The following is a 72089-nucleotide window of genomic DNA, read 5'->3' on the forward strand; positions in this document are numbered from 1 at the left end:
ACATATTGCAAAAGTTGAGCTCAGGATTGGTTAGTTACATATCAGCAACTACACCTACTTCTACATTCTTGTGCTTATTCTTTGGTTACATTCTGCAGATATTCAGGACTAATCTCACCTCCCTTTCCTCATGTTGCAGCAAGGCCATCTGGCATTCTTGCCTGTCAGCAGTCACTGAATCAGAGACTGCTGACCTCCCTCTTTCAGCTTAACCAGCGGCATTATGTCAGTATGGCCTTTCTCAGCTAACCAACTCTTAATAAAATCCTCCACATTTCCCCCGTTTTCGTCTTGAGCAAGAAGACTAGTCTGCATTTTTGCTATCATACGACTGACCGTGTTTTGAATGCAATTAAAGACACAAGGCAAAATAAGCAAAAACAGTAAAACTACACCCAGTAGTCCTATAGCATAGATCACAAGGTTCCTAAGCCTTGGCCCAAGTCCTAAGTTTTTAAGCCATTCGTCAATTCCTAAACCTTCTTCTTCCTTGAGATTGTGAAGTCCTTGTTGCAATTCTTTTATCTTAGTGTGAATGGACACCGAATGATCAGACAAATTCATACAACACATTCCCTCAAATTCTTCACATCCATGTCCTTGTGCTAAGAGCAAAAAATCTACAGCAGCTCTATTTTGCAAAACAGCATGGTTAACACTCTGCACATCTGCGGTTAACATGTCTAGAATTTGGGATGTTTTGTTCAGCTCATTTTTTGCCCAGCACCCTAATTGCTTTCCTAAATTTATAGCCTTATTGGCAGATCCTCCTGGTAAAATAGTTGAAACTACTACTTGCCTGAATGTACCCCAAAACTTTGGATCTCCTATCTGGCTGCAGTCCAAGTCATGTATACTACGCCTTTTCCTGTTTGATGTTTGACTGAGCTGCATTAGCAAGGATACATTAGGGTGAAACAAGGACAATTTTCCCAAATAACAGGGTCCACCCTGTGGCTTAGCTGGTACATCATTCCACGCCCTGTCTCCACAAATTAGAAATATTCCTCTAGGTAACTTCATTGGTGCCGTGATGTTTGTGCCGTTACATTGACTGTAATGCTGTGGAGAAAATTCACTCAAATTCAGGGATGAATCTAAGGTGGCCCATGTGTCTTTAGGTTGATTTAAATTCCGGGCATCTAAGGGTTTGAAACTAAACCATCCGCCAGCTGTGGTGTTAGGCATACTGGCATTTGCACTTCCAAAAAGATCCAATTCCTCAGGAGGAGAATGCAAAGAAGTGTTAAGTGATTGGATTAGTAAGCATTGGCGATAGCCATCACTCTGACCTGCAGTATACCCTTGCTGCACTGGCAATGTGATGTTTGACATGTTCCCACCAGGCATGTTCGAAATGGGTTAGTGACTCCTCCAAGACTAAGACAAAGCGATGATTGATTAATTTGATTAGCAAGTGTTACCCATAGATTTTCTCTTGGCTGACTGAAACGTGTTATCCCTACTGCTTCACTTGCTACAGCATTGAGCAGTATAATAAAAACAAACCTCATTTTTCTTTCTGCTTTCTCTGTTTTTCCTTTCTTCGTTGTCTTTTCCCTGGTTTGTTAGAATGTCTATTGTAAGGCTGAGTCAATTTTTGAATGCACTGGTCTAATTCCAAATCAGCATCTTTGCTTACAGGTATAACATGTGGTAGATTTAAAGGCGAAGGCAAATCAGCTTTACAGCGAGCTGCTATAATGCGTGAGGCACTAGTAATTTCAAGCTCTCTAAGTGCTTGCTGCAACTTCCATCTAATATATGCTATAACCACTTGTTCTGTACTCTCATAAAGTTGTAATCCTGACCTTCCTGGTAGACCAGTACTTTGCTCAAGAGCTCTATACCAGGAAGAATATCGAATCCACTTCCCAAAACAAGGGTGACACCATAAAATTCCTACTGTCCTCTGTGAATACCAACAAACCTTATTGCAATTAGCACAATGCAAAGCTACCCAAGCATAGCACTTATTATTATCCTTTTTGCAAACATAACAAGGAAGTGTATATAGGAAAGTATCAGTATTAAAATTTGTCTGTGTGATCCAATCCAACCAGTTCAATGGTGGTGATTGCAAAGCCTCTTCAGCTTTCTTACTATATACAGCTACCAATTCAAGCTCCTTCTTTAATACAAAATGTATCTTATCTCGTAATCGCTGTTCTTGTTCTTCAACACCTATAGCATGCCACGAAGCAGGGTCCCATGGAGCTACAGCATCCCACAAGGCAGAGTCCCATAGATGTGAAATTTCCCGAATCATAGAAAGCTAATTAGCAATCACTAATAGCCTTATTTAGATGAGGTTGTTCCCTATCTTACCTTCTTTTTCTTATCTGTTTTCAGTTTTGCTGCTCCTAATTTCACTGGTCCTGTTACTTGCAAACTTAATTTTTTGCAACTTTTCAATGCAGCAGTCTAGTGCTCTTTCAGGATTCCCTCTGAAGGATCCTACAATAGAAAGTTGCGTTAAAGGTACTAATTTTCTACACCTTACAGAGACTATATGTGATTTACCTTGAACCTTAATTCTATTCACAACACATTGTACTTCCCATCGATAATAAGCAAGAATTTTCTGTTCAGGAGACTCATAAAGATTCAAAGCTATATATGCATTTTGCCCTGTTTGTCTCCTTAATTCATCTTGCCAGCTTTTACCCCACGTGTGCTCGTGCTCACAAGTGTGACACCATAAATCCCATAATAATGATTGTTCTATCCAAAAAGTTCTATCACAACCCCCACAACGTAGGGCTATCCAGGCAGCACAATGTGGATCGTGACAGTCAAGGCAATGTTCCTTTGCTGGATTTGTTAAATGAAAAGTTGATAATGAGTCAATAAAACCAATCGGCTCCTGGGCCGTCCAATAGTGACGTGTCAGTGCTTTGTCCAACACTTTCGAGTGTCCCTTCAACTGTAACAGTAGTGGTCGTAGGACTAGAAACAGTTTCTTCCCCAGTCACTCCCTGTCCTCTTCCGTGAGGTGGTCCACCAGAGGCTGCATCAAAAACAGGTTTAGTCCACTTAGCAGGCACCCACAAAGGTCCTGTAGGTGAGGAAACACAAAGATATCCCCGACCCCAGTATAATACTTTTGCAGGTTTTTCCCATAATCCTGTAGTCGGGTTTTAATTTCCTGACCTGACCTCGGATGATGTTTAATTGCAGGAGGGATATCGTCTTCCCCAAAAATACATAAATGATTGATCACATACAGAACCTTAGCTAAACATGATTGTGGGTCCTTTATATCTTGATGCTTTTCAATATACTGCTTAAGGGTACCATTTGCTCTTTCCACTATTGCCTATCCAGTAGGAGAGTGTGGAATACCTGTCACATGCTTAACAGACCACTGATTCAAAAATTTCTGAACCCTAGCACTTACATAAGCTCGACCATTATCCATTTTGATACTCTTTGGGACTCCCATGACAGCAAAGCAACTTAACAGGTGCCTAATAACATGTGTAGCTTTCTGTTCTGCCTGAGCCGTAGCCCATATGTAGTGACTATATGTATCTACAGTGACATGCACGTACTTAACTTTACCAAATCTAGGTACCTGTGTAACATCCATTTGCCATTTTTCATTTATTTCCAAACCTCGAGGATTAACTCCCATGCCTAAACCTATTCCCTCATTATGATAACTACATATTGGACATGCTCTAACAATGGCTTTAGCTTCTGATAAACTCAGCTCAAAATGTTTTGCAAGCCCTCTTGCATTTTGACGATATCTGCTATGTGCTTCTCTGGCCAATGTATGCTTGTCAATAGGACAAGAGTTATCAATGGGTAAAGTAACCAATTTGTCTGCACGTTCATTCCCTTCTCCTAAACCTTCAGACCATTTATGGCTCCTAATATGAATCACAGAATACGCTGCACTTCTTTCTCGTAAAGCTTTCCTTAATTGTATCAATAACTCATACAATCGTTTATTATTCACTTCCTTAATTGCTGCTTCCTCTATTCGTCTGGCTACTCCGGCAACATACATAGAGTCTGTGACCACATTTAAAGGCTCCTGTAAATTAGACACTGCCCATACTACTGCCAACAATTCCAAAGTTTGTAAACTATCTGCAGGATCTGCTGTAAGAAGCTGATGCTTCCATAGTCCTTTTTCTTGCCAGGTGACAGCAGCACGCCTTGATTTCTTTCCCGCATCTGTAAAAGCTGTAATAGCTCCTGTATCCAATAATCTATAAAGGGTTATGCTTTGATGCCCATGGGTAATTTCCACTTTTTGTTTTGGTCTATTTTGTAAATCCACAGTTAAAAGTGTAACACCAGTAGAGCCAAAACCCTTTTTATCCCGCGTTTGTCCAGTAAATGATAGTATACCAGATGTCATTTGTGATAGTGATATTAATTGTGCAATGCGTTGTCCTTTTGTTATTTTAATAGGAGGATAAAGGGTGTAAACCATGATTTGTATTTCCCCTGTATAATCCTTATCGATAACACCAGGCAATACAAATAATCCCAGCATAGTTGTTGAAGAACGTCCTAATAACAATGCTCCACATTTTTATGCATTTAATATAAGAGGACCCTTTACTCCAGTTTGTATCCTCTCAGGCCGGTTCGTCATTAGTGTGACGTCTACTGCTGCTGATAAATCCAAATCGAGGCTCTCTGCTGTTGCTGGTTGCAGACAGGAGGTGACAGCGATGTTGCGTCGGCAGCTGGTGTCTCCGATGTCACGGCGGTTCTTGTGTCTGGGCACGTATGTCCCTCATTGCCGCATCGGTAACGATGAATGGTCTCGAGCTCTGCGTGTCCGCCAGTGAGCCGCTTCTCACCTTGGAGAGGAGCAAGAGCAGCTAACACCTGATTCTGAGCAGCTAACACCTGATTTTGAGTAGACTCTGCTTGCTTTTGTGACCCTAATCCTAATTCCTTTAAAGTTTCTGCTATAAATGCCTGTGAAGCTGTTGGCATTAATACCATTCACTCTAAAGCTTCCTCAATAGTCCAATTTGCCCCTAAAGTAGCTAACACTCTTGCATTTGCCTAACAGGTTCACTTTTTACTCCAAACTAACCATAGAATGTAATTGAGCTAACATCTTCCAATCTAAGGGATTATATTCCGCTATATTATGCGTAAGGTTCCCCTGTGCATCATACTGTGGTGTGTATGTGACGGGACATGCAAGATTAGAAGCTACTTCCACCGCCTCGCCATCCCCCATTTGCATTACTTCTTTTGCCACAGCAGCCCAAGTTTCCCTCCTCTGTTTAGCCATCTCCCCCCATAGATCACGGTGTGCCCCTGGGATGGGATCTGGCTCTTTAAGGGTGCTATGCTGCTGGCACTTTGGTACCGAGACCGAGCTCTCGCACGGGGAAGGCGGTGGAGCAGGAGCTGACTCGCGCGGGGAAAGCGGCCCCCCCGCTGAGGCCGGCTCCCGCGGGGGAAGCGGTCCCCCCGCTGCTGGAGCTGACAGTGAAACCAGGGACGACTCGCGCGGGGGAAGTGGCCCCCCGGGAGCCGGCCCGCTCGGGGGAAGCGGCGGAGGCAAAGGTGGTGGCGGAGGATCAGCTGGCTTGCTCCCACCCCCACCATCCGACCCGCCTGAAGCTGGCAGAGGAGGCAAAGCTGGCTTGCTCTTATCTCCACCATCCAACTCGCCCTCCCCCTCTGACAGGAAGGGTGCAGATGGTTCCACTGTATCTAAGGGAAAATTTTCCACACCATTTTGCTGGGGACCCTTAGGCATAAGTATCTGAGTTACAGAAGGTGCTAAGGGATCATCCTCACGACCATACCCTATATTCCTCTTATGAGCTTCTGTTGCCCTTTCTGCTGCCTTTCTCTCAGAGACCTGCTGAAGTAACGTATTATACACCACCCGCCATAACTTGCCAAATTTCTTTGCTGACTTATCATCATCTAACACTGTATCCCACAGGATATCCCCAAACTTTTTCCACTCTACTATCTCATGAACTGTATGTGAATTAGCAAAAATCCCTTTAGAATAACCATAAGCTAATAACCCTGGTAATTCCTTTTTAAAATCTATCCCTTTTACTCCTCGTCTTTCTAAATATGAGGAGAAGGGATCGTATGTCACTTGCCTATCCATACCTATATATCAGCGTGCGCTGTTGCAGCCCTCCAGGCTCCGGCGACACGTAGAGACTTGAGATACCTTTTGTGATCCTCAAGGGTGCTTTTAAAATCCGGCACCGTCCCGGCTGCAAGGACTCTCACCCAACTTCCCCGACCGTGGCGAATTTATAATCCAAGAGAGCGAACGTTCAGAGCGTTGCCCGCATTCTCCACCATTTGTCGGAGGAAGGAGACCCAGACACCAATTGGTTCATCCAAGTCCAATTTATTGATCGAATATGGCGGGTTAAATATAGTTCTTAATAAGCTTCATACATATTGCAAAAGTTGAGCTCAGGATTGGTTAGTTACATATCAGCAACTACACCTACTTCTACATTCTTGTGCTTATTCTTCTGTTACATTCTGCAGATATTCAGGACTAATCTCACCTCCCTTTCCTCATGTTGCAGCAAGGCCATCTGGCATTCTTGCCTGTCAGCAGTCACTGAATCAGAGACTGCTGACCTCCCTCTTTCAGCTTAACCAGCGGCATTATGTCAGTATGGCCTTTCTCGGCTAACCAACTCTTAATAAAATCCTCCACACATATATATGTTTAGTCCAGGACAATCAATGAATATGTGTGCAAAATACAGAAAATAGACAGAAACTTTCCTGTGGTCAGCATGCAGGGCTTTGGGAGGAGCTATCCCCCCTCTGCATCTGGCTGATTAAAGAATGCTGCTTCTTAATGCTACATTGGGGTTAAGGAGTTTTCTGTTTCACCAAATTTTTGGTAACACTCCCACTGCCAAGGAAAGCTCTGTCTGTTGCTGTTCAAAAACAGAGAAGGGCTGGTGCCAGATGTGGGGCTCGGAGGTTGCCTGGGGCACAGTGATCATGAAATAATCAAGTTTTCAATGTTCTGGGAAAGAAGGAGGGGCAGCAACAAAACTTCTACACTGGAATTAGGAAGGGCAGACTTTGGCCTATTTAGGATGCAGATTTGGGGAGTACTGAATCAGGCACTGATTTTTTTTAAGGAAAACATCGCTTAAAAACAAAGGGTTCCAGGAAGGATGGACACATTTCAAGGAAGTAATCTTAAGGGGGAAGGAGCAGCCTGTCCCAGTGTGGCAAAAGATGAGCTAGTGAGGAAAATGACTGGCCTGGCTGGCCGTGGGGATTCTGTGGGAACTCAAGGGTAACAAGAGGTGCATCAACTTTGGACAGAAGGTCAAGCAGCTTAGGAAATGTTTAAGGATGTTGTGAAGTCGTGCAGAAAAAAAGTCAAGAGGTGAAAGCTCAATTAGAGTTTAACCTGACCACTTCCGTGAAAAAAAAATAGACAATGTTTCCACAATTTAATTAATAGCAAAACACGGGATAAGGAGAACCTCTACTCTTTATTGGATGCAGTGGGGAACATAGTAACTAAAGATAAGGAGAAGGCAGAGCTACTTAAGATCTTGTTTCTCTCAATTTTCAATATTAGGACAGGCTGTCCTCAGGACAAGTGCTCTGCTGAGCTGGTAGATGGGCACAGGGACCAGAACAGCCCCTGTAATCCAGGAGGAAGCAGTTGGTGACCTTCTGAGCCACTCAGATGCACACAGGTGTGTGGGATCAGATGGGATCCATCCCAGGGGGATGAGGGAGCTGCTCCCCAAGCTGCTCTCCATCATTTCCCATCAGTCCTGGCTCAGCAGGGAGGGCCCAGAGGACTGGAGGTGCCAGTGTGAGCCCATCCCCAAGAAGGGCTGGAAGGAGGAGCTGGGGAACTCCAGGCCTGTCAGCCTGACCTGGGTGCCCGGCAAGGTTCTGGAACAGATCACCTTGAGTGCCATCCCAGGGCACCCACAGGATGGCCGAGGGGTCAGAGCCAGCCAGCGCGGACTTCAATGTCTGCATGGAATGGTCTGGATGAGGGGATTGTGTCCAACATCAGCAAATCTGCAGATGACACCAAACTGGGTGTGAGTTTGGATCTGATGGAGGATGGAGGTAGGAGGGCTGTGCACAGGGCCCTGGACAGGCTGGATCCAGGTGTGGTTTGTGGTAGACAGGGAAAGGCGCTGCGGAAGATCTCGCGATGTCACGGAAAGCCAGGACCCTCTGTTCCCCTTAGAAAAGACCATCTGCTTCCCGTAGATAAGAAACTAACATAGGAAAGTAGCCCCCCTAACCGAATTCTAGTAACTTTCCATCCCCTACCCAGTAACTGTCCACCCCTTACTAACCATAGATGGTAAAGACAGACCCACGCTGACGTAGAGACCCCTTAGACTATAAAAACCCAAGAGACAAGATAATAAACGCCTTTTGACCATCCATCACATTGATGTCTGCGTGTGTCATTGGCCCGAGTGGCCCTGGTGAGAGGGCCGCCGTGCTGTTCCTCCGAACCAGGTCGCCTGCCTTGCTCCAGAAGGCAACATACTGGTGCCAAACCCGGGACTGCCGCAGCGCCCGGGGAACGGGAATTCTCCTGGTCAGAGGGCGGCGGCTGTAGCGGCGGGTCCGACTACAGCGGGAGGGACGCCTCCGGACCAGCGTGGACCATGGAATCCACAGCGAAGGTCGTAAGTCAGGCTCATGAGCAATGGGGAATTAAAGGTGAGCTCAGGAACTCTAATCTTGCTATTGCAAGGCTCCTAGAGCTGGGGACGATCGGACGTCCGTTAAATATATTATATTCGGAAGCGCGGGAGAAATGCACTGCCACCTCAGCAGAGGACTCTAAGTCCGAAGGCAGAGGTAAAAACCTCAGAGCGTGGGGGAAAGTAGAAGAGGCCCTACGCGAGACTTTAGAAGAACAGGAGACGCGGAAAGCCGCGCGTACAGGTTTATTAGCTACACCAAAGCTGGGGGTGGGGGCCGCGACACAAACCGCCTCAGAGAGCGATCGGATTGACGGCGGGAACATGCGGGGGCCGGGCGCGTTCCACCCCTTCCCGAGCCCAAGCCCAGACCCCCCGGAGCCCCCAGGAGACCCCCCGGAACCCCCAGGGGACCCCCCGACCTTCCCATGGAGCCCGCCGGGTCCTAGCCCCCCCGCGGAACCATCCGAGAAAACCGCGGTTTCTCTATCCGTCCCTTCCCCGCTGGTCGCCGATCCAGCAGAAGAGGCAGAGCAGCGCGCGCGATGCTTCTGGCAGGGACCCGCAGAGAAGGCGCGGAACGCGGCCGGATGGTCGGACCCCATAGGGATCGGTAAAAACTCGCCCCCGCCATGTGCGTTTAAAAATGGCACCGAGCCACATGGCGAGGGCGGAAGGGAGGAGGAGAAGAGTGGAAACGCCGTCAGCCTGCCTAACAACGCATGCGCGGCCGAGCGGGGAGAGGGGGCGGACCCCGCGGTAGAGTGCAAAACCAACCAGAGCGCTCTATTCAAATTAGGTCCTTATAGGGCAAGGACCTCCCCCGGCAGGAGGCGGGGAGACCCCAGGGGGAGGGAGCGGCACCACCCTCAAAGGGAGGAGCAGGGTCGGAGCCGCACAAAACGGCACGGAGCGCCGGAAGGGTACAGGCATTCAGCTTCCGGCTCAGAGTCAAGTAACAGCTGCTCAGACAGCTCGGAAGAGCCGACCGAGTCCGGCTGGGACTCGAAAACCGAGAGAGCAGAATTAATGCGGTTTCAAGCAAAACCGAATAAAGCTTTAAACAATATCGGGAAACAATCGCAACACAAACTCACCGATGGGGGAAAAATAAAAGCAGCCTGTGGGGACCGGGCACCGGCAGCCTCCATGCACGCTTTCCCGGGGCGGGTTGCCGGAGCGTAGGGGAACCAACAAAGGGCATATACCCCAGTTAACCCAAAAGAAGCCAAAGGGATTTCAGAAATAGGGATCGACTCAGCTGTAGTACCCACTCTTGGGGACGACCTTTCTAGCAATAACGATCTGCTCACTTTTGATATTACGCAAATAAGCCGCACGCTTTTTGACGGGGCGGGGCGGATTGTATTTAAGCAGGAATGGCAGGACGACTGTGTTAGCCCAGGCTTCTGGGGAAGGACAGCAACTCAGCGAGCTGTCCCCAGCCGGCACGGCTTTCCCTGGCAGCACCCTCACTCCAAGCATCCCGGGCCCTGGGGAAACGGGAGAGGGAGGGGCCGCGCGGGCCACACTCAGCCTCCTCCCGCTGCAAATGCGAGACAGCCCAGCTACAGCAACCCCCAGTGGGGCAGGGGACCCTCAAGCCCTATGCCCCCACAGGGAGCAGTCAACTTTGCAAAATTCTCCACCCCTGTTAGGAAGGGATGTTCTCTCCTTGCTAGGATTTCGGATCACAAATTTACCACGAGGGCCACTGCCGTACACCCCCCACTGCCGATCAAATTGACTTGGAAATCATCAGACCCTGTATGGGTTGAGCAGAGGCCCCTGACAGAGCCTCGAATGGCAGCCTTGCGGGAACTGGTCGACCGAGAACTGCAAAAGGGTCACATAGAACCCTCCACCAGCCCATGGAACACCCCTGTATTCGTGGTCCCCAAAAGGTCCGGACAAGGCTATCATCTCATCCACGACCTGAGAGAAGTGAACAAGACTATCAGACCCATGGGTCCAGTCCAGACACTGCTTCCTGCGAACTCAGCCATCCCCGAAGGGCATCCCATATAACAGTACCGGACAGGCCATAGTAGAGAGAGCAAACCAGACCCTGAAAACCAAGATAGAAGTGTTGGCAAAAGCAGAGGGCTTTGCCAATGCCATTCCCCCAGGAGATCAGGCACGTATGCTGGCAACCGCCTTGCTGGCACTGAATCAATCCCCTAGGGGAGGTGAAACAAACAGTCCCGTCCAAAAACACTGGGCCACTCGAACGCTAGAAGAGGGCCCACAGGTGGTAATCAGAAACGAGCTAGGCGAGTGGGAACGGGGCTGGAGGCTGATGCTCACGGGGCGAGGGTACGCAGCAGTCAAAAAGGACGGCAAAATCAGGTGGTGTCCACTTAAGTCGATTAAACCGGACCTTCATAGCGAGCAGAATGAGACTGATGAGAATTGTGAGCATTTGTTTACAGGACCTGCTCGCGGAACGTCCTCGTGATGCGTACTTCCCGGTTCCAGACGAAAGAGACAGACCACCAAGCCGCCAGGCAGCACCCGAGAGACCCGCACGGGTGAGACCCAAGCACCAAGGGTGTTTCTGTGGGATTTTGCTGTTGGGGCTAGTGGTGAGAGGGCAAGCCAGCCCAGACCACTACCCCCATCAGCCCTTCAGGTGGGTCATGCGACACCTTAGTAGGGGCAAAGCGCTCAGACAAATCACCACACCAAACACCCCATCCTTCGTGCTCCGCATCACCAACCTGTTTCCAGGACAGCCAAAGGTACACCCCTATTCCCCACACATCACACACTCGTACCTATCCTACTGGTGCCCAGCTTCAAACCCTGGGAAAAGCTACTGCAATCACCCAGGGTGGGGACATTGTGGGCACTGGGGCTGCGAAACCATAGTTACAGATGCCAGACCATCGGGGCCTGGGTGGGATCCACAAGAGCCAGACAAATTCTCACAGTTCACCTGGGCACCCATCGATTGCAAAATACCCCTCTTCTCTCACGGGAACTTCCATCGAAACCAACATAAAATCCCTAGATTTCGGGCATGCACAGATTACAACGGGACGGTCTTACAGCCAGATCACCCTAGCTGGGCCACAGGACAGGGGTCCTTCAAGGGTCAATAGAGAGGGGGAACGCGCAAATTATCAGGCTCCAACCATCAGCACCCCGAGCGGTCGGACCCAACAAAGCGATTAAAAGCGTACCAAAAGGGAGAAACGTAACCTACCCCAAAACCTTACCCACAGGGGTCAGCAATGTCCCGACCGGTCAAGCAGAGACCTTTCAAATGAGCCGCTTAACCGAGTCAGACCCAGACCCAATCCTTCGTATGTTAGAAGCTACCTTTGTATCCCCGAACGAATCCAACCCTAACCTAACCGAATCCTGCTGGCTTTGTTACGATGTCAAACCTCCCTTTTTGAAGGAGTCGCCTTAAACGCTCCCTTCAGTTATTCCTCAGCCGACGCCCCTCACCAGTGCAGATGGGACACCCCTCGCAAAGGAATCACCCCGAGTCAAGTCACAGGCCAAGGCAGACGCTTTGGCAATGCAACCCTAGCTAGGCGGAAAGGCAACGTCTGCACCAAAATTGTCAAGCCTAACAGGAAAAACAATAAGTGGGCAGTCCCATCCGCGTTGGGGATGTGGGTTTGCCAGCGATCCGGAGTGAGTCCTTTTGAGTTCCTTCCCAAATTCAATAACGCTAACGACTTCTGTGTCCAAGTTCTGATTGTTCCTAGGGTCCTGTACCACTCAGAGAAAGAAGTGTACCATCTTCTTGAGGGACCCAGCCGGATCCACAAAAGAGAAATATAGACAGGTTTCTAACAGTCACCTTCGGACCATGCCTGCTGAACAAGCTGGTCTCGTCCGTTCAGAGCCGCCTGGAACGGACCAATATCCGGTTCTTAGGCCGACGACAATTGCTGTGAATTCAACCGGAGAATTCAACCAGGGAACACTGCCAGTCACAAGATCCTCCGAGCTTCTCTGGCAAAAGCTTACTCAGGACTCCCAAGACCCTTTTCCCTTGTCAAGTTACAACCTTATACCTCATTTAAGTACCTATGTACATGACTACCTCATTCATTTGTGAAAAAGGGGGGGGGGAGATGTGGTAGACAGGGAAAGGCGCTGCGGAAGATCTCGCGATGTCACGGAAAGCCAGGACCCTCTGTTCCCCTTAGAAAAGACCATCTGCTTCCCGTAGATAAGAAACTAACATAGGAAAGTAGCCCCCCTAACCGAATTCTAGTAACTTTCCATCCCCTACCCAGTAACTGTCCACCCCTTACTAACCATAGATGGTAAAGACAGACCCACGCTGACGTAGAGACCCCTTAGACTATAAAAACCCAAGAGACGAGATAATAAACGCCTTTTGACCATCCATCACATTGATGTCTGCGTGTGTCATTGGCCCGAGTGGCCCTGGTGAGAGGGCCGCCGTGCTGTTCCTCCGAACCAGGTCGCCTGCCTTGCTCCAGAAGGCAACAGTGGTTTAACAAGGATGTGTGATCCAACAAGGTGAGGTTTAACAAGTCCAAGTGCCAGGTCCTGCACTTTGGCCACAACAACACCTGCAGCACTACAGGCTGGGGACAGAGTGGCTGGAGAGCAGCCAGGCAGAAAGGGACCTGCAGGGACTGATGGACAGCAGGCTGGGCATGAGGCAGCAGAGTGCCTAGGTGGCCAAGAAGGCCAATGGCTCCTGGCTGGATCAGGAATGGTGTGGCCAGCAGGAGCAGGGCAGGGATCCTTCCCCTGTGCTGGGCACTGGTTGGGCAGCACCTCGAGTGCTGTGTCCAGTTCTGGGTCCCCTGGGGTGGGGAATTAAAAGAAATTTGTATCAGGAAGAGGAAAGAAAGCAAAGATGAAGCCAAGGAAATGCTCAGGGCAGTTTGGGGGTGGCTGCCAGGCAGCTCTGGCTCTGAGAAACAGCGTCTGCAGTGGGACAGGAAACTCCCAGCTGATGAGAACAAACTTCCTGGCTGACTGCAGAGGCCAGGACAAAGCTGAGTGGTTTCCCTGGAGTCCCCAAGCCCTTGCTGGCCCTAGGGGCGTATGGCATTTGTGCGCCCTCATGTTCATGTCCCCACAGCAACAGCATGGGGGTGCTCCCCCTGCTCTGTGAAATGCAAACAGGGACTGCTGAGCCAGTGCTGCCATGTCTGTGCCTGCAAGGATGGGGCCTCTGTGTGAGCTGGGGGAGAGGCCAGAGCTGCAGAGGGGGGATGTTGTTGGCAGCTCCATCAGGACGCTCTGGGACGCTGCCCTGGGCTGTGCAGTGCACTCGGGATGGATCAGCCCCTGCTCTGCCGCTCCTTCCCATCTCCCCCAGGGCCCTTGCAGAGCCCCAGCCATGCTGTTTGCCCCCAGCCTGCCCATAGCCAGCCTGGGGCTGCTCACAGGGGTTTCTGTGCTGAGCATTGGCCTGGGTGTGTTCTTGACAGAGCCTGGGCAAGGAGCCTGGAGCCCCCAGGCCCTGGCCTGAGGCATCAGCGCTGCCCCAGCAGTGCCCATGGCCTGTCCCTGCTGCAGCCCCGCCACTGCCACCCCCAGGGCTGCGCTCGGCCCTGAGAGCACTCAGGCCCTGCAGCAACACCAGGCCCACCAGGGCAGCGGGGCAGGGCCACGGCAGCAGCACTGGCAACACCAAGTGCTGCTGCTCCTGGGCACAGCTGCTGGGCCAGCCCTGCTCTGCCCCAGCTCTGCACACAGACATTGCTGCTGCAGCTCCAGAGAAGGCAACAAAAGGGGCATCTCTGGTGAAAACTTGGCTGGGAGATCCTTTAGTTCCTTTAAAGCCACAAGGAAACCAGCCTCTCATTGACACAGTCTTTGGCCACATGGAAGGTGGAGAGAAACAAAATTAGAAATGGCATAAAGAATGACATGTCCTTGTGGACCATATGAAAAAAGTAAAAGAAAAGAAAACCTCACAACCAAACAAACAAGAAGTATCAAAGGTGACTTTCATTACAAATGATTGGCAGAAACTGGCTAGCAGTTTAATATTTCTGAAACCATCCAGTCATCAGTCTCCACACTGCAGCACTGAGCTCCTGGTTCCTCAGGCTGTAGATGAGGGGGTTCAGGGCAGGAGGCACCACCAAGTACAGAACTGACAGGGCCAGATCCAGGGATGGGGAGGACATGGAGGGAGGCTTCAGGTAGGTTAATGTACCAGTGCTGAGGAACAGGGAAAGCACGGCCATGTGAGGGAGGCAGGTGGAAAAGGCTTTGTGCCGTCCCTGCTCAGAGGGGATCCTCAGCTCAGCCCTGAAGATCTGCACATAGGAGAAAACAATGAACACAAAACAAACACCAAACAACCGCTAACAGCAAGAAGCCCAAATTCCCTGAGGTAGGTTTGTGAGCAGGAGAGCTTGAGGACTGGGGGCACATCACAGAAGAACTGGCCCAGGGCATTGCCATGACACAAGGGCAGGGAAAATGTATTGGCTGTGTGCACCAGAGCATTGAGAAAGGCACTGGCCCAGGCAGCTGCTGCCATGTGGGCACAAGCTCTGCTGCCCAGGAGGGTCTCGTAGTGCAGGGGTTTGCAGATGGACACGTAGCGGTCGTAGCACATGATGGTCAGGAGGGAAAGCTCTGCTGAGATCAAGAAGAGACAGAAAAACAGCTGTACAGCACATCCTGAGTAGGAGATGTCTCTGGTGTCCCAGAAGGGATTGTGCATGGCTTTGGGAACAGTGGTGCAGATGGAGCCCAGGTTGCTGAGGGCCAGCTTGAGCAGGAAGAAGAACATGGGCATGTGCAGGTGGTGGCTGCAGGCTACGGCGCTGATGATGAGGCCGTTGCCCAGGAGGGCAGCCAGGGAGATGCCCAGCAAGAGGCAGAAGGGCAGGAGCTGCAGCTGCCACGTGTCTGCCAATGCCAGCAGGAGAAAGAACCTGATGGAGCTGCTGTTGCATATTTGCTGTGCCTTGGCATGGGGATCTGTAAAAAAGTAATCATGGAATAGTTGGGTTTTGGAGAGGACTTTAAATATCCCAGCACAGCCTGGGGGCACTTTTCCCCCACTGCCTGCCCAGGGCTCTGCTGCCTGGAGCTGTCCCTGCCTGCAACTGCTTCCCTGTGCCCAGGGCTGGGCCCTGCCAGTGCTGCCAGAGCCCAGCCCAGCCCAGGGGTCTCAGCTCTGCCCTGCAGACCCCTCCCAGCACAGGCACTGCCCAGGGGCAGCTCTGGCTCTGCAGGCTCTGATGGCAAAATCAGAGCAACCCTGAGGAGACTGGAAAAGCAACACTATTGCTGCCTCTAAGGGGCCCTGCAAGGATTTATGTCATTGCCTGGTTTATTAAAATCTGAGAGAACTTTGGGGGGTTTTTGGTTTTTTTTCTAAACCTGAACTGAGAGATGAATATCTATGTGCACTTTCCTATCCAGGCAACCCAGAACAGTATATTCAAAAAGCAGGAAATTCCCTTTCATGCAGCCCCTGCCTTGCTATGCTCCCTGTATAATCTATTTGTTCTGGCATTAAATGCCATGCTGGGAGCAGTCTTTAACAATGCAGCATCCTCCCCACACCATGAGAACACTTCCAAGCCTTACCAGCTGTCTCCTCCCACCCAGACCTTGTCCCCCAGTGCTGGGAGGAGCTGCCAGGGCTGGCTGAGAGCTGTCCCTGGCAGGCAGCAGAGTCCCTGCCCCAGCACAGCGCCCTGGGCTGCAGGACCCTGCTCTGCAGGACAGCCCTGGGCACCCCTGCCTGCTCTGCACAAGACACAATCAGAGAATGAACTCACAGGGTCTGTAGGCATTGGGATGTTCCAGCTTTAGGAGATGGCTCCAGGAGCTGCAGCTGTTTTCTCCTGCAGCCAGAGGTTCCTGTGCCAAGGGCTGGCAGTGATTCTGCCCCAGGCACTTCTCTGCACCTTCCCAGCCCTGACTGATTGAAGCTCTCTGTGCCTCTGTGCTGTGCCCAGCGTGGCTGCAGGCAGTGCCCCAGCCAGGCTAGGCTGGCAGAAGAGCTGCTCATCAAGAGAAATGTGCTTTTGAAGGTCTTCTTGGTTACCAGGAGCTGCCTCTGTGCCAGGACCCCAGCCCAGCTCAGCAGCACAGACACAGCACAAGGACATTAATGAGCCTCTGGGGCTTTGTGCTCAGGCCCTGAACATCAGTCCCTGAGAGGGAGCTGAAGAAACCTCTCTAGAACTCCAAGTCAGAATCTAACTCCAAAGTTTCTTGGACTTTTAATGGGTCCCACTGAGGGACATGATGGAGAAAGTGTCCCCAGGCCCCAGGCAGAGCAGAGAACTGGAGGCAGTGATGACAGGTGGGGACAAAGAGAAGCCAAGTCTTGGTGCCCTGGGGCACAGCAGCAGGGTCTGTGCCACCAAGGGCTGTGAGGAGACACCTTGTCCTGAGGCCCTGGGGCCTCCTGGCACAGCCCCAGCCAGGCTGGGCACTGTTAGCCCCTTATCCTGCCCTCAGCTTCCCCCCCAGCCCACATCCCAGTGGCCTCAAGGATCTGCTGGAAGGAGTCCCTGGGGAGCCTTGCTCAGCAATGGCCCTGGGGAATCCTTAATGCTCCCTGTAGGGACTACAGGTTTTTCGAAGGACTTTGGCTTTGGGTTTTGCCTTGGAGTCTCTGAGAGGTTTGTGCAATCATGGCCTCCAATTTTTATCTGCTTTAATTAGTCCCTGGGGAGGCTTTGTCAGTAACAACACTCATTGGGGCTCATTAGTACTTCAGCTTATTTCAGTTATTTTAAGTTACTTGGTGTTTCCCTTTTGATACAGACTCTGCGAGAAGTTTGTGCAATCATAGCCCCAATTATCTGCTTTAAGGAGTCCCAGGAGAACTTTGTACTGACACTCAGTGGGGCTCATTAATGGCTTTAGATACTTAAGGTTTTTAATGTACTTTATGGATTTAAGAATACTTTTAGGTACTTTTAAGGATTTCCCTGCCCACACTGAGTCTCTGAGAGGTTTTTGTGTGCCATCCTGACCTCCAGTTCTCTCCTCCAAGGAGTCCATGAGGATCCTGTTTTGGTTATCTTCCCTCTTTCTGTTTTACAACCAAGATAGAACTGAAAGAATTTTGTAAGACCTTCTAAAAGCATCCAAACAAACATGAGACAAATAGCAATACCACAACAGCTAAGAAAATTAAATGTCCTGTTGTAGATAGACATCATCCAACCTTTTAGTCCCTTGGATTGGAAGATTTCATTGACCCACTCTTTCTTTTCCACTTGAAGCTTCTTGAACTCTTCATTCAGTACTTGAATGCTCTTGTGGATTGACTCGCTGTGGCTGGAGAGGTTCATGCAACACATGCCCTCAGAGTCTACACAGCCATGCCCATGTGCCCAGAATAAAAGTTCTATCGCTGTTCTTCAAGGTAGCATGTCTGATGGTCTCTATGTCTGAGAGCAGGCCACTCATTGTGAGGGAGGTAGCATTGGTTTGCTTACTTAACCGGCACCCAACATGGTCTGATTGTCCTAAAGCTTTAGCTGCAGCCACCAAGGTAGTCCAAATTGGGGGTGCTACCATCCGATACCTGGATTAAAGCTTGCAAAGTCATCTCTTTGATATCATCCAATACTTCTCTGGGCATACCTGCTGCTTGATCATCTGGTAGTCTCTGTTGTCCTTCTGTAGCTTGATGGTTGATTGTCAATTCTGCCCTTGCCTCATAACTAGCATAGTCTGCTATTAATTGATTTAGTAAACACTTCCATCCCCCTTCCCACAGGGTGTATTCTGTAGGTGACAACAACATGGTTATAATATTTTTTAAATCATACGCATTGAAGATGTCCTGTAAACATGGCCCTCATTAGGCCATTAAAACAAGGTGAGTCCTTCCTATGGTCTTTAGCTGCCATACACAGATCCTTGATTTCCCTGTACACCAATGGCTGAAAGCATGGATTCTGGCTCCTGCTTTCATACGGGCGCAACAAGGAGTTTCAAGGCTATTTGCCAGTCTCTTTCCTTAACTGGAGGCATGGCCCTGGGTGGAGAAGATGATTGACAGTGGGGCATGACCTGCATTTGTGGAGGTGGAGTCTGGGGGTTCATTTAGAGTGGAAGAGAAGGTTGTGATAGAAGGAATTGGAGAAGCTAAGATGGAGAGAGGATGGTCGGGCTCCTGAGCCACATTCGGGCTTCTTCCATCTTGACTCTCCCGAGCATGATGCTCCAAGACTGCATGGCCATTGCCATCATGGACCATCGTGGAAGGTCTGAGAAAGGCAGGTTTGAGGGGAGGTCCTGAGTTAGGAGTGACCAATGGATTGAGTTTTCAACACACTGCTTGCTGGTGAAGGGTGTCAAGGATGGTGTGGAAGATGGGGAGCATGCAGGGTGCAGTGGGGTCCCTTTTGATCAAAAGGTTGTACAGTTTAACTCCCACTGAATCCCAAAATTCAGTGGTATGGATTTCATCAGCAGAGGCATCTGGAAAACTTTTAATGATCCACCTCATGATTGATTTTAATTCATTCTTTGAAAATATTATGTCATGGTCAGTGAGAATGAAAGGATCCATGTATGCTCCTTTCCACTTTGGACATCTGGCTGCCCGTTTTTCTCTTTCTCTGCCTTATGTGGAAGAGCCACCAGAACACCCCCAATCAATTCTAAGACGTGGGTGCATATTGTAAATACACAGTGGCAAAATGGGCAATAAATGTCTTGCATTTCCCCAAACCCACCTGCAATCCTATGCAGGGTGAAATTGTCGTTGTCCCTGCAGATCCTGTCCAAGGTCCCTTGAAGCAACGATGAATCTGCCTGGCCTGGCACAATCCAAAATCCCGGGGAGCACTGCCCAATCCATCAGCTAACCCCAGCTGACGTCACTGACACAGAGCCCTGAATGTCATGGTCCCTGTTCGGGTGCCAAATGTCACAATGAAGGTGGCTGCGACAAAGCTCACTGGTTCCCTGACTTCAGGGCAAGGGAGGCAAAAATTAAAAGGAGTGGATTTGATGGAGTTGTTAAAAAGGAACTTTAAAACAGGGTGAAAAACAATAAACATGGAGAAGTCGAGCACAGTATGAGGGGCAGGATCCTAAGACCTGAGACAAAGGGGAAGCAACAACATAGACACTTGGGGGCAGAACACTCTAGAACAATAACCATGTAGGGGAAACAAGTAACCAATAGGGGAGTAGAACTTGGACAAGTTAGCATAGCAGCACTAAAGGCTTATGGGAGAACTCTCACACTCACCTTTACACGAATGATTCTTAGATAGAACCTCACTCCCAGTTCTTCCGGGGTAAAATCTGACTGACTCTGAGTTACAGCCAGGCTAACTCCCACATTGCTGATTTGCACTGGCCCCTTGGGACCATGCAGCCCAACAGAGCCACAATGATGTCCTTGGTTCCACGAAGCTCTACAATGTCACAATGGTCCCTTGGAACCATGGTGCTCTGCAGTGTCCCAATGGCCCCTTCATTTCACAAGGCTCCCAAATGTCCCATTGGTCTCCATAGGAATGAAACCACGGAGCTCCCATGTTTCAGGAGCTGATGAACAGCAGCCACCGGAGGTCAAGGAAAGTCTGACCTGTCTGTCCTGGCAGGTTTGCTTGGAGCAACCCTTGGATATTCAAAATTATGAAAGTGGAGTCCTAATTTCAGACATTTGTGTCTGGAGAAGGATGATTTTTTCTATTTAAAGCAAAGCACAGAGTCATTTCCAGTATTTGGTAAGTAGGTGAGTGCTGCCCCTCAAGAGTAAAAGACCAGCCAGACCTGTCTGTCCTGGCAGCTTTTGTCTTGCAGCAATCCTTGAACACACAGAAATTTGGAAGTAGAATCTAAATTTTGGCCATGGATACCTGGAAAAAATGGACAGTTCTTTTCTATAAAAAGGAAAGCCCAGAGCCTCAGTGTTTGAGGGGCAGATGGGAATGGTCTTCCACATTCCAAGGTCAGCCAGACCGTTCAGGTGACCTCTGGGAGACCAAGGCAGCCACACCTATTTCATGTTCCCTTGCTTCCACAGGGCCCTGCAGTGTCACAATGGTTCTCTGCTTCCATGATGCCCTCAGGTGTCATAATGGCCCCTTGGTTACACAAGTCCTTAAGGATCTTAATGGTCTCCATGGTTCCACAAGGCCCCACAGTGTCATAATGGTCTTTGAGTTCCATCAAGTCCCGCTGTGTCATCATGGTCCCTTGGTTCCATTGGGGCCAGTAGCGCAACAATTCCCTTGGTTCCACAAGTTCCCATAGTGTCACAATGGCCCCTTCCTTCTACAAGGCCCTGCAAGGCCACAATGTTCCTTTGGTTCCATGGGGTCTCACAGTGTCACAATGGTCTCCATGATTGTATGGGGCCTTGCAATGCCACAATGCTCTCCATGGATCCATGGTGCCCTGCAGGATCACAATGGCCCTTTGCATCCACAAGGCCCTGAAACGCAGCAATGGTCTCTTGGTTTCACAAAGTCCCGCTGCTTCACACTGGCCCCTTGGGACCGTGCGGCCCAACTGGGCCACATGTTCTTCGTTCCAAGAAAACAGAAAGATGTTCTTGGTTCCACGAGGCCCCACAGTGTTACAGTGGCCCCTGGATCCATGGTACCCTGCCAGGTCACAATGTTCCCCTTGGTTCCACAAGTTCCTACAGTATAACAGGTTCCACAAGGGCCTGCAGTGTCACCATGGCCCATTGGTTCCACAATGCTCCGCAGTGTCACAATGGTCTCCATAGGAAGGAAACAAGTGAGCCCCAGTGGTGCAGGGGAAGATGAGAGGCTGTCACCAGAGGTCAAGTCTAGCCAGACTTGACTGTATGGGCAGATTTTATCTGGGAGTAAGCCTTGGATATAGAGAATTTAAGACACAGAATCCCAATTTTGCCATGGGCATCTAGACAAGAAAGAGTTCTTTTCCATAGGAATAAAAGCACAGAGCCACAGTGCTTCACGGTCAGATGGGAAGTGTCCCTTAACATGTCAAATTCAGTGGGACCTGTCAGACAGACCCCAGGAGGCCAAACCAGGCAGACTTGCTCCATGTTCCATTGACTTCATTGGTGCCCACACTGTCACAGTTTAATCCTTGATTCCATGAGGTCTTGCAGTGTCACAATGGCTTCTTGGTTTCCTGAGCCCCAACAGAGTCACAGGGTTCCCTTGGCTCCATGCGGCCCCGCTGTGTCACAATGGCTCCTTGTTTCTATGGGCCCCACTGTTCGATCATTGACCCTTGCTTCTATAAGGGCCCCTGAGTTCCACAATGGTCTCCTTGATTCCAGGAGGTTCTGTAGTCTCACCATAGTTTCCTTGGATCTCCATTGTCACAACTGACACTTGGTTCCGTGAAGTTCTGTAGTGTCACAGTGGTTGCTGTCAGAGGCTCAAGGAGATCGATGACCCAAGACACCTTTGGATGCTCGGAATGCCCGTGTGGCACCACGGCCGGGTCAGGCCTTGGTTTGTGGTGGGACAGAGCCCCGCCCCCAGTCCTGGCCTGGCAGAGCTGTCAGTCAAACAGCAGGGGAGATGTTAACCCTGGTCTGATTGACTGAGCTGTCAATCAATCACACACCAGCAGCTGGTGCCTACCCTGGCTCTGATTGGACAAGCGACTGGCAGTCCCACCCCAGGGGCGGGCCCATGAAGGCCCAGGACGTTAAAAGCCGGAGCACGAGGCCAGCCTGTTGTCTGGATCCTGCCTTCTAATGGGGTTCCTCTGTTGGCAATGCTGGAACCCCAGCAGCTGCTACCTATGTGCATGGCTTTCTGTAGATCTTCTGCCTTTCTGTTCTCTATTTCTTCTTCTAATCCTACTTACCTGGAACATTTTTGGGTAACCTAACATCTTAAGGGTAAATGTTTTTAGGTTAAACGGGCTAAGTAAATGAAGGTAATGCTTTGATAGGAGGTTTATGTTGAAGTGGATGTTGTATTAAATGCTTTGCCCAAGTTCCTTGATTGTCTGTCTTTTGCCAGTAAAATTTTCTGTAACTTTGACCTCTTACCTCAGTTGGTTAGGGCATGGTGCTGGTATCACTGAGGCTGTGGGTTCAATTCATGAGTGGGCCATTCACTTAAGAGCTGGACATGATGATTCTTGTGGGTCCCTTCCTACCAAGAATATTCTTTACATCTGCCCATGTTGACAATATCTGGTTGGTGTTTCTCCTGTGCACCAAACTCAAGGAAAGGAAGCTTTGGTTACCCCCAGCATTTCAGTGTTCTGGAGTGTTCCAGCCCTGCAGGCTCACCATGGCCTCTTGTTTCCATGAGGCCCCACAGTGTCTAACTTGCCCCTTGGTTCCATGAGGATCTGCAGTGTCACACAGGTTTATGACATTTGTCCTTGCTGTCCCTCACATTCCACTTCCCCACAAACAGCCCCGAGCCACCCATGAGGGACAGGCCCTGCTGACCCAGGCTGGGCTCAGGGCTTGGCCTTTCTTCTTCCCCCAACCAGCCCAGGCCTTGCTCAGCACTGCAGTTCCCTTCTCAGAGCCTTTGGCTCCCTGCAATCCTGGCCTCAAGGATCTGCTCTCAGCAGTCCCTGGGGAGCCTTTGGCACTCCCTGCCCTCAGTGGGGCCCAGTGAAACTCCAAGGGACTTGGAGTTTGGCTTCTGACTCCTTGAGCAGCTTCTTCAGCCTTCTCTCAGTGTCTGAGGGTCCTGGACTCAGCCCCAAATCCACCATGGTTCTGATAAAAATACAGAAAACCATTGTCCTAGGGTGACGTTATGGTGCTTGTATCCCCATTTGTGTGTTCCGATTATGCTGGATATTATGTTCTGTGCCTTCAAGACTGGCTCTGAAAAGCAAAGTTTTGTTTTGTTATCCGCTTGCTTTCTCCCCCACAGTTGGTGGGACACAGATGGGGCAGTACATAGGGATGCTTTTGCTTTTTGCTCTTGCTTTTGCTTTTCTCTCGCTCTTCCTTTGCTCTTGTTTTTGCTTGTTCTTGTTAGTTAGTTTAGTTAGGCAGCCTGAATTTTTCCCTAGACTGTTGTTCTTTCCCTTTCTTGGAACCACTTGTGCCTGCTCCGGACTGGGACCTGGGAACACCAAGACTTTTCACCTTGTGGCCTGCAGCAGCTATTCCCAGCGCCAGAGGGACCAATAACAGAGTGACTACTCCCAAGAGAGACTTTCTGAATTTCTCAATTTTTTAAGAGCAGTGAAAGAGTGGTGTGATCTGGTATTGGTCATTTTGTGTGCTGGGGGGTGCTTTGCCTGTTAAACAAACAGGTTCTTTCCACTTCTCTCCAAGGAATTCTTCCTGAACCAGTTGGGGGGAGGGGCCGTGTAGGTTTGCTTTCTGGAGGGGCCCCCTTTTGGAGGGGGGGGTCCCAAATTTGCCCTAAATTTCTCCCAAATTTGCCCTAAATTTCTCCCAAATTTGCCCTAAACCAAGACAAAAATTGGGGCCCAATGCATGGGTCAAGAAAGTGGAAAAAAAACCTGGTCTGACTGCATTTTGGTTGCCATTACTCTTTTTTGGTATAAGCCGTTAATAACCTTGTTTTTTGAATTCATTATGTCTCTTGGAGTGAAGACTTGCATGCATTTTTGGCTCCTAGGTTTTTTTTGAGATCTTAATACCTCGATGGTCCCTAGGTTTATTTTCTTATACAGTAATAGCTCTGGTATTGTCCCTTATATATAGTTTTTACAGCAGAGGAGCAGCGACCAGGATAGCTATCCTGCTGGGCTTGGTGGTAATGATTTGTAATGTCACAGACATTTTTTCATAAAAATCCTTTCTTTTAGGATTTGTCCCTTCTGGGAAGCTGGGGCCCCAGAAGAAAAATGTAAACAATAATTATCTGCTGATGTGAAATGCAATAGGTGCACCTGTGACTGGCTCATGTTCCATGTTTACAATTAAGGGCCAATCACAGGACCAAGCTTGGGGACAGATTCTCAGAGAGCTGTCTTGTTTTTAGATTCCTATTCAATTCATAGCTTAACAGCTTCGGAAATTTTTCTCTCTATTCTTTTTAATATAGTCATAATGTATCATATATATCATAAATCAATAAATCCAGCCTTCTGATCACGAAGCAAGATTCTCGTCCATCTCTGTCGCCCTGAGGAACCCTCACAAGTCACTACAATAATTTGTAAGAAGTTTATAAACAAGCTGGGGTCTGCTCCAGGTATGAATGGTTCGTGGATATGGTTATGCACCCAGTTTGTTAGAGGAGGAGCAGGCGATGAGGCTTTTCAGCCTCTGCTTTCCTTCTTCTCCTATGAATCTGTTACCTCCCTATTGGAGAATGTTCAGTTTCTATTGAATGTTACAGAGACCATCTTTCTGGTATTTTATCTTGTAACCTTCCTCTATACAGTCTGCTGCTTCTGTGGAATGAAGGCTGAGATTTCTAGAGGGGCCGATGAGACCCCTGACCCAGGACTAGATCCTGGTGTGGAAAATCCTGAGTGGTGTGGGAAATGGGAGGATATGGGCTAAATCCTGAAGGAATTCTCTGACCCTCTAGTCTGGGATTTTCCCCGTGAACAAATTCAGAACCCAGCTGAGGTGGGGAAACATCTGAAAGAGAGATACCAGGATGAGCCTAAGGAGAGGAAGGTCATCGCAGTGAGCTGGGCCCTGGAAAATGCTTATCGCACACTGCTAGATACTGTCGGGCAGCAGACAGAGGCAGGGGTGGCAGGGAGATAAATCAGCAACTATCCCAGTCACTCAGGCTGCAGCCAACAGCCCAGGCTCGAAGCCAGCAGCCAAACCAGACAGTGAGCCTAAGCCAGCAGCTAAACCCATGGCTGTTGCTACCAGTACTAGAAGTGGGAAATGCACGGACAAGACCAATCGACCAGTGGATGATGTTGATGATGATGATGAAGGAGAAGGAACCTCAATGCGTCCTGACATAAAATCAGGTGTCAAAGCAGCAGGTGCAAGATCAGATGCAAGTATTGAGTCCTTTTCCCTGAAGGACCTTCGTGGCCTATGGAAGGATTACACTCGAAGGTCTGATGAATTAATAATTAGTTGGCTGGTCCGTCTCTGGGATGCTGCAGGCAAGGCTAAAATTCTGGATGGCACTGAAGCCAGGCATTTGGGATCCCTGTCACAGGATCCTGTCATCGACCAAGAAATAATGAGGGGGGCTAATCCACACAGCCTCTGGGCCCGGGTCTTGGAAACGGTAGCACAAAGATACCTGTGTGCAGATGATCTTTGTATGCAGCAAACACAGTGGAAGACCATAGAACAAGGGATCCAACACCTGAGAGAAATGGCAGTGGCAGAGATTATCTTCTCAGATGATGTAACAACTAGGAACCCAGACTTGGTACCATGCCCATCTGTGATGTGGCAAAAACTCGTACGACTTGGGCCACATGAATATGCTTCTGCCTTAGCCATCATAAAGAGGGATGAGAGGGATGAGACTGTGCTTGACATGGCAAGGAAGCTCCAAGCATTTGCAGATGCTGTGCATGGCCCAACACATGCCAGAATTGCAGCGGTAAAAACACGTCTGCAGAACTTAGAGGATAAGATAGAGGAGAATCATAAGAAGCTTAAAGGGGAGATTAAAGAAGACCTTCTCCAAATTTCAGCAGTATAGATCCGAGGTTCTGGTATCCAAGGCAGATGTTTCCCAGATGGTGAGAGAAGGTACACCCCATGAGCTGAGCTGTGGTTCTACCTGCGTGATTGTGGAGAAGACATGGGGAGATGGCATAGAAAACCACTGCTCTGGCACAACGGGTGCGTGAACTGAAGACTCAGAGAGAAAGTTACAAAAGGCAAGCAGCTCCAGTGGCCAGTAACCGAACTGTCACGTATGATGATAATGACAATATTTTTGATCCCCTTGAAGGAACCTCCAAGACATATGCCCAGGGAAAGAAGGATAACCAGGTTTAGAGGAGCCCTGCCTCTAGCCAGGTAGAGGCTGGGGAAAACTGTGTTTTTTGGACTGTGTGGATTCGTTGGCCTGGCACATCTGAACCACAAGAATACAAAGCTTTGGTTGACACTGGTGCACAATGCACATTAATCCCATCGAGACATGTAGGGACAGAGTCTGTTTCTATTGCTGGTGTGACAGGGGGATCACAGGATTTTACTTTGGTGGAAGCTGAGGTGAGCCTGGCTGGAAATGAGTGGAAGAAACACTCTATTGTGACTGGCCCAGAGGCCCCATGTATTTTGGGCATAGACTACCTTCGAAGTGGGTATTTCAAAGACCCAAAGAGACTCAGATGGGCATTTGGAATAGCTGCTGTAGAGACAGAGGGTGTCAAGCAGTTGAACAGCTTGCCTGGACTGTCAGAAAGCCCATCTGCAGTAGGTCTCCTGAAGGTGGAAGAGCAACGAGTGCCAATTGCCACCTCAACAGTGCACCACTGACAGTACCGAACGAATCAAGATGCTGTGATCCCCATCCACAAAATGATCCGTGAGCTGGAGAGCCAGGGGGTGGTCAGCAAGACCCACTCACCCTTCAACAGTCCTATTTGGCCTGTGCGAAAATCTGAAGGAGAATGGAGATTGACTGTGGACTACCATGCATTGAATGAAGTGACTCCACCACTGAGTGCTGCTGGGCCGGACATGCTGGAACTCCAGTACGAGCTGGAGTCCAAGGCAGCAAGGTGGTACGCCACTATAGACATTGCCTATGCATTTTTCTCCATTTCTCTGGCAGCAGATTTCAGGCCTCAGTTTGCTTTCACCTGGAGAGGCATGCAATACACCTGGAACCGACTGCCCCAGGGGTGGAAGCACAGCCCCACCACCTGCCATGGACTGATCCAGACTGCACTGGAAAAGGGTGAGGCTCCAGAACACCTGCAGTAGATCGATGACATCATTGTGTGGGGGAACACAACCATGGATGTTTAAGAAATGAGAAATGTTTGAGAAAGGAGAAAAAAATCCTCCAAATCCTCCTGGGAGCTGGTTTCGCCATCAAAAAGAGCAAAGTAAAGGGACCAGCTGGTGAGATTCAGTTCCTGGGAGTGAAGTGGCAAGATGGACGGCATCAGATTCCTACAGACGTCATCAACAAGATCACAGCAATGTCTCCACCCACCAATAAGAAGGAGACACAAGCTTTCCTAGGTGCCATAGGCTTTTGGAGAATGCACATTCTTGAGCAGTGAGATCGTGAGCCCTCTCTACCTGGTCACCCGCAAGAAGAACAATTTCCAGTGGGGCCCTGAGCAGCAACAAGCCTTTGTCCAGATCAAGCAGGAGCTTGCCCATGCAGAAGCCCTTGGCCCAGTCAGGACAGGACCAGAGGTAAAGAACATGCTCTACTCTGCAGCCGGGAACCATGGCTTGTCCTGGAGCCTTTGGCAGAAGGTGCCTGGGGAGACTCGAGGTCGACCACTGGGATTTTGGAGTCGTAGCTACAGAGGCTCTGAAGCCAACTATACTCCAACAGAGAAAGAAATCCTGGCTGCCTATGAAGGAGTCCAGGCTGCCTTGGAGGTAATAGGCACTGAAGCACAACTCCTCCTGGCACCCTGACTACCGGTGCTGGGGTGGATGTTCAAAGGCAAGGTTCCTTCCACTCACCATGCCACCAGTGCTACATGGAGCAAGTGGATTGCTCTCATCACTCAGCGCGCCCGTATAGGTAAACTGAATCGCCCTGGGATTTTGGAGGTCATTACAAATTGACCCAAAGGTGAGAATTTTGGTGTCACAGATGAAGAGGAACAAGAACCAGTGACACGTGCTGAAGAGGCTCCTCCCTATAACCAACTGCTCCCAGAGGAAACACGCTACGCTCTTTTCACTGACGTTTCCTGTCGCATTGTAGGGATGAACCGGAAGTGGAAAGCAGCCGTATGGAGCCCCACACGACAGGTTGCACAAGCTACCGAAGGAGAAGGTGGATCAAGCCAACTTGCTGAACTCAAAGCTGTTCAACTGGCCCTGGACATTTCTGAGAGAGAGAAGTGGCCAAAGCTCTACCTCTACACTGATTCATGGATGGTAGCCAATGCTCTGTGGGGATGGCTGGAGAGGTGGAAAAAGGCTAACTGGCAACGTAGAGGGAAACCAATTTGGGCTGCTGATGAGTGGAAAGACATCACTACCAGGGTAGGGAGGCTACCTGTGAAAGTCCGCCATGCAGATGCCCATGTACCCAAGAGTAGGGCCAATGAGGAGCACCAGAACAATGAGCAGGTAGACCAAGCTGCAAAGATAGGGGTGTCCAAAATAGACCTAGATTGGGAACATAAGGGAGAGTTATTCCTAGCTAGATGGGCCCATGATGCCTCAGGCCACCAGGGCAGAGATGCCACCTATAAATGGGCACGAGACCGAGGGGTGGATTTAACCATGGACAGTATTTCTCAGGTTATCCATGACTGTTAGACGTGTGCTGCCATCAAGCAGGCCAAGCGAGTGAAGCCCCTCTGGTACGGTGGGCGGTGGTCCAAGTACAAGTATGGGGAGGCCTGGCAGATTGACTCCATCACACTGCCCCAGACACGCCAGGGCAAGTGCTACGTGCTGACCATGATGGAAGCCACCACTGGATTGTTGGAAACCTACCCTGTGTCTCATGCTACAGCCCGGAACACCATCCTGGGCCTTGAAAAGCAAGTTCTGTGGAGACATGGCACCCCTGAGAGGATTGAGTCAAACAACGGGACTCATTTCAAGAACAGCCTTATCAACACCTGGGCTAGGGAACATGGCATTGAGTGGGTGTACCATAACCCCTAACATGCACCAGCTGCAGGAAAAGTGGAGAGGTACAACGGATTACTAAAAACCCAGTTGAAAGCTTTGGGTGGGGGATCTTTCAAAATTTGGGAGCAGCATCTGGCAAAAGCCACCTGGTTAGTCAACACCCGAGGTTCCACCAACCGAGCAGGTCCTGCCCAGTCTGAGTCCCTGAATGTAACAGAAGGAGACAAAGTCCCAGTGGTACATATCAGAGGTTTGTTAGGGAAGACTGTGTGGATCAATTCTGCCTCAAGTACAGACAAACCCATTTGTGGGGTTGTCTTTGCTCAGGGACCAGGTTGCACGTGGTGGATAATGCAAAGAGATGGAACAACACGATGTTGTTGTTCAGGGAGATCTGATTGTGGGGTAAGAATGATATGCAATATCACTGTTCATTGGATGTTACTGCCATTGTCTGTACATTAAACCATACAGACATGAGATAAAAGGAAATGTGTAAGTGTTGAAGGTCTGGGCAAGTGGAAGATGAAGAAGGAAATGTCTAAGTGTCGAAGGTCTGAGCAAGTGATAGATGGAGCTTTAAGTAACTAAAGTGAAAAGGGGGAATCCTGCAGCTCTGTAATATAGGGCCTGGATTCAGTGGTCCAGTGTGGGGATGTGATGAAGGCATGATGGGTATTGCTTGTAATTTTGGGGGAACAGATGGAAATTTTGTATGAATAATGCATGATGTGTTGTAGTATGCTGATGATATGGGGATAAGGGGTGGAATGTCCTGGGGTGACATTATGATGCTTGTATGCCCATTCATCTGTTCTGTGCCTTTAAGACCGGCTCTGAAGAGTGGAAGTTTTGTTTGGGTTTCTCTTATCAGGGACACAGAGACGAGCAGTACATAGGGCTGTTTTCACTTGCTTTCAGCTTGCTGCTTTGCTTGCTCTCTTTTCTGCTCTCGCTTCTGCTCTGCTTTGGCCTCTGCTTATTAGCTAGTTTAGCTAAACAGTTCAAATTCCTTCCTGGACTTTTTCTCCTCTCCTGTTTCTGGGACCATCTCGAACCTGCTCCGGACTGGGACCCGGGAACACCGAAGGTTTGGCTGCAGCAGCTGCCCAGTGCCGGAGGGACTGAGAACAGAGCAACCACCCCCGAAAGAGACTTTCTGATTTTGTCATCTTTGTCAGAGCGGTGTCATCGGGTATTGTTCACTTTGTGTGCTGGGAGGTGCTATGCCTGAAATAAACAGGTTCTTTCCACCTCTCTCCAAGGAATTTTTTCCCGAACTGGTTGGGGCGGAGGGGCCGTGTGGGTTTTGCTTTCTGGAGGGGCCCTCCTTTGCAGATTCTTTAACAAATTTGCCCTAAACCAGGACAGTCCCCAAGGTTCCCAACATCCGCAGTGCCCCCAATGTCCCCAAGGTCCCCAACATCCGCAGTGCCCCCAATGTCCCCAAGGTCCCCAAGGTCCCCAGTGCCCCAACATCTCCAGTGTCCCCAAGGTTTTCCAATGTCCCCAAGGTCCCCATCACCCCAACATCTCCAATGTCCCCAGTGTCCCATCACCCCAACATCTCCAGGGTCCCCAATGTCCCCAATGTCCAAACATCTCCAATGTCCCCCAGGTTTTCCAATGTCCCCATGGTCCCCATCACACCAACATCTCCAATGTCCCCCAGGTTTTCCAATGTCCCCATGGTCCCCATCACACCAACATCTCCAATGTCCCCAGTGTCCCATCACCCCAACATCTCCAAGTTCCCCAATGTCCCCAACGGCCCCAACACCCTCCATATTCCCAAGGTCCCCAAGGTCTCCAAGATCCCAAACATCTCCAGTGTCCCCAAGGTCCCCATCATCCCAATGTCCCCAGGGTCTTCAAGGTCCCCATTGCTCCAACATCCCCAATGTCCCCAGTGTCCTCCATACTCCCAAGGTCGTCAAGGTCCCCAATATCTCCAATGTCCCCAAGGTCCCATCACCCCAACATCTCCAATGTCCCCAAGGTCCCATCACCCCACCATCTCCAAGGGCCCCAACACCCTCCATATTCCCAAGGTCCCAAAGGTCCCCAACATCTCCAATGTCCCAAAGCCTCCAATGTCCCCAAGGTCCCCATCACCCCAATGTTCCCAAGGTCCCCAATGTCCCCATTGCCCCCAAAGGTCCCCAACATCTCCGAGGTCTCCGAGGCCCCATCACCCCAACATCTCCAATGTCCCCAATGCCCTCCATATTCCCAAGGTCCCAAAGGTCCCCAGCGTTCTCCAATATCCCAAGGTCTCCAATGTCCCCAGTATCCCCAAGGTTCCATCACCCCAACATCTCCAATGTCCCAAGGTCCCCATCACCCAAACATCTCCAAGGTTCCCAATGTCCCCAAGATCCCAAAGGTCCCCAACGTCTCCAATGTCCCCAAGCTCCCCAAGGTCCCCAAGATCCCCATCACCCCAACATCTCCAATGTCCCCAAGCTCCCCAACATCTCCAATGTCCCAAAGGTCCCCAACATCTCCATGATTCCCAAGGTCCCCATCACCCCAACATGCCCAATGTCCCCAAGGTCTCTCAGGCCCCCAACATCTCCAATGTCCCCATCACCCCAACATCTCCAGTGTGCCAAAGGTCCCCATCATCCCAATGTCCCCAAGGTCTCCAGTGTCCCCATCACCACAACATCTCCAGTGTCCCCAGTGTCCCATCACACAAAAAACTCCAGGGTCCCCAGTGTCCCATCACCCCAACATCTCCAATGTCCCCAATGTCCCCAATGACCAAACATCTCCAATGTCCCCAACGCCCTCCATCATCACAATGTCCCCAGGGTCCTCAAGGACCCCATAACCCAAACATCTCCAATGTCCCCAGTGTCCCAAAACACCAACATCTCCAGGATCCCCAATGTCCCCAATGTCCAAACATCTCAAATGTCCCCAAGGTTTTCCAAAGTCCCCAAGGTTTTCTAAAGTCCCCAAGGTCCCAATCACCCCAAAATCTCCAACATCTCCAAGGTCGCTGAGGTCGACAAGGTGTCCTCACTCGTGTCCACGCTCCCCCAGGCTTGTCCCCGGTGTCCTGCCACTCCGTCCTGGCGGGTGACGCGCTGTTCCTGGTGGTGGCCCAGCTGTCCTGGGTGTTCCTGTGGGCCGCCGGTGGCTTTGCGGCCGCACGCGGAAATCCCACACGTGGACATCCTGCACGTGGACATCCCGCACATGGACATCCCGCAAAGGGAAAACCCGCACAGGGACTCCCCGCACAGGGACATCCCGCACGCAGACATCCCGCACAGGGACAATCTGCACGCGGACATCCTGCACGTGGACATCCCGAACAGGGACATCCCGCACAGGGACATCCTGCACGCAGACATCCCGCACAGGGACATCCAGCAGAGGGACATCCCGCACAGGGACGTCCCACACAGGGACATCCCGCACTTGGACATCCCGCTCAGGGACATCCGGCACGTGGACGTCCCGCACGCTGACATCCCGCAACTGGACATCCCTCACCGGGACGTCCCACACAGGGACGTCCCGCACGCGGACTTCCCGTGCATGGACAAGCCGCTAGCGGACGTCCCGCACGCGGACGTCCCACGCAGGGACGTCCTACACATGGACATCTTGCACAGGGACGTCCGGGACACGGACTTCCCGCCCAGGGACGTCCCGCCCGTGGACGTCCCGCACGCGGACTTCCCGCACATTGAGGTCGCGCACAGGGACGTCCCGCAAGTGGACGTCCCACACGCTAACATCCTGCACCTGGACGTCCCGTGCCTGGGCGTCCCGCACAGGGACGTCCTGCACAGGGACGTCCTGTAGAGGGACGTCCCGGACGCGGACTTCCCGCAAAGGGACATCCCGCACAGGGACATCTCGCACATGGACGTCCCGCACGTGGATATCCCTCACAGAGACATCCCGAACAGGGACCTCCTGCAGAGGGATATCCCACACGCGGACATCCCGCACAGGGACGTCCTGCACAGGGACGTCTCGCACAGGGATATCCATCACAGGGACGTCCCAGACGTGAACTTTCCGCACGCGGACTTCCCGCACATGGACAACCCGCAAGCTGACATCCCGCACCTAGACGTCCTGCACCGGGACATCCCACACGCGGACTTCCCATGCGTGGACAACCCGCACAGGGACGTCCCGCACGCTGATGTCCCGCACCTGGATGTCCCGCACCTGGATGTCCCGCAACATGACATCCCACACCATGACATCCCAAACAGGGACCTCCTGCATGCGGACGTCCTGCACGCAGACATCCCGCAAAGGGTCATCCCGCACATGGACGTCCTGCACAGGGACGTCCCTCACAGAGACATCCCGAAAAGGGACCTCCTGCACAGGGACTTCACGCACAGGGACATCGTGCACATGGACATCCAATACACGGACGTCCCGCACGGGGACTTCCCGCACAGGGACATCCTGCACAGGCACATCCCGGACGCGGACTTCCTGCACAGGGACATCCCGCACGCTGACATCCCACACCTGGACATCGTGCACCGTGATATCCTGCACAGGGACATCCCGCACGCTGACATCCCGCATCTGGACGGCCTGCACCGGGACGTCCCGCACGCGGACTTCCCGCACATGGACAACCCGCAAAGGGACGTCCCACACGCGGACGTCCTGCACAGGGACGTCCCGCACGGCAACGTACTGCACAGGGACATCCCGGACGCGGACTTTCCGCACGCGGACTTCCCGCACAGGGACATCCCGCAAGCTGACGTCCCGCACCTGGACGTCCCGCACCTGGACGTCCCGCACGTGGACTTCCCGTGCATGGACAACCCGCACAGGGACGTCCCGCACCGGGAAATCCCGCACAGGGACATCCCGCACGCAGACATCCCGCACGCAGACATCCCGCACAGGGACATCCAGCAGAGGGACATCAGGCACAGGGACATCCCTCACGCAGACATCCCGCACACGAACGTCTTGTGCAAGGAACATCCCGCACAGGGACGTCCCGCTCAGGGACATCCCGCACTTGGACATGCCACGCAGGGACATCCGGCACGTGGACGTCCCGCACGCTGACATCCCCCAACTGGACATCCCTCACCGGGACGTCCCACACCGGGACGTCCCGCGCATGGACAACCCGCAGAGGGACGTCCCGCATGCGGACTTCCCGCACACGGATATCCTGCAACTGGACGTCCCGCAACGGGACGTCCCGCACGCGGACATCTCACACAGGGACATCCTGCACGTGGACATTCCGCACGTGGACAACCCGCACCGGGACATGCTGCATGTGGACGTCCCGCATAGGGACCTCGCGCACGGGGACATCCCAAACAGGGACATCCTGCACGGGGACCTCCCGCACACGGATGTCCTGCGCAGAGACTTCCCGCACGCAGACATCCCGCACAGGGACATCCCGCATGCGAACATCCCGCACAGGGACATCCCGCACCTGGATGTCCTGAACAGGGACGTCCCGCACATGGACGTCCTGCACATGGACATCCCGCGCGCGGATTATGTGCACCTGGATGTCCTGCACCGGGACATCCCACACAGGCACATCCCGCACGCGGACATCCCGCACATGGACATTCCGCACAGGGACGTCCCACATGTGGACATCCCGCAAAGGGACATCCAGCAGAGGGACATCCCGCACAGGGGCATCACGCACAGGGACGTCCCGCCCGTGGACATCCTGCACAGGGATGTCCTGGACGCGGACGTCTCGCACGTGAACATCTCGCACTTGGACGTCCTGCAGGCGGACATCCCGTACAAGCACATCCCACACGCGGACATCCTGCACAGGGACTTTCTGCACGGGGACTTCCCACCCGTGGACATCCAGCACGTGGACGTCCCGCACATGGACATCCCACACGTTGACATCTCGCACAGGGACATCCCGCACATGGACATGTGGTTTAGGGGTCCATCAGGGTTATGGGGTCATGGGGTTCCATCAGGATCATGTGGTTATGGGGGTCCATCATGATTTTTGGGTTATGGGGTTCTATCAAGGTTATGGGGTCATGGGGTTCCATCAGGGTCATGGTGTTATGGGGGTCCATCAGGGCCATGGAGTCATGGAGTTCCATCAAGGTCACGTGGTTACGAAGGTCTATCAGGGTCATGGGTCCATGGGGGTTCCATCAGGGTTATGGGGCCATGTGGTTATGGGGGTCCATCATGGTTATAGGGTTATGGAGGCCCATCAAGGTCATGGGGTCATGGTGTTATGGGGGTCCATCATGGTTATAGGGTTATGGAGGCCCATCAACGTCATGGGGTCATGTGGTTATGAGGGTCCATCATGGTTTTGGGGTTATGGGGTTCCATCAGTGTTATGGGGTTATGGGGTTATGGGGGTCCATCAGGCTCATATGGGTCCATCAGGGTCATGATGGGTCATGGTCCCAAGGTCATGGTGGGTCAGCAGGATCATGGGGTTATGGAGGTCCATCATGGTCATGGGGTTATGGGGTTCCATCACGGTCACGTGGTTATGGGGTTCCATCAGGGTTATGGGGTCATGTGGTTATGGGGGTCGATCAAGGTCATGGAGTCATGGGGTTATGGGGTTCCATCAAGGCCATGTGGTTATGGAGGTCCATCAAGGTTATGGGGTTATGGGGGTCCATCATGGTTATGGGTTATGGGGTTCCATCAGGGTTATGGGATCATGGGCTTATGGGGGTCCATCATGGTTATGGGGTTATGGAGGTCCATCAAGGTCATGGGGTTATGGGGTTCCATCAGGGTCATCAGGTTATGGGGTTCCATCAAGGCCATGGGGTCTTGGAGGTCCATCAAGGTTATGGGGTTATGGAGGTCCATCAAGGTCATGGGGTTATGGGGTTCCATCAGGGTCATCAGGTTATGGTGTTCCATCAAGGCCATGGGGTTGTGGAGGTCCATCATGGTTATGGGATCATGTGGTTATGAAGGTCTATCAGGGTCATGGGTCCAGGGGGTTCCATCAGGGTTATGGGGTTATGGGGTTCTATCAGGGTCATGTGGTTATGGGGGTCCATCATGGTTTTGGGGTTATAGGGTTCTATCAAGATTATGGGGTCATGGGGTTCCATCAGGGTCATGTGGCTATGGGGGTCCATCAGGGTCATGGGGTTATGGAGTTCCATCAAGGTCATGTGGTTATGAAGGTCTATCAGGGTCATGTGGTTCCATCATGGTTATGGGATCATGGGGTTATGGGGGGCCATCAGGGTCATGGGTCCAAGGGGTTCCATCAGGATTATGGGGTCATGTGGTTATGGTGGTTCATCATGGCTATGAGGTTATGGAGGCCCATCAAGGTCATGGGGTCATGTGGTTATGAGGGTCCATCAGGGTTATGGGGTTATGGAGGTCCAACAAAGTCATGTGGTTATGGGCTTCCATCAAGGCCATGTGGTTATGGGGGTCCATCAAGATCATGGGAGTAACCAGGGTCATGGTGTTATGGGGTTCCATCAGGGTTATGGGTTTATGGGGGTCCATCAAGGCCATGGGGTTATGGGGGTCCATCTGGGTTATGGGGTTATGGGGGTCCATCAAGGTTGTGCGGGTATGGGGTTCCATCAGGGTCATGGGGTTCCATCAAGGTCATGGGGTTATGGGGTCCATCAAGGCCATGTGGTTATGAGGTCCATCAAGGTCATGGGGTTATGGGGGCCCATCAGGGTCATGGGGTTATGGGGGCCCATCAGGGTCATGGAGTCATGAGGTTCTGGGGTTCCATCATGGCCATGTGGTTATGGAGGTTCATCATGGTTATGGGGTTATGGGGTTCCATCAAGGCCATGGGGTTATGGAGGTCCATCATGGTTATGTGGTTATGGGGGCTGATCAAGGCCATAGAGTCATGGGGTTATGGGGTTCCATCAAGGCCATGTGGTTATGGGGGTCCATCATGGTTATGGGGTTATGAAGGTCTATCAGGGTCATGTGGTTATGGAGGTCCATCAAGGTCATGGGGATTTATTTGGGTTATGGGGGTACATCATGGTTATAGGATCATGGGGTTATGGGGGTCAATCAGGGTCATGGGTCCATGGGGTTCCATCAGGGTCATGTGGCTATGGGGGTCCATCATGATTATGGGGTTATGGAGTTCCATCACGGTCATGTGGTTATGAAGGTCTATCAGGGTCATGGGGTTCCATCATGGTTATGGGATCATGGGGTTATGGGGTCCATCAGGGTCATGTGGTTATGGGGGTCAATCAAGGTAATGGCATCATGGTGTTATGGGGTTCCATCAGGGTCATGTGGCTATGGTGGTCCATCACGGTCATGGGGATATGGAGGTTCATCATGGTTATGGGGTTATGGTGTTCCATCAGGGTCAAAGAGATATGGGGTTATGGAGTTCCATCAAGGTTATGGGATCATGTGGTTATGGGGGTCCATCAGGGTCGTGGGGGTCCATCAAGGTCCTCAGGGTCCATCAAGGTCATGGGGTTATGGAGGTCCATCAAGGTCATGTTGGGTCAGCAGGGTCATGGGGTTATGGGGTTCCATCAAGGCCATGTGGTTATGGGGGTTCATCATGGTTATGGATCCATGGGGTTCCATCAAGGTTATAGAGTTATGGGGTTCCATCAGGGTCATGGGGTCATGGAGTTCCATCAAGGTCATGTGGTTATGAAGGTCTATCAGGGTCATGTGTTTATGGGGGTCCATCAGGGTCATGGTGGGTCAGCAGGGTCATGAAGTTATGTGGTTCATCAAGGTCACGTGGTCATGGGAGGTAACCAGGGTCATGGGGTTTTGGGGTTCCATCATGGTCATGGAGTTTCATCAAGGTCATGGGGTTATGGGGTTCCATCAACGTCATGGGGTTATGGGGTTCCATCAGGGTCATGGGGTTATGGGGTTCCATCAGGGTCATGGGGTCATGGAGTTCCATCAAGGCCGTGTGGTTATGGAGGTCCATCAGGGTCATGGGGTCACGGGGGTACATGGAGGTCATGGGGTTATGGGGTTCAATCAAGGTCATGGGGTCATGGGGTTCCATTAAGATCACGTGGTCAAGGGGGTCACCAGGGTCATGCGGGGCCACCATGGTCATGATGGTCACCACATGGCCACGGGGGCCAAGTGGGGTCACGTGAGCCACCTCTGACCCCCTGACCCCATGTGCAGGTAGCTGATGGTGCTTGGAGGGCTCCAACCCCACCCAACCCAAACACCCCATGGTCCCACCACCCATCTCATGGTCCCACTGCTGATCCCATGGTCCCACTGCTGATCCCATGGTCCCACCACCACCCCATGGTCCCACCACTGAGCCCAAAACCCACCCAACCCAACTCAACCCAACTCAACCCAACTCAACCTAACCCAACCAACCAACCAACCAACCCAACTCAACTCAACTCAACCCAACCAACCCAACCAAACCCAACCCAACCTAACCCAACTCAACCCAACCCAACTCAACCCAACCCAACTCAACCCAACCCAACCCAATCAACCCAACCCAACTCAACCCAACCCAACTCAACCCAACCCAACCCAACCCAAACCAACCAACCCAACCAACCCAACCCAACCAAACCAACTCAACCCAACGCAACCCAACCCAACCCAACTCAACCCAACCAAACCCAACCCAACCCAACCAACCCAACCCGACTCAACCCAACCCAACCAAACTCAACCCACCCAACCCAACTCAACCCAATCCAACCCAACTCAACCCAACCCAACCCAACCAACCCAACTCAACCCAACCCAACCCAACCCATGGTCCCACTACCCATCCCATGGTCCCACCACTGATGCCCTGACCCATGTCCAGGTGATGCGCTAGGAGGGCTCCAACCCAACCCAACCCAACTCAACCATCCCATGACCCATCACCGATCCCATGACCCACCACTGATCCCATGGTCCCACCACCCATCCCATGACCCACCACCCATCCCATGGTCCCACCACCCATGCTATGGTCCCATCACCACCCCATGACCCATCATCCATCCCGTGGTCCCACCACCCATGCCATGACCCCACCACTGATCTCATGACTCCACCACCATCTCATGACCCCCCTGGTGTGCAGGTGATGCACTGGGAGGGCTCCAACCCAACCCAATGAACCCAACCCATGGTCCCACCACCCACCCCATGGTCCCACCACCATCTCATCACCCCCCCCACCATGCCCAGGTGATGCGCTGGGAGGGCTCCATGGCCACCAGCTTCAGGGGCACCACCCAGATCTACGCCTACGTCACCGAGGACATCGGCACCTAGGGGACCTGTGGTGGTGGCATCTGGAGGGACGTGGGGATGGTGGCCACCATGATGTTTTGGAGATGGGGACATCAGGGGACACTTGGTGGCATTTGGAGGGACGTGGGGATGGTGGCCACCGTGACGTTGTGGAGATGGGGACATCAGCGGACATGTGGTGGTGGCTGGAAGGACGTGGGGATGGTGGCCACCATGATCTTGTGGAGATGGGGACATCAAGAGACACCTGGGGACATCTGGAGGGACATGGGGATGGTGGCCACCACATCAACATGGAGATGGGTACAATCAGGAGACACTTGGTGGCATCTGGAGGGACGTGGGGATGGTGGCCACCATGATCTTGTGGAGATGGGGACATTCTGGGGACACCATGGGGACACCGTGGGGACGTTGCTGCCGCCATCGTGGCCTCGTGCAGCTGCAGGGACCGGGGGACGTCCCCTGGGCTCGATCACCTGAGGGACGGGGGGACATCGGGGACCGGACACAGCTGGGACCTGGGGCCACCCTCACCCGGTGTCCCCATGGCCACCAGTGACCCAATGTCCCCTTCTGGTGCCACCATCTCTCAATGTCCCCAAGGCCACCATTGACCCACAGTACCCAAAGCCACTGTCACCTCAGTGTCCCCTCCTAGTGCCACCATGGCCCCGATGTCCCCAAGGCCACTGTCACCCTGATGTCCCCAAAGCCACTGTCACCTCAGTGTCACCGCTGGTCTCGTGTCCCCTCCTGGTGCCACCATCACCTCAGTGTCCCCAAGGCCACCATGGCCCTGATCTCCCCAAGGCCACCATGGCTCTGATGTCCCCAAGGCCACCAATGACCTCGATGTCCCCTCCCGGTGTCACCGCTGTCCCTCTGTCCCCTCCCCAAGTGACCAAAATCCCATTTTTTCTTCCATTTTTATTCATTGCCTTTGTTGGGGACATTTGGGGCCATTTTGGGGACATTTGGGGACATTTGGAGACATTTTGGGGCCATTTTGGGACATAGGCTCCTGTGGAGAGAGGGGCGGGTCAGGGGTGGCACTGTCCCCTCAATGTCCCCTCAGTGTCCCCTCAGTGTCCCCAAAGTGTCCCCAAAGTGTCCCCAATGTTTCCAATGACCCTAAATGTCCCCAAATCCCCCCCAAATGTCCCCAAATTTTCCCAATCCCCTCAATGCCCCCAAATGTCCCCAAAATGTCCCAAAGTGTCCCCAATCCCCCAAATGTCCCAAATGTCCCCAACCCCCAATGTCCCCAAATGTCCCCGACCCCCTCAAATGTCCCCAAATGTCCCCAATCCCTTCAGTGTCCCCAAATGTCCCCAAAATGTCCCCAAAGTGTCCCCAATCCCCCACATGTCCCCAAATGTCCCCAAACCCCTTTTATGTCCCCAAGCCCCCAATGTCCCCAAATGTCCCCAATGTCCCCAAACCCCAAATTATCCCAATTGTCCCCAAAGTGCCCCAAAAGTGTCCCCAATGTCCCCAGGTGTCCTCAACCCCAAATCCCCCCAATGTCCCCAAATGTCCCCAAAATGTCCCAAAGTGTCCCCAAATGTCCCAAAGTGTCCCCAATGTTTCCAACGACCCCAATGTACCCAAATCCCCTCCAGTGTCCCCAACCCCAAATGTCCCCAAATGTCCCCAACTCCTTCAATGTCCCCAAGCCCCCAATGTCCCTGATGTCCCCAAATGTCCCCAGAGGGTCCCCAAAGGTCCCCAATGTCGCCAAATCCCTCAAATTCCCCCAAATGTCCCCAGATGTCCTCAGATGTCCCCAATGTCCCCAATGTCCCCAGGTCCCACCTGGCCTTGCTGCGGCACTTGCACTGCCCACCTGAGGGGACACAGAGGGGACACCGGGGACACAGGGGACAATGACAGTGACACAGGGGACACAGGGGACAGTGACAGTGACAGTGACACAGGGGACACAGAGGGGACACCGGGGACACAGGGGACAATGACAGTGACACAGGGGACATAGGGGACAGTGACAGTGACATTGACACAGGGGACACAGGGGACAATGACACAGGGGACACAGGGGACACAGGGGACAGTGACAGTGACAGTGACACAGGGGACACAGGGGACAATGACAGTGACACAGATGACAATGACAAGGACAATGACACACAGGTGACACAGGTAACAGTGACACAGGGAGGTGACAGAGACAGGTGACACGGGGACACACAGGTGACACAGGTGACACAGGGGACAGTGACACAGGGGACACAGGGGGGTGACAGGGACAGGTGACACAGGGGACACTGGGGACACACAGGTGACACAGGGAGGTGGCACAGAGGGGACACAAGTGAAAATGATACAGGGAGGTGACACAGGTGACACACAGGTGACACACAGGTGACACTGAACAGCACAGCGATCCCCAGCACGCTCAGCACACACAGGTGACACAGATGACAATGACAGTGACACACAGGTGACACAGGTGACAATGACACAGGTGACAGTGACACACAGGTGACACACAGGTGACAATGTCACTGAGCAGCACAGCAATCTCCAGCACACACAGGTGACAGAGATGACAATGACAATGACACACAGGTGACAATGACAGTGACACAGGTGACACAGGTGACAATGACACACAGGTAACACACAGGTGACAATGTCACTCACTGAGCAGCACAGCAATCTCCAGCGCACACAGGTGACACAGGTGACAATGACACAGGTGACAATGACAACGACAATGACACACAGGTGACAATGACAGTGACACAGGTGACACAGGTGACAATGACACAGGTGACAATGACAACGACAATGACACACAGGTGACAATGACAATGACACACAGGTGACACACAGGTGACACTGAAGAGCACGGCAATCCCCAGCACGCTCAGCACACACAGGTGACAGTGACACAGGTGACAATGACAGTGACAGTGACACAGGTGACACTCAGGTGACACAGGTGACACAGGTGACAATGTCACTCACTGAGCAGCACGGTGATCCTCAGCAAACACAGGTGACAATGACAGTGACACACAAGTGACACAGGTGTCACTCACTGCAGAGCACGGTGATCTCCAGCACACACAGGTGACACAGGTGACAGTGATAGTGACACACAGGTGACAATGACACACAGGTGACACAGGTTACACTGACACAGGTGACACAGATGACAATGACAGTGACACACAGGTGACACTGACAGTGACACACAGGTGACACACAGGTGACAGTGACACACAGGTGACACAGGTGACACTGACACAGGTGACACAGGTGACACAGGTGACACAGGTGACACGGGTGACAATGACAGTGACACACAGGTGACACAGGTGACAGTGACACAGGTGACAATGACACAGGTGACACAGGTGACAATGACAATGTCACTCACTGAACAGGACAGCGATCCCCAGCACACACAGGTGACAATGACACAGGTGACAGTGACACACAGGTGACAATGACAATGACACACAGGTGACACAGGTGTCACTCACTGCAGAGCACGGTGATCTCCAGCACGCTCAGCACACACAGGTGATACACAGGTGACAATGACAGTGACACAGGTGACACAGGTGACAATGACAATGTCACTCACTGAACAGGACGGTGATCCCCAGCACGCTTAGCACACACAGGCGACACAGGTGACAATGACACAGGTGACACAGGTGACACAGGTGACAATGATACACACAAGTGACAATGACACACAGGTGACACAGGTGACAATGACACACAGGTGACACAGGTGGCACAGGTGACACAGGTGACACATGTGACAATGACAGTGACACTCAGCTGACACAGGTGACACAGGTGACAATGACAATGTCACTCACTGAACAGGACAGCAATCCCCAGCATGCTCAGCACACACAGGTGACAGTGACACACAAGCGACACAGGTGACAATGACACACAGGTGACAGTGACACACAGGTGACACAGGTGACAATGACACAGGTGACAATGACAGTGACAGGTGTCACTCACTGAACAGCACAGTGATCCCCAGCATGCTCAGCACACACAGGTGACACAGGTGACAGTGACACAGGTGACAGTGACACAGGTGGCACAGGGAGGTGACACAGGTGACAGTGAAACTCAGGTGTCACTGACTGAACAGGACAGCGATCCCCAGCACACTCAGCACACACAGGTGACAATGACACAGGTGACAGTGACACACAAGTGACACAGGTGACAATGACAGTGACACACAGGTGACAATGACACACAGGTGACAGTGACACAGGTGATAGTGACACACAGGTGACAATGACAATGACACACAGGTGTCACTGAACAGGACAGCGATCCCCAGCACACACAGGTGACAGTGACACAGGTGACACACAGGTGGCACAGGGAAGTGACAGAGGTGACAATGATAGTGACACTCAGGTTTCACTCACTGAACAGCACAGCGATCCCCAGCACGCTCAGCACCGCGGCCACCACGAGGCCACTGACGCGCAGGTGATACCAGTCTGGGGACACACAGGGACACCTTGGGGACACCTGGGGGGGCACCTGGGGACAGCTGGGGACAGCTGTGACACACCTGGGGACAGTTTAGAGACACCTAGGGGCACCTGGGGACACCTTGGGGACACCTGGGGAGACTTTGGGGACACACAGGGCCTCCTTGGGGACACTTTGGAGACACTTTGAGGACATCTCGGGGACATTTTGGGACATTCTGGGGACAGCTGGGGACACCTGTGACACACCTAGAGGCACCTGGGGACACCTGGGGACATCTTGGGGCCATTTGGGGACATTTTGGGGACATTTTGGGGCCATTTGGGGCCATTTGGGGACATTTTGGGGCCCTCCCAGTTTGTCCCAGTTTGTCACTCACCGTACTGGAACGGACTGGAGGCACCTGGGGGGCAGGGGAGGGGTCAGAGACCAGTACGAACCAGTATGGACCAGTATAAACCAGTATGGACCAGTATGGACCAGTATGGACCAGTATAAACCAGTTTGTCCCAGTCCCTCCCAGTATGACCCAGTTCCCCCCAGTTCCCTCCCAGTATAAACCAGTCCCTCCCAGTTTGTCCCAGTTCATCCCAATCCATCCCAGTTCCCTCCCAGTATAACCCAATTCCCTCCCAGTTTGTCCCAGTCCCCTCCCAGTATAAACCAGTCCATCCCAATTCCCTCCCAATTCCCTCCCAGTATCTCCCAGTTCCTTCCCAGTATAACCCAGTCCCTCCCAGTTAATCCCAGTTTATCCCAGTAACCCCAAAACCATCCCAGTTCAGACCAGTTTGTCCCAGTTCCTCCCAGTAACCCCCTAACTCCCTCCCAGTGCCCTCCCAGTATAAACCAGTACCTCCCAGTCCCTCCCAGTCCATCCCAGTTCCTCCCAGTTTGTCCCAGTTCCCTCCCAGTATAACCCAGTTCCATCCCAGTCCCTCCCAGTTCAATACCAATTCCCTCCCAGTCCATCCCAGTTCCCTCCCAGTATAAACCAGTCCCTCCCAGTTCATCCCAGTCCCTCCCAGTTCCTTCCTAGTCCACCCCAGTCCATCCCAGTTCCTCCCAGTTCAATCCCAGTCCCTTCCCAGTTCCCCGTCTCCCCCAGTTCCTCCCAGTTCCCTCCCAGTATAAACCAGTCCATTCCAGTCCATCCCAATTCCCTCCCAATCCCCTCCCAGTTTGTCTCAGGCCCCTCCCAGTATAAACCAGTATCTCCCAGTCCCTCCCAATTCTCCCTCAGTCCCTCCTAGTCCATCCCAGTTCCCTCCCAGTATAAATCAGTTCCCTCCCAGTCCATCCCAGTTTGTCCCAGTTTGTCCCAGTTCCCTCCCAGTATAACCCAGTTCCATCCCAGTCCATCCCAGTTCAATCCCAGTCCCTTCCCAGTTCCCCCATCTCCCTCAGTCCCTCCCAGTTCCCTCCCAGTATAAACCAGTATCTCCCAGTCCCTCCCAATCCTCCCTCAGTTCCCTCCCAGTCCTTCCCAGTTCCCTCCCAGTTCATCCCAGTTCACCCCAGTTCCATCCGAGTTCCCTCCCAGTTCATCCCAGTGCCTCCCAGTATAAACCAGTTCCCTCCCAGTCCATCCCAGTTCATCCCAGTCCCTCCCAGTCTCTCAGTTTGTCCCAGTCCGTCCCAGTCCCTCCCAGTTTGTCCCAGTTTGTCCCAGTATCACCAGTGCCCGCAGCCGCTCTCGCTTCATTCCGTGACCTTTGAGGGAACTGGGACAGACTGGGATGGACTGGGAGGGACTGGGATGGACTGGGATAAACTGGGAGGGAACTGGGAGATACTGGGAGGGACTGGGATGGACTGGGAGGGAACTGGGACAGACTGGTGGATACTGGTTTATACTGGGAGGGACTGGGAGGGGATTGAGGGATACTGGGAGGAGGGAATGGGACAGACTGGGACAAACTGGGGGATACTAGGAGGGGAACTGGGACAAACTGGGAGGGACTGGGGGGAACTGGGAGGGACTGAGGGAGAATTGGGAGTGATTGGGTTATACTGGGAGGGACTGGGATAAACTGGGAGGGACTGGGATGGACTGGGAGCGACTGGGTTATACTGGGAGGGAACTGGGAGGGTATTGGGACAAACTGGGAGGGGACTGGTTTATACTGGGAGGGCACTGGGAGGGACTGGGTCATACTGGGAGGGAACTGGGATGGACTGGGAGGGAACTGGGATGGAACTGGGGTGAACTGGGAGGGACTGGGAGGGCACTGGGTCATACTGGGAGGGAACTGGGATGGTTTTGGGGTTACTGGGACAAACTGGAAGGGAACTGGGATAAACTGGGAGGGGATTGGGATGGACTGGGAGGGAACTGGGACAGACTGGAGGGATACTGGGAGGGACTGGGGAGAACTGGGAATGGATGAAGGGGGGACTGGAGGGACAGACTGGGAGGGACTGGGACAGACTGGCACAAACTGGGAGGGACTGGGAGGGAACTGGGAAGGGATTGGGACAAACTGGGAGGGACTGGGAGGGACTGGGAATTACTGGGAATGTACTGGGATGAACTGGGGAGTTACTGGGATGGACTGGGGAGTACTAGGGGTTACTGGGATGGACTGGGAGTTACTGGGGGGTTACTGGGAAGTTTCTGGGGGGTTACTGGGAGTTACTGGGGAGTAACTGGGAGTTACTGGGAGTTACTGGGATGAACTGGGGCCCCACGCACCTTCCCAGAGCAGCCGCTGGAACTGGAAATGGGGGGGGGGGAGAACTGGGAGGGGGCGGGGCCAATGTATGGGGCGGGGCCAAAGAAAGAAGGGGCGTGGTCATGGAAGGGGCGGGGGCAGAGCTGAGGAGGGGCCGGGGAGGGACTGGGACAAACTGGGGCATACTGGGATGGACTGGGAGGGACTGGGAGCGACTGGGAGTGATATTGGGATGGACTGGGAGGGACTGGGATGGGCTGGGAGATACTGGGAGGCACTGGGGCAAACTGGGATGTACTGGGAGCGATACTGGGATGAACTGGGATGCACTGGAGGGTTAAAGGACCTGTTCCCGCCTCCACCGTCTGCCATTGGCTAACGCTCCCGCCCGTCACTTGCTGAGACCAATCAGCGCCCGGTAAAACGACCTTGGGGCGGGGCCTGGAGGCCGTGCCATTTTAGAAACTTTTAGCCTTCAACTCCCGTCATGCACCGCGGCCCCATAGACCCTAATGGAGCCGGGCCTTCAGCTCCCGTCATGCCCCGCGCTCCCCACGGCGCCCGTTATCGCCTTCCCATGCCCCATTGGTGCCCCCAGACCCTGCGGGACCCCCGGCTGCCCCCCAGAGCTCACCCGGGACCCCCAAACGCCTCCTGGGACCCCCAAACGCCCCAGGGCACACAGAGGCCTCCGAGCGCCGCTTTCGGGCCTACATCTCCCGTCATCCCCCGCGGCCACAGAGCCCCTCATGGCCGAGTTCCGGCCCTGCCACTCCCGTTCACGTCCCGCGCCCCAAGGAGACCCCTCAGAGCCCTCCAGGTGTCCCTCAAGGGCTCCCCCAGGCCCCAGGGTCCCCCCAGGGGCCCTCCCGGACTCCCAAATGCTCCGTCACAGCCACTTCCAGGACTACAGCTCCCGTCGTGCCCCGCGGCTCCATTAAGCACCATTAAGCAGCCCCTCTATCTCCCAAGATGCCCCGTGGCCTGATTAAAACAAAGCTCTCATCTCCTGTGATGCACCGCGGCCCTAATAAAGCAGCGCCTACAACTCCCATCATCCTCCGCGCCCTATAGATCCTAATTATATCCGTGCATACAACTCCCATCATCCCTCGCGCCCCGTTGAGCTCCATTATACACATGCCTCTATAGAGCTCTATTATACCCGCGCCTACATCTCCCATCATCCCTCGCGCTCCATAGAGCCCCCTTATACACAGGCCTCCAACTCCCATCATGCCCCGTGCTCCATAGAGCTCATTATACCCGCGCCTCCAACTCCCATCATCCCCTGCGCCCAATAGATCCCTATTATATCCGTGCATACAACTCCCATCATCCCCTGAGCCCTATAGAGCTCTATTATACCCGCGCATACAACTCCCATGAACCCCCGCGTCCCATAAATCCCCGTTATAGCCGCGCTTCCAACTCCCATCATGCCCCGCGCCCCATAGAGCCCAATTATACCCGCGCCTACATCTCCTATCATCTCTCACGCCCCATAGATCCCTATTATATCCACGCCTACATCTCCCATCATGCCCCGCGCCCCGTTGAGCCCCATTATACACAGGCCTCGAACTCCCATCATCCCCCGCGCTCCATAGATCCCCATTATACCCGCGCATACATCTCCCATCATCCCTTGCGCTCCATAGATTCCCATTATACCCGCGCCTACATCTCCATTATATCCGCCCATATAACTCCCATCATCCCCCGCGCCCCATAGATCCCTATTATACCCGCGCCTCCAACTCCCATCAGCCCCCGCGCCCCACAGATCGCCATTAATTCCCTCCCACACCCCAAAAACCCCCCAAAACCAGGAAAAAACCCAAATTTCTTTGACCACCAACACTCAGACACCTCCGAGCTCCCAAATCCTTTAATATTCGCAATTTCCCCCTGTTTAACCCCTCCCTCCCATCGAGTTCAGCTCAGCGGGTTTGACTGAGCTCCATCTCCTCCACCGGCGGTTTTTGGGGGGTTTTTGGGGTCCCTCAGAGCAGGGCCCGGCCCCGCTGGGTGGGCAGGACCCCGAATCTCCGTTCAGGGCCAGGCGGTGCCGCGAGAATTTGTCATCGGGGGAGAAGCGGGCGGGGTGGGCTGAGCGTGTGGGGAGCCCGGCCGGGGACAGTTTCTGAGGGGAAAATTACACAGAATCCTATAAAATCCCACACAAATCCCACAAATTATCCCAAATCCCCCCTCAGGACAAGCAAACTCCCCCCCAAAATTCCCCGAAAAGCCTTAAAATTCCCCCCCAATATCCTCTCCTCGGGACACCCGAAATTTCCCGCCAAATTCCCCCCTCAGGACACCCCAAAATTCCTCCAAAATCCCAAAACTGCCACCTCAGGACACCCATAATCCCCCAGATTCTCCCTAAAAATCCCCAAATTTCCCTTCAGGACACCCAGAATCTCCCAAAATGCCCCAAATTCCCCCCTCAGGACATCTAAGATCCCTCAAATTCCCCCAAAATCTTCAAATTCCCCCAAATTCACCCTAAATTTCCCCCTCAGGACACCCAAAATCTCCCAAAATGCCCCAAATTTCCCCCAAATGCCCCAATTTCCCCAAAATCTCCCAAATTCCCCCCTCAGGATCCCCCAAATTGCTCCAAAATCCACAAATTCCCCCCCAGGACACCCTAAATGACCCAAAAATGCCCCAGAATTCCCACTCAGTATGCCCAAAATCCTCCAAATTCCTCCAAAATCCCTCAAAGTGCCCCAAATTCCTCCCAAAATTCTCTAAATTCCCTCAAATTCCCCCTCAGGACACCCAAAATCCACAAATCTCCCAAAATTCCCCCTCAGGACACCCAAATTCCCCCAAAATTCCCCCTCAGGAAACCCAAAATCCCCAAAATTCCCCAAAATAACCCAAATTCTCCCTCAGGACAACAAAAATCTCCCAAATTCCTCTCAAATTCCCAAAATTTCCCTAAAATCTCCTAAATTCCCCCCTCAGGATCCCCCAAATTGCCCCAAAATCCACAAACTCCCCCTCAGGACACCCAAAATCCCCCAAATTCCACCCAAAATCCCCAAATTCCCCCTTAATACACCCAAATTCCCATAAATTCCCCCCAAAATCCCTCAAATTCTCCCTCAGGAAACCAAAAATTTCCCAAATTTCCCCCAAATTGCCTTGAAAATCCACGCTCAGGACACCCAAAATGTCTCAATTTCCCCCAAAATCCCCAAATTCCCCCCTCTGGACACCCAAATCCTCCAAAATTCCCTCTCAGAACACCCAAATTCTCCCAAATTCCTCAAATTCCCTCTCAGAACACCCAAAATCCCCCAAATTCCTCCCAAACTTCCACAAATTCCTTCAAAATCCTCAAAATTTCTCCCCAGATCCCCCAAATCCCTCAAAATTCCCCCAAATTCCCCCCTCAGGACACCCAAATTCCCCCAAAATTCCCCCTCAGGAAACCCAAAATCCCCAAAATTCCCCAAAATAACCCAAATTCCCCCATCAGGACAACAAAAATCCCCCAAATTCCTCTCAAATCCCCCAAAATTCCCTCTCAGAACCCCCAAATTCTCCCAAATCCCCCCCTCAGGACACCTAAAATCCCTCAAAATCCTCAAAGTCCCAAATTCCCCCCAAACTCCCCCTCAGAACATCCAAAATCGCCCAAATTCTCCCTCAGAACACCCAAACTCCCCCAAAATGCCCCAAATTTCCCCCTCAGGATGCCCAAATTCCCCCCAAAATCCCCAAAATTCCCATAAACTCCACCAAATTTCCCTAAAATTCCCCCAATTTCCCCAAAATTTCCCAAATTCCCTCCTCAGGACAACCTAAATCCCACTAAAAAACCCCTTAGGACACCCAAATGCCCTCAAATTCCCCGCAAAATTCCCCCTCAGGATGCCCCAAATCCCCCAAATTCTCCCAAAATGCCCCAAATTCTTCGCCAAATTCCTCCCTCAAGACATCCAAACTCCCCCAAAATCCCCCTCAGGACACACAAAGTCCCTCAAATTCCCCCAAAATCTCCTCAAATTCCCCCTCAGGACACCCCAAAACCCCTCAAAATCCTCCAAAACCCTCCCAAGTTCCCTCAAATTCCCCCAAATCCCCCGAATTATCCCTCAGGACACCCCAAATCCCCCCCAAAATCCTCCAAATTTCCTCCTCAGGACACCCAAATTCCCATGAATTCCCCCCAAATTCCCCCAAAATTCCCCTCTCAGGAAACCCAAACTTCCCCAAAATGCCTCAAATTCCCCCAAATCCCCCCTCAGGACACCCCAAATCCCCCAAATTCTCCAAAATCCCCCAAATTCCCCCCTTGGGACACCAAAATCCCCCACATTCCCATTTTTGACCCCAAACTTCCCACCTGAGAACCCAAATTCCCATTTTTAGTCCCAAACTTTCCCTTCCTTGACACAAATTCTCCTTTTTTAGTCCCCAATTTCCTTTTCTGCACCCAATTTCCCCTACTTTGGTCCAATTTTTCCCTTTTTTAGACTAAAATTCCCCTTTTTTAGATCCAGACTTCTCACCTGAGCCCCCAAATACCCCTTTTAGACCCAAATTCTCCTTTTTTGGTACAAATTTCCCTTTTTTGGACCCAAATCCTTCCATTTTCAGCCCAAATTCTCCATTCTTGGCCCCAAATTCTCCATTTTTGAACCCAAATTTCCCTTTTTAATCCCAAATTTCCCTTTTTTGGACCCAAATTCCCCCCTCCTTTTTTTTTTTTATTACAAATTTCTCATTTTCGGACCCAAATCCTCCCTATATTCAACCCAAGTTCTCCACTTTTGAACCCAATTTTCAACTTTTTAGCCCCAAATTCTCCCTTTCTAGTCCCCATTTCCCCATTTTCAGTCCCGAACTCCCATTTTTCATTCCCAAATTTCCCCTTTTTTCTAACAAATTTCCCCTTTTCGCCTCACAACTCCCGTCCTTATCGTTATGAACAAAAATTCTGTTGATTTTTTCCTGTGGGAAAAAGGTTACCACTACTGCTGGGGTTCTGCCTGTGTTATGGTAATTACGGGTCATTGTTGTTAATTGTTGTTTTTGTATCAGTGAAAGCCCTGGCTGGGGCGAGTTAATGGCCCTGCTCTGAGACAGTGAAGGGTGGGGGACTGTCCTGGTTTAGGGCAAATTTGTTAAAGAATCTGCAAAGGAGGGCCCCTCCACAAAGCAAAACCCACACGGCCCCTCCGCCCCAACCGTTTCGGGAAAAAATTCCTCGGAGAGAGGTGGAAAGAACCTGTTTATTTCAGGCACAGCACCACCCAGCACGCAAAGTGAACAATACCAGCTGACACCGCTCTGACAAAGATGACAAAATCAGAAAGTCTCTTTCGGGGGTGGTTGCTCTGTTCTCAGTCCTTCCGGCGCTGGAGCAGCTGCTGCAGCCAAACCTTCGGTGTTCCCGGGTCCCAGTCCGGAGCAGGTTCAAGATGGTCCCAGAAACAGGAGAGGAGAAACAGTCCAGGAAGGGATGTGGACTGTTTAGCTAGAACTAGCTAATAAGCAGAAGCAAAAGCGAAAGCAGAAAAGCAAGCAAGCAAAGCAGCAAGCTGAAAGCAAGAAGTGAAAAACAGCCCTATGTACTGCCTGTCTCTGTGTCCCTGATAAGAGAAACCCAAAGTAAACTTCCACTCTTCAGAGCCGGTCTTAAAGGCACAGAACAGATGAATGGGGATGCAAGCATCATAATGTCACCCCAGGACACTGCCAGGCAGCCCTGGCTCTGAGCAACAGCGTCTGCAGTGGGACAGGAAACTCCCAGCTGATGAGAACAAACTTTCTGGCTGAGTGCAGAGGCCACAACAAAGCTGAGTGGTTTCCCTGGTGTCGCCCAGCCCTTGCTGGCCCCAGGGGCTGATGGCATTTGAAATAAACAGGGCCAGGAGACTTCTTCTCCTTTTTCAATGCCTTCATTAAAAGTGATCAGCTGAGGATTGGGTGGCTCGACGGGTCTGCAGTCTCCATCGTCTCTCCCAAAGCGACTCAGAGCAGGAGGATATGCGCAGCTCTGTCCACAAGGGGCAGAGCTGGGGATCAAGTCCTCGTGGGAGCCTTTAGGGCCTGCTGATCCCGTCAGATGGTACCTTTGCCGGCTCAGTCAGCCTCGTCTCACCGCCGGGGTCGTCTCTCTTGGTCAGGGCAAGAGGCTCTGAAGGTGTTTTGCATCTCTGCAGGTTCAGCATTCGGCTCTTCATGTCTAGACATCACTCCAGTCTCTCAACTCTTAGGTGGCTCGTCGTTTTGGGGTCTTCTCTGTACACCGGGGGACCCATGCTGCATTGTGGTCTTGGAGTCACTTTGCATAGCCCCCCCCACCTTCTCAGGTCTCTTCTACTGTTCGGGAAAGTTCCCACCCTTCTGGGAAAGGTACAACTTAGCCTCGGGCGAGGCTCTGCTGATACAAAAGGAGCGATTAGCCACAACGACTCGTGATTACAATAACAAAACACGAAGAACTTCAGCAGCTACCCGTGGTCTGGCTGCTTTTTGTAACTTTTTCTCACAAAAAAAATATTACCCGAATTTTGTTCATAACAGCATTTGTGCTCCCTCAGGTTCATGTCCCCACAGCAACAGCATGGTGGTGCTCCCCCTGCTTTGTGCAATGCAAACAGGGGCTGCTGAGCCAGTGCTGCCGTGTCTGTGCCTGCAAGGATGGGGCACCTGTGTGAGCTGGGGGAGAGGCCAGTGCTGCAGAGGGAGGATGTTGTTGGCAGCTGCATGAGGGCGCTCTGGGACGCTGCCCTGGGCTGTGCAGCACACTGGGGATGGATCAGCCCCTGCTCTGCTGCTCCTTCCCGTCTGCCCCAGGGCCCTTGCAGAGCCCCAGCCATGCTGTTTGCTCCCAGCCTGCCCACGGCCAGCCTGGGGCAGCTCATGGGGCTTTTCTGTGCTGAGCATTGGCCAGGCCGTGTTCTTGAGAGAGCCTGGGCAAGGAGCCTGGAGCCCCCAGGCCCTGGGCTGAGGCGTCAGCGCTGCCCCAGCAGTGCCCATGGCCTGTCCCTGCTGCAGCCCTGGCACTGCCACCCCCAGGGCTGTGCCTGGCCCCGAGAGCACTCAGGCCCTACAGCAACACCAGGGCCACCAGGGCAGTGGGACAGGGCCACGGCAGCAGCACTGGCAACACCAAGTGTTATGAACAAAATTCGGTTAATATTTTTTTGTGAGAAAAAGTTACAAAAAGGCAGTCAGAGCACTGTAGCTGCCCAAGTTCTTTGTGTTTTGTTATTGTAATCACGGGTCGTTGAGGCTAATCGCTCCTTTTGTATTAGCAGAGCCTCGCCCGAGGCTAAGGTGTTCTTTTCCCAGAAGGGTGAAGAGACCTGAGAAGGTGAGGGGGGCTATGCAAAGTGACTCCAAGACCACAATGCAGCATGGGTCCCCCGCTGTACGGAGAAAACCCCAAAACAACGAGCCACCTAAGAGTTGAGAGACTGGAGTGATGTCTGGACGTGAGGAGCCGAATGCTGAGCCTGCAGAGACGCGGAACACCTTCGGACCCTCTCGCCCTGACCACGGGAGACGACCCTGGCGGTGATACCAGGCCAACTGAGTGGGAGGGGCACCATCTGACGGGGATCTGCAGGCCCTAAAGGCTCCCATGAGGACGTGATCCCCAGCTCTGCCCCTTGTGGACAGAGCTGTGTATATCCTCCTCCTCTGAGTCACCTTGGGTGAGACGACGGATGCTGCAGACCTGCCGAGCTACCCAATCCTGAGCTGTTCACTTTTAATAAAGGCATTAAAAAGGAGAAGAAGTCTCCGGCCTTTGTTTATTTCACCAAGTGCTACTGCTGCTGGGCACAACTGCTGGGCCAGCACTGATCTGCCCCAAGCTCTGCACACAGACATTGCTGCAGCAGCTCCAAAGCAGGAAACATAAGGGGATCTCCCATGAAAACTCTATTGGGAGATCCTTTATCTCCTTTAAAGCCGCCAAGAGACCAGCTCCTCATTGACACAGTCTGAGGCCACAGTGAATTTTGGAGAAGCAAAATAAGAAATTGCAGAAAAAATGGCCTTTGTTTAGGGAGAATATTAAAAAATGAAAACAGAACAAAAAAAAAATAACCAATCCAACAAGAAGTATCAAACATTACTTTTATTTCAAGACAATATGCAGATATTGGCAACCAGTTTAATGTTTCCTAAATGGTCCACTCATCAGTGTCCACACTGCAGCCTTGAGCTCCTGGTTCCTCAGGCTGTAGATGAGGGGGTTAAGTACTGGAGGCACCACCGAGTACAGAACTGACAGGGCCAGATCCAGGGATGGGGAGGAGATGGAGAGGGGCTTCAGGTAGGCAAATGCTGCAGTGCTGAGGAACAGGGAGACCACAGCCAGGTGAGGGAGGCAGGTGGAAAAGGCTTTGTGCCGTCCCTGCTCAGAGGGGATCCTCAGCACAGCCCTGAAGATCTGCACATAGGAGAAAACAATGAACACAAAACAGCCAAATGCTGAACAGGCACTAACTGCACTGAGTCCCAGCTTTTGGAGGGCGCTGGTGTGTGAGCAGGAGAGCTTGAGGATTGGTGGCACATCACAGAAGAACTGGCCCAGGGCATTGCCATGACACAAGGGCAGGGAAAATGTATTGGCTGTGTGCACCAGAGCATTGAGAAAGGCACTGGCCCAGGCAGCTGCTGCCATGTGGGCACAAGCTCTGCTGCCCAGGAGGGTCCCGTAGTGCAGGGGTTTGCAGATGGACACGTAGCGGTCGTAGGACATGATGGTCAGGAGGGAAAGCTCTGCTCCCATGAAGAAGATAAGCAGAAATACTTGGGCAGCACATCCTGTGTAGGACACATCCCTGGTGTCCCAGAGGGAATTGTGCATGGCTTTGGGGACAGTGGTGCAGATCATGCCCAGGTCACTGAGGGCCAGGTTGAGCAGGAAGAAGAACATGGGAGTGTGCAGGTGGTGGCCGCAGGCTACGGTGCTGATGATGAGGCCGTTGCCCAGGAGGGCAGCCAGGGAGATGCCCAGCAAGAGGCAGAAGTGCAGGAGCTGCAGCTGCCGTGTGTCTGCCAATGCCAGCAGGAGGAAGTGCCTGATGGTGCTGCTGTTGGACATTTCTTGATTCTGGACATGTTGAGCTGTTCAAAGACAACATTGACAATTTGGACAAAATACCTTCATTCAATGCTATACTATTTTCTTACACAACCACTAAAAATTGGTTCTCTTTCACTGGGGAAATTTCATTTACCTTTTTTTTTTTTCAGTGAGCTTTGGGCTACAAAGTGACTGTGTCTTTTTTAGAAGGGACAGAAGTCCTGTTCTTAGCATTGCTCTCAGGCTGAACACTGGGGAGCCCAGAGGGAAAACAGGGCTCCCTGTGCCCCAGTGCACTCAAAACTGCTGTTCCAACACAGGTGCCCTTTGCTCATTCCCCCTCGCTCTAGTAGAGGATGTACCATTTAAAACTGCACTTAAAAATAACGAGGCTTTTTTTGAAGACTCCAGTTTCAAAATCAATCTCTCCAACTCTTCTCTCTCTCCCTATGCAGCTGGACATGGAGGGATACCAAGGGCTGGCCTGGCTCTCTGCTGCCTGGAGTTGTGCCTACTGGGAGCTGTTTCTCTCTATCCAAGCCTTGTCCCTGCCCGTGCTGCCAGAGCCCAGCCCAGCCCTGGGGGCTCAGCTCTCCCCTGCAGACCCCTCCCAGCACAGGGCACTGCCCAGGGGCATCTCCCTGCCAGCAGGGCCTTAAGGGCAGGCCAGACAAACAGAGATGCTGCAAGCGAAGGAGCTGCTGCTGCTGTCTGTAGGGAGAGGAGGCTGAGGAGGCACTTTCTGAGGGAGATCTGAGGCACATCTGCTGATGCCCAGGGTGACATTACAGGAGTCTCAGTGACACAGCCAAAGCTGACAGCCCCTTTCCCTTCCCTTGAGGAGAAAGCTGAGAGCAGCCCTGGCCATGCAGCACCATCTCCACAGCAGGAGGAATCTGCCCTGATGGGGATGGCTCCTTCCACCTCCAACTTCTCCCCTGCAGCGTCCATGGGGAGCTGCCAGGCAGGCTGAGAGCTGCCCCTGGCAGGTGGCACATGCCCTGGGCTGGCCAAGAGCCCTGAGGGCTGCAGGAGCTGCTCTGCAGGACAGCCCTGGGGCAGCCCTGGCTGCAGCCCCAGCTTCACCCCCTGCAGCCGTCCCTGACAGCAGGAGCCGTCCTGCCCTGTCCCTCTGACGGTGCCCAGGGCAGCCCCGCTCTGCAGCACATCTTCCTCCTGCTCCTCCTGTGCCACAGAGAAACTGGCAGAGTCCTCCTGACACATCCCCCAAGCTGTGGGGTGTGCTGGCTTCAGGAGATCCCTCCAGGAGCACAGGGCACATTGCCCTTGTACCCACACATTCACCATGCACAGGGCTGTGAAGATCTTTCCCCAAGTGAAGTCTCAGCTCAATGTCTTTCCAGTCCTGATTGCCTTCAGCCTGTCTCAGCCTGGCTCCTGTCCCATCAGTGCCTGCAGGCAGAGCCCTCAGCCCTGCTGGGCTGGGAGAGGAGCTGGTCCTGGGAAGAGCTGTTCCTTTAAAGCTCAGCAGCACAGACACAGCACAAGGACCTTCATGAGCCTCTCAGGGATTTGGTGTTGTTTACATCAGACTGAGTCCCTGAGAGTGTCTTCAAAAAACTTCTCAAGAACTCAAAGTTAAATTGAAAGTCTGAAGTTTCCTGAAGTTTTACTGGTTCCCACTGAGGAACACGACTGAGAAAGTGTCCCCAAGTTCCAGTCAGAGCAGAACACTGGAGGCAGTGATGGCAGCTGGGGACAAACAAGGCAAAGCTGTCTCTGGTGCTGAGCAAAGCTGGATGTGTTTGAGGAATGCAAAGGGCCAAGGCCTGAGTCCAAGCCCCTGGCCAGGCAGATCCTGTCCCTCCCTCCTTGCTCAGGGCTCTTCCCGGGATGGGCACTGGCATGTGGGGATGTGCAATGCCAGGGGCAGGAGCATGGGGCGGCCCCTGCCAGGCTGCTGAGCAGGGACGAGGAGGCAATGAGGCCCCAGGCCTGCAAGGGTCACTTGTCTCCTGCTCCTGCCTCAGGCCCAGGGCCAGCAGCCATGGCCAAAGTGCTGCCCAAGTTGGCTCTGGCAGGGCTGTCTTGCAGCTGCTGCCCATCCTCGTGCCCCGTGCAGCCCAGGCTGTCCCACGGTGTCCCTGCCCTGCGCCTCTGTCCCTGCAGGCTGTCGGCATCCCCCGGCTGCCCCACCTGGCTGGGTCCTTCCTTTGCTGACACCTCTGCCTCCTGCCTGCCTCTGCCTGTCCACACAAAGCCTTGGGCTGTCCCAGACTCCTTCTGGAGGATGTGTTGCACCACAGCCCTGCCCTGTGAGGGAAATTCCTTTGTCCTTCTGTCCAGTCCAGATCTCCCCAGTGGCAATTTACATTAAGTTTTTCCATTTTTCTCCCTGTTTACTATTACATTTAAAGGATCCACCATCTCTGAAACCTCCCTTCAATCCCTCCCAGGGCTCTCCTCTGCTGTCCTCAGTCCCTACCCCACTGAGCACAGAGCTCCTCTGTCCCTTTACAGTGCTCGTGTGCTTGAGGCCAGGGTGCCTGGACAAGAAGGACGGTTCTTTTCTACAGGAAGGAAACCACAGAGCCCCAGAGTTTTGAAGGCCGATCAGAGGCAGCCTCAAGAAGGCCAAGGCCAGCCAGACCTGTTTGTCTTCAGAGCTTTTGTCTGGGAGCAATCCTTGGATAGACAGTTTGGGACGCCAAATCCTAGTTTTTCCATGAGCACCTGGACAAGAAGGACAGTTCTTTTCCATAGGAAGGAAAGTATAGAGCCCAAGTATTTCACAGGCAGGTGAGAGCTGGCCCTCAGGAAGCCAAGAGAACCTAGACAGTCCTGGCAGCTTTTGTCTGGGAGCTATCCTTAGATATAAGGAATTTTGGAGGAAGATTCCCAATTTTGGCCAGAGACGCCTGCATCGAGAGATGTTTTTTTCAATGGAAAGAAAAGCACATCCCTCCAGTGTTTTGAAGGCAGATGAGAGGTAGCCCCCAAGATGCCAAGGCCATCCAGAGGAGTCTGTTCTAGCAGGTTTTATATAGAAAGAATCTTTGGATTTAATCAAATATGGAGGTAAAATCCTAATTTTGGCCATGAACACCTGGAGGAAATGGAGAGTTCTTTCCCACATGTGGGAAGGAAAGCACAGAACTCCAGAGTTTTAGGGGCAGATAAGAAGCAACCTTCAACATGCAAGATCAGCTGGACCAGTCAGGCCAAGCCAACCAGACCTGCTTGGGGCCCTGCAGCACCACAATTGTCCCTTGGTTCCATAAGCCCCCATAGTATCAAAAAAGATCTTTGTTTTCATGAGGCCCAGTGACACCTCAAGCAGAGGTCTTGGTTTTGAAGATGTGGGAATATGCTCTGAGCCCAGTGCCCATGGTGCTGCTCTCTTCCGCCTGAATTGTCTTGATGAATTGGCAGACCAGCTGTAGGAGAAGGGCAAGAAGCCAGGGATGTTGCAGGGAATGCTCCAAGTGTGGTGCCAGCAGGCCCAGCCCAGGTGGGGATGGCTGCAGGTACCTGGGCTGTTCTGCGGAAGAGGCCACGGGCGGAGTCCTGCTCCAGTGTGCGCTGCAGGGCTGCACCTGGCAAAGAGCGAGCGCAGCCAGAGCTGAGGGGCTGCGGGAGAGGCCGGAGAACACGGCCCAGCCCTGCGCTCCCCAGGCAGGGACAGCCCCGGGATGCCCCAGGGGATGGAGCACGGCCCCTGCGGGGTGTCTGCCCGGCCCCACTTCCGTCCTGTCCGTGGGTATGGGATGGGAGAAAATGGGATGGGATAAAATGGGGTGGGATGGAATGGTGCCAAGTTGGCTGCAGGCACCAACCCTGTGGCCCAGCTCTGCCACTCACCCTCCTGCGGCAGCTCAGACGGCACCACCGCTTTGGTTTCATGTGCTGGGGCAGCTCCAGGGCTTTCTTCCTCCTCTTCCCCCCAGGACACCTTGGGCGCTTTCAGGGGTCTCTGCTCCATGAAAATGACTGGATTTGTGAGGGTACCTGCAGAAGAGAAGCCTCGGGAAGGCCACAGGTCACCAAGTCCTGTAGTCTGGCCTCGAGGTCAGCTGCAGGAATAACGCCTTGGAAAGGCTCCTGGTCAGAAAGGACCGAGTGTGCTGTGCGGGGGCACGGCTCAGTCCCGTTCTGCCCCGTTGTGTGTTCCCAGCAGCCGGGCAAGCTTCTATTTCCCACGTGTCACAAAGGGCCCTTGGTCACCGGGTTCCGTTCCATGGCACCGAGACCGTGCTGCAGCGTGCCACCCAGGGCCCTTGCACACACTGCCTTCTGCCCTGGGGCCGCCCCCAGCCCAGCCAAAGTGGCCCAGCTTGGAAGGAATGCCTGGCCCCAGGTGTCTAAGACAGCCCACACAGGATCTTTAGGAAGGGCTCAGAGCATCAGCAAACGCTGCCCGGCTCTGCGGGCACAGTCCTATCCCCATATCTTTCCCTGAGAGCATTTGAATTACTAAATGAGAATCATCTGAAGGGAGGAGATTTACATTTTCCATTTCAGAGAAGGCTTCTGCCTTCCTTAGCAGGCACCTCTCTCTTCAAACCAAGACAATTGCTTATCATCTTGCAGATGCGCAGTTGCTGGGGAGCCCCGTTTTACACCAGGGACCCGGAGAACCATTCCCAGCAATTGGGAAAATCCTAGGTGGTCCATCCACCCACAGATGAGGTCTCCAAATGTGCCCAAAATTGGGTCCAGCTCTTAGAGGCCTAAAAGAGCAAGTCCAAGGGACTTGATGATATTTTTTGGCCGAGAAAGCCCTGCAGCTGATGGCACACTTCACAATCAGCAGGGGACACAGCTAGGCCAAAGCCCAGACCTCTGCTGGGAGCCTTTCTCCTCAAATACCCTTCAAGCAGACCTCCATGCAAGTCACTTGGGAAAGTTTCTTCCAATGATACATTTCTGGCACATGACTACACAGGCTTATGGGAAAGATTCTAAAGCAGCTGCTGTGGAGTCAAAGAGCCAGCACTAAGAGTCCTTGTCATCTCTTTGTAGCTAAATCCCACTTTGGGGGAATTGAGGAAGTTTGGAACGAGCTAGAGAGCAGACCTCTGAGTGTTTTAGATGATGCCATTGCTTTTTCTTCTCTTCTACATAGACAGGAAGGGTGAGTTTGGCTCACATCTCCACTGCATGGCTCACACGGCCCACAGGACTTGTAGTTAGAAGAGTTTTGAAGGATTTCTTGGCCAAGAAGACACGGCCAACAAGGATATTTATGTTTTGCAGCCAGTCCTTCAATATTTTGTCTTAGGGGCTCATGCTACAGTGTAAGCTTCCTTAGCCAATCATGCTATGACAAACAAACCTACAGCACTGCATCCTAAGCTTCTGGTTTCCCATTGTAACTACTTTTATGTTTGCTAGATCTTCAGCCCTAAAACTCTAAACTTTCCTCCACTTCAACCTTCCTCCCCATGTCTCTGCTATAATAAACTAGAAATCCACATTCTCGCTTCTAGCACCTAAGTTTGGAAGCCCTTTCCAAGGTCTCCGATCAAATCCTGTCTTTAATTCTAAGCTTTGCTGACAAGACCAAAGGTCTGAGATTTCCCTGCATTTGGGTTTCCAACAACACCGATGCTGTTAGTTGCAGAGTGCCCAGGGTCCATCTAACAAGTCAACTCTGGCAGGAACAAGGCGGGCAGCTGCTGGGGGGCTGCTTGTGGCCTCTGACAGCCCATTGCCCAGGGCTTGCCAGTGCCCCAGCCCCTCAGGGGCTGCCCCAGCCCGGCCAAGCTGCCCTGCAGCAGCGCTGCAGCCCCACAGCAGCTCCAGAGCAGCCCCATCCAGAGGCACCTGGGAGCCCTCAGCAAGGCAGCCAGCAGCACACGGGCAGGAGGACATGGATGGCGATTCCTGCCTGGCACAGGGCTTGTGGCCATCTCTGGGCACCGCTCTGGCAGGGATCCCCGGAGTCCCAGCCCCTGCCAAGCCACTCTGCCGGCAGCACAAAGGCTTCAGCAGAACCACCACAGGCCAAGGGGCTTCTGGCCATTTCCCCTGCAACACTGCACACCTGGGCAGCTTGCTCAGCACAAGCACCCTTCTCCTCCTCTTCCCCCATGCCCTGCAGACCCTGGGCAGCAAAAGAAAGCTCCTGGGAGTCTGTATATTATATAGCACTATTTATATACTAAAGAAAAAACAAGAAGAAGAAAAGAACAATCTTAAAGAAATGGAAAATTCCCGCTGGCTCAGGTGGCCCCAGCAGACAGAGGCATCAGCTCTCTGCAGAGCTCCAGCAGCGCAGCCAGCCGAGCCCCGACAGACGAGGCCGTGTCCTCCATGCCCAGCAGAGATGATCTTGCACCCTCTGGAAGACGGAATATCGCTCACTCTGCAGTGCCTGGAGGATATACAATGTTTGACGTGCCACGTCTGACACGGCACTGCTGGTGTCCTCCATCAGGTGTTCAAGGGCTGAAAGAGAAAGGAACAGACCCATGGTCAGATCCCGGATTTGCGGGGAGCCAAGGAGAGCCCCCTGCCAGGGCCATCCCAGAGGGCTTTAGCCATGGCCAGGAGGGAGCAGGGACCAACGGGAGCAGCCCGAAGCTGCTGGCCATGAATCCCCCAGGTGGCCCTGAAATCTCTCTGTGCTCTGCCCACACTGCCCCTCATCCACACAGGGAGCAGAGCCCTCCGCAGCCTGGGCAGGGCTTGCAGCTCCCTCGGCAGCCCCCGCTGCCAGCCCGCTGCCCTCACTCACCGTTGCAGATGAGCCGGAGCTCTTCCTTCTTCCCCCTCAGGTGCTGCGCGGCCATGCCTGTGAACACAGAGCTTGTCACGGCCCCAACGGCACAGCTCCCTGCCAGCGGCGCTGCCAGCGCTGTGGCCACACGGGCTGCTGGCCCGGCAGGGCTCAGCCCGGCCCTTGCTGCACGCTGCCGCCCCAGGGCACGGCTGCCAGAGGGCGGCAGCAGCAATACCCGGGCCAGGCGGGGCTCCACGGCGCCGGGCCCGGCCGGCGCTGCCGGGGCAGCAGGCGGGGCCGGGGCCGAGCTGCGGCAGGCCGGGGAGGGAGCCCGGGCTCGTGGCTAACCCATGAATCTGATGGCTGCCGCTCGCAGGGAGTCTTGTGGGCTCTGCAGGTAAGGCAGGGCCCGGCGCAGGTGCTCGGCCGCTCTGCTCCTGTCCTCTGCCAGCTGGAGAGAGCGGCAGGAGGGTAGGGTTGGCGCGGGCTCAGGCCCTGGGCCGGGCGCTGTTTGCCCCCCGCCCCGGCCTCCCTGCCCGCACAGCCCTGAGGCGCGGCCAGCAGCCGCCGGCGCCGGGCTCCCGAGGGCAGGGGGCAGAGGGCCGGCTGCTGCCCGGGGGGCCGTGGTGCCAGCCCGCCCCGCAGCCCTGCCGGGCCGGGGCTTCATCGTGAGCTAGGAGAAGAGCCCGCGCAGCCTCTGGGTGCACACCGGGCAGGGGCACAGCTGCCCGCCCTGCACACTGAGCACTGCGCTCAGGGGGCTTCTCCGGGCTGAGGCTGGCGCTTGCAGGCCCTCCTTACCAGGCACTTGCTGAACTTCCACAGATTCTGCCTCTTCACCAGTCTTTCAAGATCCCTTTTTTTCAGGAACTCGGCCACAGAAAGTAGCGTTTCCTGAGAAGCCTGGGGAGCAGCAGACACGTGGAGATGGTCCCACAGCGCAGGACGCAGGACCCGCGTTCCTGTGCCAAGGCCTGGAGGAGCCTGCAGCCCGGCAGGCACTAGGGTAGGAGGCAGCCGAGCCCCCTTCCAGAGGGACAGCAGCAGCCCACGGGTCCTCACCTGTGCCACAAGCCGCTTCTCATCATGGCAGTGGAAGAAGAAGGGCAGCAGGCTCTGGCACAGGGTTGTCTTCAGGGCCTTTTTCTCCTTTTCCTATGGAACAGTCACCAATGTTCGGAAGAGCAGTATGGAGATGAGCTGCACCTGCCAATTGTTCTGTATGGAAGGAAGAAAAAAAGACCTCAGCATTGGCTGCACGGGGCTAAGCTTGGCACAGGCCTTCAAATTCACAGGGCAAAAAGTGTCTGGGTGACACCCAGTGGCCGTGGCTGGGAGCAGTGAGCCTTACGTGGTCAAAGAGTGGCAGGAGCGCTTTAAGCAGCTGCAGTATGATGGGGCTGGGCATCAGCATGTCATTGTCCAAGATGATAAAGCTGAGTAGCATGACTGTCATGAAAACTATCTCTCCATCTGCATCCCACAGGAACTCCACAAGACTTTCAGTCAGGCTCCACATTTTTTCAGCCTGTGTGGAACACAAGTTTGTTAAAGGCCACCCTGCTGCCGCAGGGCCTGGAGGCCAAAGGCCTGTCCTGAAGCACTGGGGCAGCTGAAGCGGGAGGCAGGAGAGCTGGGAGCAGCTGCCCCAGCAGCCGAAGCCCAGGCAGGGCCAAGCGACTGCATTGCCCAGCCCCACGCTGCCTGCACGGCTTCAGCCACTGCCCCCTTCTCACCATCAAGGGATTCTTGCCCAGCACTACGAGGCCTCTGAGTGCCAAGTAACGCCTGGCCCTGTGCTCGCTCTGCAGGTTCTGTGCCAGGATCTCCAGAACACTGTCACTGCATTCCCTCATGTCCAGGCACTCGAGGACCTGAAAGGCACAGGGCAGTGACAGGGGAGCCGGCTGGCAGGAGCCCGGAGCCACACAGGGCTGGGCCCAGGCAGCAGCACAGGGCACGGGCACTGTCCTGGCAGCTGTGGCTGCGAGAGGGCAGAGAGCTGGGAGGCAGCTCAGCCAGGCAGCACTGGCCTTGAGGCTCACCTCCACAAGGAATGCCAGGGCAGGGAAATCCCAGTATGGCATCTCTTCACCGAGCATGGCGAGCAGGTAGAATGCAATCCCGGAACAAAAGTGTATGGCTGAATGGCAAAGTATCCTGATGAGAGGAAAAGGAAACCAGACCCTGAGCCAGTGGGGCAAATCTCTCCCAGGAGTGACTCACAGAGTTCTCATCTTTCCCCACCACCCTTCCAGCAAGGGGGCCTGGGCCATTTAGCAGTTGGTTGCTCATGGGCACCCTCCACTCCCAGACTTTTCCAGTGTGCTTGGCCATCCCTCAGTGACAAGGCCCTCTGGCCCATGACCACAGGGACTTTGTGGGACACCCTGGGCAGAGAGCACAAATGTCAGAGGCAGTGGGGAGAAGGGGGTCTCGCCTGGCCAGTAGAGCCACGGCAAAGTGGTAGGTGTCAAGACAGAGCAGCGTGTCCCTGGCACATCTGTGTTCCATTGCCAGCACCACATCCTCACAGTGGAGAAGGCAGAGCAGGGACTTTAGGGTGTGCACTGCAAACCTGTGTGCAGAGCAAAGCCCAGGTCACACTGGCAGCACTGGCTCCTTGGCAGGCCACGTGGCAGGGACAGGAGGAGTGGGATGGAGCACCTGTTGGGGCTGGTGGACCGGCCGTGCTCTTCCTGGCATCCCTTCCAGAATGTATTGACCTCCTCTGGCATATCCAGAGTGCTGAAGAACACTTGGAAGAGGAGATGCACAAACAGCTGGGGGAAATACACCTTGAATATCTGTGGCAGACAGGGCAGCTGGAGGATCTTCCACATCACCACGATTGCCTGCAAAGGACAAAGCCCCCTGAGACAGCGCTCAGTGCCGAGGTGTGTGTGTGGCAGGGCCCGAGCGTGGCAGGGAGAGGCCCGGAGAGATGCAGGGGGAGCACGGGGCCTGGTGGGCCTGATGCTGCCCCTGGGCCAGGTTTCAGGCCCAGGGGCCTGAGGCAGGGAGATGCAGTGGGGGAAGGAGGATGGAGAGCTCTGGAGAGGGAAGCCTTGGGGCCAGCAAAGGCCAGTGTCAGAAACTCACAGCCAGGGCAAAGACACCCGTTTTGTTCCCATCGGAGGTGCACGTGCTATGCTCTGGCCAGCTCCCCAGCACATCCAGGAGGATCAGCTGCACCAGCTCCGCAGTCCTGGCTGAGCCCATGATGGTCTTCCACATGGCCATGGCAGCTCTGTGGGGTCAGAGCTCTGTCTCAGGGGTGTCTCAGACACAGCACTGGGGGGAGCTGAGCTGGCTGCCAGTTCTGCCTCTGCCCACTGGCCCTGGTCAGCAGCAGCCAGGCAGCCCAGCCCTGTGGGGAGAGAGCCCTGAGGGGCAGCGAGGGAGCATGGCAGCAGGCTCAGGGGCTGACGTGCCAGGACTGGGAAAGGCAGCAGCCAGAGGGCCCAGGAAGTCTCTCTTGGTCAGACACCTGGGGCAGGCTGTACAGGGTGATGGGCTGGGGAGGCCTAAGCCCTGTGGGCAGGTGGGCCCCATACCTGTCACAGGACGGGGCCACACACAGGAGCGTCATCACTGCATCATCTGGCTGTGCTTCCGAGAGATCCAGCAGGGCCTCTTGCAGCCTGTGCTCAGCACAGTCATTGGCCAGGAGCCACTGGTGGATGAACCTCACCATGGCAGGCACCTGGAGAAGGCACCAGGAGACTTGGAAAGCTGCCAGAGGGAGCAATGCTCCCAGCTTCCCCAGAGAAGTGCTTCCCTTCCCAGCCCACTGCCATGTGGCCCCAAACGCTCACAGCAACCAGCATGCATGGCTTGGGAGGCCAAGCAATTCCTGGGAGGATCAAACCCTGGCCACAGGCAGCTTACTTGGTTTGGATAGTAAAAATTTTCCTCTACAAGCATACACAGGAGGGCAGTGCTGGGCTTGGTTTGGAAGATGGGAGAGTAGGGCCTGAGCCCAGTGTCCATTGTGATGGTCTCTTCCTCCTGCATTCTCTTGATGAATTTGCAGACAAGCTGTAGGAGAAGGGCAGGAAGCCGAGGATGTTTCATGGAGTGCTGCACACACGGTGCTGGGCTGAGCAGGGACAGCAGGCCCAGCCCAGGTGGGGGGGGCTGCAGGTACCTGCGCTGTTCTGCGGAAGCGGCCACGGCTGGACTCCTGCTCTTGTGTGCGCTCCAGGGCTGCATCTGGCAAAGAGTGAGTGCAGCCAGAGATGAGGGGCTGCGGGAGAGGCCAGAGAACACAGCCCAGCCCTGCGATCCCCAGGCAGGGAGAGCCCCGGGATGCCCCAGGGGATGGAGCACGGCCACTGCGGGGTGTCTTCCCGGCCCCTCTTCCGTCCTGTCAGTGGGCATTTTCCCAGGGGATAGCATGGCGTGGCATGGCATGGCATGGCATGGCATGGCATGGCATGGGGCCAACCTGGCTGCAGGCACCAGTCCCACAGTCAGGCTCTGCCACTCACCCTCCTGCGGTGGCTGGAACGGCACCACCTCCTCGGTCTCCTGTGATGGGGCAGCTCCATGGCCTTCTTCCTCCTCCTCCACCCAGGCCATCTTGGGCACTATTGAGGGTCACTGCTCCATATCTTTGACTGGATTTGTGGCAACTTGCAGGAGGGTTGCCTTGGAGAAGCTCCAAGGCACCAAGTCCTGCAGTTGTGCCTGGAAGGCACCTTCAAGAGAGAAGTCTCAGGAAGGCTTCAGGACAGCAAGTCCTGCACTCGGTCTCAAGGGCTCCTGCCACAAGGACAGGAGACTCCCATCAAGGATTGTGGTCTGGCCTCGAGGACACCTGCAGAAGAGAAGCCTCAGGGAGACCACGGGTCAGCAAGTCCACGGGTCTGGCATCGAGCTCAGCTGCAGGAACAAGGCCTCGGAAAAGCTCTGGGTGGGATACGAACGAGCGCGCTGTTGTCAAGGTCCGCCCGAATGAACAGGTGACGGATGATTTTTTGGTGCAAAAATAACCAACAAGGCACAGGGGCTTTGCAGTAACAAATCAACAAAATGCAATTGTATTGATAATAACCACAGCTGAATATGCGTTTGTTTAGGGAATCTGGGGAAGAAAAGGGTAAGACAAGGGAAGGGGGAGGAAAGGAGGTGTCGTTGTCCTTCAGGGTCCAGCCGTCAAAACTCACTGGTGCACGTCTCGGGAAGATCTCAGAGGACGGTCGGAATGCACCCCAAAAATATACCATTTTTCGTTGGGGGAAGGCTGGCCAAAATTAGGTTTCCATGGAGGGGAAAAGAATAGGAGCAGGAGGAGGGGGAGAGGTTATTCCATTGTTTTCATGGTCGAATGCTCACAGGTACGTTTTTTCTGGGCAGTTTTTTCCCCCCCTCCCCAAGCAGGGGGGGTGGTCAGTCCCAGTCTCTGGAAGGGGGTGCCAGGGGGGTGCCAAGGGGGTTTCTTGTCTTATCTTGGTTCCTTTATGAGAGGATTCGCATCTCTGTTTGTCTGTCATGGTGGTTGCAGGCAGGCAAGAGGGGTCTTCTCTTGGAGTGGGGAGCCACCCCAGAGCTCAGACCAGCCAAGTCAGGAGGTAAGGAGAAAGTACAGATCCATTGTTCAGAAAAGGGCAGCATGCCCCTTTTGAATACAGCATGGCATGTTCTGCAAACACGACATGTGAACACACTGAATAAGCATGAGACTTTCTCTCCCAACTGGCTCAACAGTTTTTAACCTTTTGGTGGTCTTTTCTCATGACAATTGTGAGGCAAAAAATGAAAGATTTTCGGATAGACTTTCACACCCAGGAGCAGCCCAGCACCCTCCAGCCCCTCCTGAGTCCAACATGTCATTTCCTCCCCCCGAGCCCCCTGGCCATGCCCTCTAAACAACACAGACATTGACCCGCCTCTGCAGGAGTAGCTGATGGCCCCTTCTTCTATTGCAATAAAGAGATGGAACTGACAGCCAGTGACTGGGTGGCAGCAGGATCAAAGCCCAGCCGGCAGCAGCACTGGCTGAGCTTCATGGCCAGGAGCAGCCGTGGATGCCCACGGTGTAGGCAGGCAGGAGCCAGGCAGGGGCTGCTGTGACCAGCGGTGGGGTCCCGAGGGCTGGGGGAGCCCAGGGGGCAGGCAGCAGCATGGGGCTCCTGAGAAAAAGCAACCCCATTTTCCTAGGTTTTCTGTTTTAGAAATTAGAAATTTGTAGAAATATTTCAAAATAGTTTTTCTGTAGAGAGACATCCCCAAATATTTCTTCCCAATTCCTATAGTAGTTAAAGATTTTTCTAACTAGTTTTAGAATCCAGGAAAAGTGACCTCATTTTGTCTTCACTTTTCATCTTTAGAAATATTTAGAAATATCTTTTGTAGAGAGAAATCCCCAAATGTTTCATTCCTGTTTCCACAACACATCTGTATGTTTGAAACTAGTTTTAGAGTTCTAGAAAATATTTTCCCCTTATACAATGAGAAATGAAATTGCATTTCAGTGGTAATCTTTATTCCAGGAAGAAGTAAGACCCCTTCAGCCAGCCAGCCTGCTGCAGAGGCTCTTTTCCCGCAGGAGCTTTGTACCTAGTCACAACCAATATACATAAAACCTTTTCCCAGATATTTCGGGGGATTTTTGACAAGCTCCCATCTTAGTGTTCTCAGACAAACTTTGAGCACAGTGGGAATGTCTTCAAGTTACCATCTTTGTTTTCTTCTGGTGGAACTCCCTCAGTTCTAGAGCAGGGCCTTCTCTTAGCTTCCTGCTGCCCCCGGGCTCTCCTCCCGGCCTGCTGGGCTTTTTTGGGTGGCACAGCCTGTGCCAAGGGGCAGCAAGGGACCTGCAGGCCCCAGCTCTGGGGGAAACGGAGAACGTCCTGCCCGCATCCACCGTGATGCCAGCTCAGCAGTGCAGCACAGCACGGGCTGATGCTCCCCATTGCTCCCACGGTGCAGCCGGCCCCACCACACGTGTTCCCTATTCCCCAAAGGGAATTGATTTTTGTCAGGGAACACTAACTGTTGGCTAGAGTTAATGGCAAGCCTGGCTTTTCTCTGCCATGCAGGGTATGGGGGACTCCTGTAATGCTGGCAGATGACCGGGGTCCATCATGCGGCACATGAGCTGGAGGGACGGGTCTTGTGCGTGTTGAGTTTTGCAATAAGACATGCGGGGCTTCTGGTCCCTTGGAAGTGGTGCGTGTGGCTGGGGTTCCTCATGAGCTTCTATGGGGATTTGGGATATTTTCTATGGTGTTCAAGTGACTGCAGACATCTGTAAGGCTGGCAGGGGCTTGACTTCCTTGCGATTACCGTGGCGGTTTAGTGCTTGCTGTCAAGGCCTGGAGAGGAGCTGAGTCCTTGCTAAGGTGGGCAGGATGCTGGGTTCTTTTGTGAGGCACACAAGGCCGTCTTGGGGTCTCTGCATTGGTATTCACGGACTCCTTGTGAGGCACACAGGGTTATTTTCGGGTCCCTGCTGATGGGTGTAGGGATCCCTCATGAGGCACAAGGGAGTAATGATGGTCTCTACTGAGGCTTGCAGGAGTCCCTCATGAGGTGTGCAGTGGGGTTTTTCAGTCTCCTCAGCGCAGCAAAGGCCACTCTCGGTCGACGCTGTGCAAAGTCAGCAGGAAGCTTCCTGCAAAGCCTCGGGCCCGACCTGCGGGCCTGGCGGGCGGGTGGAGCCCCTCCTTGGGGGCCGTGCGAAGCCTCTGGAGCTGCCATGCCCCTGTCAGGCCAGCCCCAGCCCCGGTGGGGAAGGGCCGCGGCCCCGGGCTCCGCTGGGGCTGGCAGGCTGCGCTGCAGGCAAAACAAGAGCCATGCTACGCCCTGGCCCTGTGCTGCAGCCCAAGGCATTTACAGCCATGGCCGTGCCCTGGAGCACAGGAGGCACCTGGGGCTACAGGGCAAAGGAAAAGCATGGTGGGGAGGAGAAAGAGCAGGGACGAGATTGCCCTTGAAAGGCAGAGGCGCTCTGGGGCCTGCTCCTGGCCAGGGAGCCTGGCCAGAGCCGTGCCCTGCTGGCCAGGGCCTTGAGGGACAGCTGTGCAGCTGGGCCAAGCTGTGCCAGCAGCTCCAGCCGTGCTGGGGAGCCTTGCCAGCTCTGGGCCCTGCTGTGCAGGAGGGTCCATTTGTGCCACTGGCAGCTGGGGCCTCAGCCACCTCCTCTCCTCACAGGAGTGTCTCTGCAGCTTCACAAGACCGGCCAAATAACTCAGCCAGGGAGAACTGGACCTGTCATCTCTCATTTCCATGCCAGTGTCCGTTGTTCCTGCCATGTCTGCAATACCAGTTTGTTGCTGGGGTCATGCTGTTGCCACCACCACCCAGAACAGGACGCTCTGTTCCCAGTGGGGCTGGCTCTGCTCTACAGCCAGGCCCAGAGGGGCAGCCCTCCAGACAGGGAAAGGCCTGAGTACAGCAACGTCTTTGGGCTTCAGCTCATGTGTCCGTGAGCTACCACCAGCACAGGCTGAGCTGCTTGTCTAGGCACAGCCATGGGTGGGCAGGCAGTGGCCGAGCATGGGGCTCCTGAGACACCTTTTTTTGGCTTAGTTCTTCATTTTATTAATTAGAAACTTTTAGAAATATGTAGGGTTTATTCTTTTCCTATTAAAGAAATCGCCAAAAATTTGTCCCCCATTTTCCATAGTAGTTAAGGATTTTTCAAAGTAGTTTTAGAATTCAGACTTTGAACCTTTTTACACTTTTAGAATCAACTGGACTTGTCATCTTGCATCTCCGTGCCAGTGTCCATTGTCCCTTCCCCACAGCTGCGTTACCAGCTTATTGCTGGGGACATGCTTTTGCCTCCACCACCCAGAACAGGACCCTCTGTCCCCAAAGGTGCCGGCCCTGGTGTCCAGCCAGGCCAGGAGGTGCAGCCCTCCTGCCAGGGAAGGGCCTGAGTCCACCAACATCTTTGGCCTTCAGCTCAGATGTCTGTGTGCTACCACCAGTGCTGGCGGAGCTGCTTGTCTGGGCACAGCCAGGGCTGGGCAGACAGCTGCTGGGCATGGGGCTCCTGAAGAAAAGCGACGCCATTTTGTCTTCATTTTACATAGCAGAAATTGTTCAAAATATTCAGAAACAGTTTTTGTAGAAAAAAATCTCCATATATTTCTTCCCTTTTCCCACAGGAGTTCAGGATTTTTCAAAGTAGTTGTAGAATTCTGAAAAATGTAGAACACTTTAATACTTGCAGAATAAAAAAAAAAACTTCATTTAATTGGTGATCTTTACTCTAAGAAGAACTAAGTCATCACAAGGCACCCAGCATATTGGAGAGGCTCTTTTCCCACTGGACATTCTTACCGAGCGACAACAACCAACCTAAAACCTTTTCCCTGATATTTTCTGGGATTTCTGAGAAGCTCACCTCTCAGTCTTCAGAGGCAAACTTTGAGCACAGTGGGAATCTCCTGCTGTGCAGGAGGGTCTCTGTGTGCCAGCTGCAACTGGGACCTCAGCAACCTCCTGTCTCAACAGGCATCCGTCTGCAGCTTCACAGGAGCGGCCAAACGCCTCAGTCTGGGACACCTGTACCAGACATTCCCCATCGCCATGCCCATGCCCG

Source organism: Melozone crissalis, unplaced genomic scaffold (genome assembly GCF_028551555.1).
Source record: "Melozone crissalis strain CALT ecotype California unplaced genomic scaffold, PUWL_Pcris_2 ptg000063l_1, whole genome shotgun sequence".
In the NCBI taxonomy this organism is placed as follows: Eukaryota; Metazoa; Chordata; class Aves; order Passeriformes; family Passerellidae; genus Melozone; species Melozone crissalis.